The 60,948-nt window shown below is 42.4% G+C and overlaps 1 protein-coding gene across 2 annotated transcripts; it reads left to right on the forward strand.

The window, feature by feature from the left end:
- Nucleotides 1-22,172: 22,172 nt before the first annotated feature.
- On the forward strand, nt 22,173-59,430 carry runx1 (RUNX family transcription factor 1). Of its 2 annotated transcripts, none has more exons than XM_026158231.1 (8): nt 22,173-22,232; nt 27,148-27,299; nt 27,369-27,479; nt 29,217-29,373; nt 36,268-36,372; nt 42,147-42,347; nt 58,248-58,394; nt 58,473-59,430. In XM_026158231.1, exons 1-8 carry the CDS (start codon nt 22,190-22,192, stop codon nt 59,012-59,014), a joined length of 1,458 nt encoding a protein of 485 aa, XP_026014016.1. In that variant the 5' UTR covers nt 22,173-22,189; the 3' UTR covers nt 59,015-59,430. The 2 variants fall into 2 exon arrangements, with proteins under 2 accessions (XP_026014016.1, XP_026014017.1); XM_026158232.1 differs by lacking the exon at nt 22,173-22,232 and adding an exon at nt 24,924-25,799.
- Nucleotides 59,431-60,948: the final 1,518 nt, after the last annotated feature.

Genomic DNA, 60,948 nt, shown 5'->3' on the forward strand with positions numbered 1-60,948 from the left:
TCTGTGCATGGAACTTAGCAAAGAGACTAACCTTGTTGACCGAGGCCCAATGGGAAACTTGAAAATTTGCTTTGGGCACAGACAGGGCAGGTGGAGACATATTAAACCTGGAACCAAAGACAGACACCAAAACAACCTCTGGAGAAATAAGACTGTCCATTACTGCCTTAGTTGGCAGTTGAACCTTACAGTGTGAGCCCAGAGGATTACCTGGGGCCTTATTGCTGTAGGAACATAGAGTCAAGTAGGTGGTCCACCTCCAGGATTGGGTTTGGTCTGCTGCTGTCTTGACCAAGTATCCGATCTGTCAGGAGACCTTTAGGACAACACAGGTGGGAAACAGAACGGGCTCAGGTTATCAGATTTATAGATTACCAGTCTTCCTTCAAAGAACAGCTCGCTTGAAGTTAAACCCATTCTCACTCCATATGTCTGTGTTTGGGTTTTCTCTCTAACCCATGAGTCCTATAGCTACCTACAGCCTTCTGACAGCTTTTCTTTATCTTTTTTTAACGCCATCGTCTATCTCTATTTTCAGTCACCTTCTTCATTTCGCTACACTTCCCTGCTGACTTTAAGCTCCTCTGAAGTTTGGAGAAACCGCTAACAGCAAATAGCCATCTGGCAATCGATGAATACTGAAGCTTTTTCAGTATTCCCTACATTTTCTCACAGCCACATTGGTTCCCCCTCAGCCTTAATGGGCAAAATGCCGGGTGCATATCTGTAAAGTCTAGTGTGACAGGTGTCCTATGTGAGGCAGGGCAAAGTCCCTTTAGTCTTGTGGTTAATGAAGAAGTCATGCAAAGAGTTGCCTCACCCATTTCTCACTCTTCCTCACCCTCTATTTTCCCTCCATTTCCATTTGTTCCCACATTGTGGTTAACAAGTGAATGCAAAGTGTTGTCTTTGTGCTTGGACTGTACCCATTAGTGCCCTTATATTCTGTATCGTAAATGCCACCAAGTGACTAAGCCTTCTGATTTATTCATTGGCTCGTTTGGGATTTGTGTCTCCTTGTGTGGTTGGTTTTAAGATTGGCTGCCTCTGCTGCTTGCACCACTGACCTGCTTATGTTTTAACAGATCTTCTGGGTTACTTAACATGTGCACATACACAAACACACATGCTACAAAGGCATAAAGTAATGACATCTTGAGGGGTGTGAATGGCTAATTAGTTAATTGGAAGTCTCCTTCTCAAGCTGTCTGAAATGATCTATGTCATGAAAGACAGTCATTGATTTTTGGGCTTGTCTGTAGTTACTTCTGTATTGTGTATTTACTGTCTGTGCCTGTTCACAATCCAGTGTTTACCATCTTAAAGCCAGATGTATCGTCAAATAGCTCTTCTATTGATATATCACTTCAGTTCTTACAGTTACTCTTTAGACATTACACCGAGTCAAGGCCGCCCATATACATGAACTTTTAAAGATTAACCTAGTGAGGTTTCATGGTGTGAAGTAACACTTTTTATGTGAAAACATGCAAATGTTATATAATGTATTTCTCATTGTTGCTTCTTTTGGTTAAGGTACGATACGAAGTAACAATCCGATTACTCAGAACTTACAGGGCTAACCCCAAAGCAACATTAGTCATCCTTATATTGAAAGAAAACATGTACAATCCAAAACATGTGATACAGGGTGAGTTATTAGCAAAAAGCAGTAGCAGCAAATGCCTTGTATCAACCCAGCAAGCTAGCATATTAATGACTGAGCTGGGCCTCTATCAGAACAGCTTTGTTGCTGCTTGTTATAGATTCTCCAGTCTTAGAACTGAAAAATAATTTCTCTTCATGAAGTGATGAACGCTATTCTTAAACCCCTCCATAGGGGAAGCAGCATGTGCTCTTTTCTATGGATTGGGCTACTCAATTTCAATTTACTGGTGTTCAAGTAAAGAATGGCACAAGGACCACAGCGCAGAACAACATACATTCACACAACCAACAGAAATGCATGATGACACATGAAGATTATGGGGGGTTTTTTTGTTTGTTTTTTAAAAGAGGACAGTACAGGCAGAGCACAGCGGCCAGCCCAACACAAATTTGGGACTGTTTGCTTAAACTAATTGTCAGGACAGCTGATGCTGTTTCTTTAACAGTATGAAGTCTCCCATATATGTTCAGTTGGGCTGAGATCTGTGAGGTGTATAAATCACATCATTTGAGCTTGTACCCCATCACCAATACCGAAACTGGTTTTCCTGTTTTTGTTACCTGTTTGTAGGACATGAGTTTACATAAAGCTCTATGTATTAAAGTGGTGATGTGCAGAGGTTCCCCATTTATATTACAGGTTCACATCTTCCAATTGTTGTTGTGAGAAAAGATTCTTGTAGGTCTTTGGCCGTAGTAATGTCCTGGTTCCACTGCACAGCTGTGAAGTCCTGACATCACAGCCTTTACAGTGATATCTGAATTCTGAAGTATTCTTTATTCAGTATTCATATCAGTGTTGCTATGTCATAGCAAAGTGTGGTTGAGGTCACAGAGATTTCAGTCACGCAGGCACATATATATTACAGTACACATTTTTACATTTAGATAAGGGTATGCAGATTGTTCAATCACAGCTTTTATTCATTTACAAAATATCCACAACGTTGGGAAGTAAATGCTGTTAAAATCAAGGCTCTAGTTTTCTTTTTGCAGCTTTCACTCAAGCTGTTTTCCTCACAGATCTCCATTTCTCTTCTCATTCTCCTTTTCCTGCTCTCAGAACCTGAATTCAGTCCTCCATACCACACCAGTGCTGCTGCTGCTCCATCCATCCTCCTTGCATTTTGTGCACATTTTGTCATGAAATCACCATAAAATCTTTACACAGAAGAGACACACTTGTTTTGGATAGATTTGCACCAATATTGTGTAAGTGTAGCTGATGTATGGAAACAGTCACCTTTACTAAAACAATCAAGAGTCTACTAGTTCCATAATGAAATGTCTTGAGATCAGAGTATTATATTTAATCAAGAAACAGGGTAACTATGTGCGAATGCTGTTTGTTGATTACAGTTCAGCGTTTAACACAATAGTGCCCTGCAGACTGTTCACAAAGCTCAGGGTCTGTGTGCATGGGTGTTGGACTTCCTCACTGGCAGAACTCAGGTGGTGAGGGTGGGCAGGTGCTTCTCCAACAGCATCACCATCAACACAGGAGCACCTCAGGGATGTGTCCTCTCGCCACTGCTCTACTCCCTCTACACTTCAGACTGTGTGGCCACCCACGGCTCCAACACCATTGTGAAGTTTGCTGACGACACAGTGGTGTTGGGTGCCATCTCCAACAATGATGGATGAAGTGAAGAATCTGGCATCGTGGTGCCAGGACAACCACCTCCAGCTGAACGTCAGCAAGACCAAGGAGCTGGTGGTGGACTTCAGAAGGGGTCAGCACAGAGACTACAAGCCCATTATCATCAATGGAGCTCCAGTGGAGAGGGTGCAGTCCTTCAAGTATCTTGGTGTTCACATCTCCTCAGACCTGACATGGGCTGCCCACATTCAGGTCCAGACCAAAAAGGCTAGGCAGCGCCTGTATCACCTACGACAACTGAGGAAGTTCAGGGTCTCTCCAAAGATCCTCAGGATTTTCTATACAGGCGCTGTGGAGAGCATCCTCACACAGAACATGACATCATGGTTTGGGAACAGCTGTGTGAAGGACCAAAAAGCTCTCCAGAGAGTGATCCGCACAGCAGAACGCTGCTGCAGGATTGCTCTCCCCCCGCTTCAGGACACCTACACCAGGAGATGCCAGACTAGAGCAGATACTGAAGGACCCGTCCCATCCTGGCAACAAACTGTTCCAACTTCTGCATTCTGGTAGAAGGTTCCGCATCATCCGGGCAAGGACAGAGAGACTCAAGAGGAGCTTCTATCCCCAAGCCATCCGTGCCCTCTCTCTTTATATATATATATATATATATATATATATATATATATATATATATATATATATATATATATATATATATATATATATATATATATATATGTTCTTCCTCTTGACATGTCGAGGAGCGTGTCAGGCTACATTTCACTGTGTGTTATACTTGTATAACTATGCATGTGACAAATAAAGAACCTTGAACCTTAATCTGTAAACTATATTCAGTGGAGCTCAATATTGTCTGTACAGATTCCAGTGTTGTCCATTTAATAGTGCTTGTAGAATTTTAGTGCGTACAGGAGTAGCACTGTCATGTCCTGAGCCATTACACGCATACACTACGTCAGCTGCAGTTCCTGATAACCCAATAAGCTTTGTTTTTTGTAAAGGCAGCAGTAGCTGAGGTTCTCTGACCATGTGATGCTTTCTGTATATTACCTCACATACTGTCAATTCATCTAATGGGAAGTATTAAAAACAGCTGCATCTGCGACTCTGTTTCTAAAGTTTTAAATGTCATTCTGCCAGACGTTTATCAGTCCACTACCCATTTTACACAGTAATCGGTCAGATGACCACAGGTGAAAAAGAAGCCAGAATTTGCCCTGCTTGTGTTGCTTTTCATGTGCCCACATAGCAAAATTGGTATGGCCCGGATCTGGCCCACACAATGTGCTTACACATGGCCCACATACCGCAAAAAATGATGGCCCCTTGGAGGCATATGTGAAATGAGAACTTGTAAAGGTACTCATCTATCCTGGTTGCCTCTTGCAGGATGTGGAGCAAAAGAGTGAAAGCGGCTCAATCACCTGTTTAAGAGCTCTTGGAGCAGACCAGTGTGCCAGGTTAGGGAGTATGGTTAAAGAGGGTTTTAATTTAGATAGAAATGGGTGAACCTTATGTTATTGGTTTGTTTATAGCATGTGCTGGAAATATGTATATGTTTGTGATGTGCTTTAATGTTATTGTATGTTTGTTTGTGTGGAGGGTTATGTTTCATGTTGATTAGTTAACCCCCATACTTGGGCTATTCCGGATGCTCACCTGAAAAGGTAGAGTATAAAAGGAAGCCATTTTGTTTAGTTGTAGTTAGTGTTATCATGCTCCTTCTTTAATAAAGTGCCAATCCATGGATGTCTTTTACTCCAGTCTCGCGTCATATTATTGGACAGAACCTATGACCGCCGGCCAAAACTGACAAGTGGTGGCCCACACATCGGCCATTACAAGGCCAGTTGCAGACACACTGCTGGCCCACAACAGTTTCAACTCTGGCCCCAGATGTTAGCCTAATGTGTACCTTAATCAAGCCTTGTAATGACGACATGTGCTGGAACCTAATAGTGCAAAAGCAACATGACAAAACTCTGTTCAGACTGATTCTTATATAGCACTTTGCTACTCTCCCGGTTTACTCAAAGTGCTCTATACAACAGACCATATTCACCCAATTCCTCTAAACTGAGTGCTTCCTAACTACAGCCACACACATTCTCACTCTTGCAGACTGGAAGAACCAGGGATCGAACCACTAACCTTCTGATCAGTAGGTGACCTGCTCTTCCTCCTGAGCTACAGCCACCCACTAGAAAAGACGACTAAACCGTCACTAGGTATTGCTGCCAAAGGAATCTCTGAAGAAACTACATGCTCAATTTGTTGGCTTTGTTTGATTATGCAGCTGTGTAAAAGATCAGCCCTGCTCTGAACATCATTTACTGCATCCTTTAAAATCATTGAATCCTTTTCATATATTTATTAGCTCTTACAGTCTGATGCTGATCTCAGTAACAAACGGGCTGCTTCCTTCCCTGTAGGAAGGTTTGCAGATGTGGCTAAAAGAGGGTGATGCACTGTCATCAGTCAGTCAGCAAAGGAGACTGTTTTCTAAGTTTGATATGTAGGATTCTCTCATACTGAAATATTTATTTAGCATAGAAATCGTTTTTACTTGACAGTGTTTTGTGCTGAAATTAGGATTATTTCATATTAAATAGTGATGTGCATTGGCTGAATAGCACTAAGTGGGAAGGAGACTTGCGTTTTAAAACTTTTGTATTGTTATGTTTGGATTACCTGTGTCTGAAGAATACTGCAAAGAGAGAGAATAAAGGCATGCTCACATTTACAAATACATCACCATTTCCTTGTAAAAGCTGTATTTATGTTATGTTATATTTAAGTTCATATTATTCCTAATTATTCAATAATTCCTCATATTTGTTCCATGAACACTACATTGAATAAAATATATTGTGTCAAGCTTCAGATATGAGAGTATAGATCGTTCCCTGGGTGCCTGATGGAAGCATTGGTCTGTGCTGGGGCAGGAATAACACACACACTCGATATGTACTGTGCCCAGCTGAATTGTTGGCTTAAAAAGGCATGGAACAAAAAGGGATGGTAGAAACTGCCTTATGTGAGCACGCCTTCATTCTTTCTTTTAGCACTTTCTGTTGTCAGAAGGGAGTTTCCCGATATTCTGGACATACAGTGGGGCAAAAAAGTATTTAGTCAGCCAACGATTGTGCAAGTTCCCCCACCTAAAATGATGACAGAGGTCAGTAATTTGCACCAGAGGTACACTTCAACTGTGAGAGACAGAATGTGAAAAAAAAAATCCATGAATTCACATGGTAGGATTTGTAAAGAATTTATTCGTAAATCAGGGTGGAAAATAAGTATTTGGTCAATAACAAAAATACAACTCAATACTTTGTAACATAACCTTTGTTGGCAATAACAGAGGTCAAACGTTTACTATAGGTCTTTACCAGGTTTGCACACACAGTAGCTGGTATTTTGGCCCATTCCTCCATGCAGATCTTCTCGAGAGCAGTGATGTTTTGGGGCTGTCGCCGAGCAACACGGACTTTCAACTCCCGCCACAGATTTTCTATGGGGTTGAGGTCTGGAGACTGGCTAGGCCACTCCAGGACTTTCAAATGCTTCTTACGGAGCCACTCCTTTGTTGCCCGGGCGGTGTGTTTTGGATCATTGTCATGTTGGAAGACCCAGCCTCGTTTCATCTTCAAAGTTCTCACTGATGGAAGGAGGTTTTGGCTCAAAATCTCACGATACATGGCCCCATTCATTCTGTCCTTAACACGGATCAGTCGTCCTGTCCCCTTGGCAGAAAAACAGCCCCATAGCATGATGTTTCCACCCCCATGCTTCACAGTAGGTATGGTGTTCTTGGGATGCAACTCAGTATTCTTCTTCCTCCAAACACGACGAGTTGAGTTTATACCAAAAAGTTCTACTTTGGTTTCATCTGACCACATGACATTCTCCCAATCCTCTGCTGTATCATCCATGTGCTCTCTGGCAAACTTCAGACGGGCCTGGACATGCACTGGCTTCAGCAGCGGAACACGTCTGGCACTGCGGGATTTGATTCCCTGCCGTTGTAGTGTGTTACTGATGGTGACCTTTGTTACTTTGGTCCCAGCTCTCTGCAGGTCATTCACCAGGTCCCCCCGTGTGGTTCTGGGATCTTTGCTCACCGTTCTCATGATCATTTTGACCCCACGGGATGAGATCTTGCGTGGAGCCCCAGATCGAGGGAGATTATCAATGGTGTTGTATGTCTTCCATTTTCTGATGATTGCTCCCACAGTTGATTTTTTCACACCAAGCTGCTTGCCTATTGTAGATTCACTCTTCCCAGTCTGGTGCAGGTCTACAATACTTTTCCTGGTTTCCTTCGAAAGCTCTTTGGTCTTGGCCATGGCGGAGTTTGGAGTCTGACTGTTTGAGGCTGTGGACAGGTGTCTTTTATACAGATGATGAGTTCAAACAGGTGCCATTCATACAGGTAACGAGTGGGGGACAGAAAAGCTTCTTACAGAAGACGTTACAGGTCTGTGAGAGCCAGAGATTTTCCTTGTTTGAGGTGACCAAATACTTATTTTCCACCCTGATTTACGAATAAATGCTTTACAAATCCTACCATGAGAATTCATGGATTTTTTTTTCACATTCTGTCTCTCACAGTTGAAGTGTACCTCTGGTGCAAATTACTGACCTCTGTCATCATTTTAGGTGGGGGAACTTGCACAATCGGTGGCTGACTAAATACTTTTTTGCCCCACTGTATCTGCAGTACCTTCAGTCTCGACATCCACACAGCAGGAGAGATATGCTTAAATTTTCGATGGTCACAGATGGACGTGTGTGTGTGTGTGTGTGTGTGTGTGTGTGTGTGTGTGTGTGTGTGTGAGAGAGAGAGAGAGAGAGAGAGAGAGAGAGAGAGAGAGAGTAGAAGGGGGAGAGTTAAAAGTTTCTGCTCTAATGCACCTTGTTATCCATTCATACTGCACTAAACACAGCCTGAGGCGATTCTATCTCTCCCTCTCTATCACTCTCTCTGTCTTGCTCCCTTTTATGTCCATTTCTATGTTAAAAGAATGAAGATTTAAATAACTCTGACTGTGTGCAAGACTGAATAGGTATGTCTCCCCTCCCCCCAAACCCAACCCCAACATCACCATCACCACATTTCTTGTCACAAAATCAATTTTTAGTTTAGCAAGAATAAACCTGTCTCCTTTCATCGCAGAGGCTGGCTAAATAATTGAGTACATATATGCACACACATACACCTAAAAAACAATTACACACTTTTGCACTTGTAAAGTACTTTTTGTGAAAAGGAACATTGCTGAGCATTTTATCATTTTTCTTTCTTACATCAATGTGTGTCTGTGATTTTGATACATTTTAGAGAATTATTAAAGATATCCCTCCGAGACATTAAATCTACTCTGTGTTTTTGTTACAACATACCATAAAAATCAAATACAACAACATATTCATTATTGGACTCCACTCCTATTTACATGACTCTCAAATAGACTCTCAAATACATAGATGCATAATCCAACCACTCCAAGGGTGTTCTCGAACTGACCCACATAGCAAAATTGGTATGGCCCGGATGTGGCCCACACATGGGCCAGCACAAGGCCAGTTGCCGACACACTCCTGGCCTTGTGCTGGCCCATGTGTGGGCCACCTCTGGCAAACCTGGTCTGGGCCACCAAAGGGCTGTCATTCTTTGCGATATCTGTGCCATGTGTAAGTTGTGTGCAGCCACGGGCCAGTTGCAGACTGCTGGCCCACAACAGTTTCAGCTCTGGCTCCAGATGTCAGCATAATGTGTACCTTTCTCAAGCCATGTAATAACAGAATATGCCAGAACATAATAGTGCAAAATTAACATGACAAAATTCTGTTCAGACAATGAATTACCTGAATCTTACTGTATACTCCCCTGGGTTACTCAAAGTGCTCTATACAACATGCCACATTCAGACACTTCCTCTAAACTGAGTGATTCCTACTGCGTTCATACACTTTCACACTCTTGGCACGCAGACTTGAGGAGCCAAGGATCGAACCACTAACCTTCCGAGCAGTAGGTGACCTGCTCTTCCACCTGAGCTACAGCCACCCAGTGGCAAACCTGAGTAAACCGTCACTAGGTTTTGGATAAAGTGTACACTCACAAACCTGCTTTTGAAACGTTGGCTACCATAGCAGTATAGTATTGCAACATGGCATTTGGATCTTCTAACTAAAATAGGAAAATAGGAACATAAACAGTGTCATCATTGCCAGACCTGGCCCACATCTGGTTGACATACACTCTGCCATGACACCAGTCAGTCCGAAGTGCCTGCTTGATGCCAGATCCAGGCCAGACCTGTTTTCTATGAGCCTGGGCCACGTAAACCAAACCACAATCGGGCCAGATATGACATGCCATCACATAAACAGTGCCATCTATGCCAGGCCAAGCCCAAATCTGGATGACATACCACTCACCATGCCAGAAGTCAGCCAGCAGTGGATACACAGGGCAAAACGAATTCACACCAGCAAGACTGAGGTACAAAGGAAAAAAACAGGGCTTTGGAGTCACAGCAAACTAAGACGAGGCAAATGAAACCATCCGTTCAGTCAGCACGGATTCTTTGAGGTCCTCTAGCGAATGAGGCAATATAGTGGATGAGCCTAGAGCATTGCTTAAGACCTAGAGCAAATACAACGACGTTAGTATTATATACTGATCTCAAACTTGACAGTCTGATAGTTTCTGGCTTCAGAACTTTTTAGGTAGCTCTGAGGTATTTCAGTGACTCCTACAGCAGGAAAGGTGGAGACCAAACAACACAGGGTATGTGTGGAGTCCTATTAATTAATGCTTAAATATGATCTTAAACCAAATCTACCTTTATTAATGGTGTATGTACCACAGGCCTTCAAGCTGGCTGTAGTTAAACCTTTACTCAAAAAGCATCTCTAGACCCAGCAGTCTTAGCTAATTATAGGCCAATCTCCAACCTTCCTTTCATATCAAACATCCTTGAAAGAGTAGTTGTCAAACAGCTAACAGATCATCTGCAGAGGAATGGTTTATTTGAAGAGTTTCAGTCAGGTTTCAGAGCTCATCACAGCACAGAAACAGCTTTAGAAACAGAAACAGAAACAGAAACAACATACAGAAGTACTGTGCTGGGGATGCCTGTACTCCTAAGCTTTCCAGTCCAGTGAAACAGTGAAATATGCCACCTGCAGAAGTTCTCTGTTCCCACCACAGTGGCGGGGTCTTTTAGAGTTGGGCAGGAACTGGGGAATAAGGAACTGGTAAGATTTCTGTGGAGTAATCCAGCAGAACTGGAGGGCCAACAGTTATGCTGTGCACAAGAAGCGAATGGGAAGATTCTATCTTCCGAGGAAGCTCAGATCCTTCATCATATGCAGCAAGATGTTGGAGATCTAATGCCAGTGTCCATCTATTGACTGCCCGCCTGTCCACCTGTCCACCTGCCCGCTCAAACCAACACAGTGTATACAAGAAGCAGGCTCTATTTCCTTAAAGAGGATGAGATCTCCCAGTGAGTGTGTGCAGTAAAATAATGAAGGTTTTCTATGAGCCAGCCGTGAAAACTGAAGGAGCAACATCCCTTAGGAAAGCTGGCTCTGCGGTGGAAGCATGTCATTATTACCTGTTACTGTGGATAAACTCGACCACAGCATGTACAGAAGAGGCAGCGGAGTACCTTCACACTGTTTAAGCTTCGCTGCAAACAAGAAACCTTGATACATCATCTACAACAGAGCTGTCTAGAGCATTGTTTGCCACACATTATTATTATTATTGTTGTTGTTGTTAATGATAATTACAATAATAATGGTGTCATCATCATTTTAACTGCTGTAACAAAAGAATTCCTGAAATATGACAAATAATATTAATAATAAATCTAATATTTTGCAGCACATTGTACTTCCTTAATGATTCATAGGTAGTCACAGGGAGTTGATTTTTTGTGGCTGACAGCCTTTTACTTCTCCCACAATTTGCAATGACAAACTGTGAAAGCACCCATCTGTGTCATAAAGTAATCTGAGTGATTAGCACCACGTTAAACATGCTGTACTCATCACAGTAATCAGGATAAATTCTCAAATCCAAAGGGGCAATGATTCAGTTAAGGACTGTCTACGTTTATGAGCGATCAAATGGGAAGAGGGCAGAATGAGACAGTTTACTGTGTAATTCTATAATGTGCAGTTAGTGCACATCGTGGTGCAGGTCTGCGTTTTATCCAGACTCTTTGGGTCTATTTGTGTCATTTAGTGCTGCTGCGAACTGATATGTCAGAAAATCAATTAATTACTTTGAAGTGGCAGTTAACTGCATCCGCACAATACACCCCATGAATTATAGATGAAGTGTGTGTGCAAATAATCTGTGTGTCTCTGTGTGTGTGTGTGTGTGTGTGTGTGCAATACCAATGGTTTCTCTGTTAACTAGAGACAATTGCTAGCTCTTCTGTCCCTAATAACTTGATGAGAGTGCTTTGACACAAATCCACTGAGTTGTGAAGAGTCTGAAGCAACTGAAATGAATAATAGGACAATAATACAAAGATGTCAAGTAACATGAAAGAAACAAAAGTTAATGAAAATCCAATAAAGCATTTAACGTGATGTCTAAAACATTTCACTGCTGTACATTCCTTTGTGTGATCTCTCTGTATCATTTTCTGGAGAAATTCAGTGATGCTCGTAAAGATTGGATTTTATCGCAGTCTGAACTCGAAATTCTGCTTTTGAGAAAATATGATGAGACATGTTAGAAAAAACAAAGGATTCACCCTCAATACAGCCACTGGTTTCTCAATCCATTGATCCCCTGCTGAAGGTGTGTGTGTGTGTGTGTGTGTGTGTGTGTGTGTGTGTGTGTGTGTGTGTGTGTGTGTGTGTGTGTGTGTGTGTGTGTGTGTGTGTTGAACAAGCACTGTCATTAGCCTCAGGCTGGCCTCAGTTCAGGCGACGACAGGGACTGACAGCCACTGGCATGGGTGGGGGCGGGGACCATGAGGTCATTTTATCTGAGTGCTTTTTCACCGGACTCTGATTATACACAACTTAGTTACATAAACTGCACACAATATCAAATAGCATGTATTTATTATTACAAGCTGTTGTAATTAAACACTTACAGTTCAAGTAGTACAGAACTTTTGGTCATTTAAATGAAATCACAAAACAAATTATTGCATTTGGTTCCTCATTCAGCCAAAATGGTGAAAAACAACAGAAAAAGAAAGACAGTTTCTCAGCTTTCAACATGTTCTGCCTGTTAAATTGTTGAATTTAACACGTGGAGTATCATTGCAGTTCCCCTTTATGTTATGTTTTTTTAAAGCAGTCCTACAAACTCTAACGTATTCAATAAACCCATCCAACATTTTCTTCAACTTATTATTTTTGATCAACTTCAGCTAGTTTGCATATTACATTCCTGCTACTTAAAATGTGATTATTTCTTTTAATAATGTAATTTTACTCATTAATTTCATCTTTGGAAGGTTTTATTGTTTGGGTCGATTTGACCCCAAACATAAAGAAATCTTTTGTTTTAAGTCTTTTGTCAGCTGTTCACAAGTTCTTGCACTTCCATTATGTTTAAGTTGAATCATTTTTGGGTTGCTTTTATTTATTTATTGTAAACTGCAGGGGAAAAATCAGTATGAACATCTTAAAAAGAGTCAACCGACTTTTTAATTTAGGGTTTTAACTTTTTAAATGCATTTCTTTCTGAGGTCATTAAATAATGTGAGGTAATCTACTGTCCAACAGTGTCTTCAGTTTGTCTCCCAAGTCTAATATAATTAACCAAAACTCAGTGACCCAAACCCTTCCAGCTGTTCCTTCCTGTAAAAAAAGGATTTACAAAGTTTCATGGATTTGGAAGTTAGCAGTAGAGTTTTATACACACCATGTATACCATGGAGCTGTGCTATCACTGCAGGACATCTGGGAGCTGAGACAGACCTCTAAGTTTTTAAATTATAGACAATGTGCTATTCTTATTTGGTGCAATGGACAGACGCACATTATAACAAAGTCTAACCTTTCAAAGTGAAGGGGAATCAGTGGATGAAAGAGAGCTGATGAAAAACACCTGCAGTTATTCCCAGGTAAAGAGAAATGAATTTTTATCCTCGGATACAGGAGGAACAATGCGGTTTTCGTCCTGGTCGCAGAACACTGGACCAGCTCTTTATCCTCTCGAGGATACTTGAGGGCACACGGGAGTTTGCCCAACCAGTCTACATGTGTTTTGTGGACTTGGAGAAGGCATTCGACCGTGTCCCTCGGGGTGTCCTGTGGGAGGTGTTGCGGGAGTATGGGGTGTCTGGCCCATTGCTACGGGCCATTCGATCCCTATACAACCGTTGCAAGAGCTTGGTTCGCATTGCCGGCAATAAGTCGGACTCGTTCCCGGTGGGTGATGGGCTCCGCCAGGGCTGCCCTTTGTCTCCGGTTCTGTTCATAATTTTTATGGACAGGATTTCTAGGCGCAGCCAAGTGGCGGAGGGCTTTCGCTTTGGTGGCCTCAGAATCTCATCTCTGATTTTTGCAGATGATGTGGTTCTGTTGGCTTCATCGGGTGAGGGCCTCCAGCTCGCACTGGAACGGTTCGCAGCCGAGTGTGAAGCAGCGGGAATGAGGATCAGCACCTCCAAATCTGAGGCCATGGTTCTCAGCCGGAAAAGGGTGGAGTGCCCACTCCGGGTCGGGGATGAGTTCCTGCCCCAAGTGGAGGAGTTCAAGTATCTCGGGGTCTTGTTCGCAAGTGATGGGAGAAGGGAGCCGGAGATCGACAGACGGATTGGGGCTGCAGCTGCAGTAATGCGGACGCTGCACCGGTCCGTCGTGGTGAAGAGGGAGCTGAGTGTAAAAGCGAAGCTCTCAATTTACCGGTCGATCTACGTCCCTACCCTCACCTATGGCCACGAGCTGTGGGTAGTGACCGAAAGAACGAGATCGCGGATACAAGCGGCAGAAATGAGCTTCCTCCGAAGGGTGGCTGGCCTCTCCCTTAGAGATAGGGTGAGAAGTTCGGCCATCCGGGAGGGGCTCAGAGTAGAGCAGCTGCTGCTCCACATCGAAAGGAGCCAGCTGAGGTGGTTCGGGCATCTGATAAGGATGCCCCCTGGGCGCCTCCTGGGTGAGGTGTTCCAGGCATGTCCCACCGGGAGGAGGCCCCGGGGCAGACCCAGGACACGCTGGAGAGATTATATCTCTCGGCTGGCCTGGGAACGCCTTGGTATTCCCCCGGATAAGCTGGAGGAGGCGGCTGGGGAGAGGGAGGTCTGGGCCTCTTTGCTTAGGCTGCTGCCCCCGCGACCCGGCCCCGGACAAAGCGGATGAAAATGGATGGATGGATGGATGGATGATATAATAAGTATGTATGATACGTAAAGAAATGGCTGAACATTTTGGGTGGAATATGTTGCTGCACATCTGCTCAGTTAAAGCAATGCAGAAATCTACAGCCAGGATGACGGCCGGTCAGAACATCCCTCACACTTGTGTTTGAAACAAATACCGCAGCAGTAGTCACGCTGCATCTTTGTTGTTTTTTTCAGTGTAGGTTTACTCAGAGTTTCAACATTTAAAGGAGGATTCAGAGGATGCAGGACACTTTCTACACCAAACTTCCCAGCCTGCCAACCAAAAAAGTCAAATCAGCAAAGGTTCTGGGTGAACCATTAAAGTTTCACAGTGCAAAGAGATCGTTTAATGTGAACCTCAAAATGTGATTTTTGACCAGTAGTTTACTTTGTTTTCCTCTTTCTCTTCTTCCTCTTTTTAGTGCTTTTGTAGATCCTTGCACACTGTGCCCACTGTCCCTCCTCCTGCTGGAGTCTAAACCATCTCAGCCTTTCCTCTGTTTGTCATCTGGGTTTGGTGACCATACACAGGCGATCTGTTTTGATCTCTCCGTTTGTTCTCAAAACAATTATAAAAATACAAAGTAACTAATATAATACGTAGCTTTCGAGCATTAAATAATAAACTGGAGATTTGTAAAATCATCATCTGATGAGCCGAATCTGAGAAGGTGCCTGTCGAGTCCAGCATCATTCAAAGCAATGGTGTGGAAGTCTGAAACTGCAACCAACTGCTGAGGAATTGATGCATGCACCATACCTACAGTACTACACTGCATTCATTCAGAGTACAGCTGGAGTCTGTTTCAGAGCACGCTATCTTGCTTTGTATTTTCAGTGTATTTGAGTTTTGTGTTACATGTTTTGGAGATTTCTGAATTTCAGCTGACTGACTTCTGTTTAACACACTAGGAGGACCAGGCTTGTACCTTTCTACCTTTAAAACCCGCCATCAGCCAAATGGCTGGTAGGCTTTTAGCTAAGCTTTAGCTTCAGCCAAGTGGAAGCTAAATTGGCTAGTCATTCATATGTATATTAGGTTGTTACCTGGGAATTCTGGAGGGAGGGGAGTGGGGGTGTGTGATTGAGGGCATGGGGGAGCTGCTAAAAGCTGTGCACAGTCACCAACTTGGAGTGTTTCAGTTTGCCGTCTTAGGGAGGACATTTTTACAAATAATAATAAAAAGTGAGTGAGTACATTCCAACATTTTCAGCAATCACTCACAATCCTGGCACTGCCATGGTATCTGTAGTCTGCATTTACCTTGGCTTGGCTTCCTGATCAATTGTCCACTACCAAAAGGAAGCCAAGCCCTGTGATCACACCCTGTTTTGTTGTAAAGGATGACAGGGCTTGATCAGTCGTCCATTGTGGCATCAATGTGATCACACCTTGTTTTGTTGTAAAGGGTGACAGGGCTTGATCAGTCGTCCATTGTGGCATCAATGTGATCACACCCTTTTCCCATCAAAGACTCGGTGCAGTTTCCTGCAGTATATTGCAAGTAAACCGGACAAGTTTGGGATCAAGTTTTGGGTGGCCTGCGACCTAAAATCCAAGTACATTTGCAATGTCTTCCCATATCTTGGCAAGGACCCCAATCGTCCCACTGGGGAGAGACTTTCTGAAAATGTAGTAATGAGGCTGATGGAACCATTCCTAGACAAGGGCAGAAATGTTACCATGGACAATTTCTTCACATCGCTTTCACTTGCGCAAAAACTTCTTGGACGGAAAACCACCATCCTCAGCACAGTCAACAAGATTCGCAGGGAAATTCCTCAATCCACTAGACAGACAGATCGCAATGAATTCACCACTCAGGTATGTTGCAGGTCTTTTGTGGTTCTATGTTTATGTGTTTCATTGTGTGTAAAAGGGCTATGGAAATAACAATTTATCTTATTTCTTAGGTGTTTTCAACCTCTGCTGCCACGTTGACGGCGTATGCGGCCAAACGGAAGAAGACAGTCTATATTCTTAGCAGCATGCACAGCGTGGTTCAGACTGATAACACTACCAAAAGGAAGCCAAACACTGAATGCACATGTGCTGTATCAAGCATGCACCGGGACGAAGGAAAGACGGGTGGACTTCCTGGTGGAGCTTGCAAGAGAGTTGGCTCACTCTCATGTAGCTGCGAAGAAGGCAAGAAAAGAACAGTTGCTTCGGACACAACCCTCCACACATAGCCCTGGAAAAAGAGCCACGTGTCAGGTCAAACACAATTGCAAGAACAATCATGCCACTGTGCGATGTGTTCACTGCTACAGATACACATGTGGTAAATGCAGACTACAGATACCACGGCAGTGCCAGGATTGTGAGTGATTGCTGAAAATGTTGGAATGTACTCACTCACTTTTTATTATTATTTGTAAAAATGTGTACAAATGGTTGGTTTTTTGTACTGTTTTTATCAATAAATCTCAGCAACAAAGGACATACACCCATGTGTGTTGATTTCTCCCTAAGATGGCAAACTGAAACACTCCAAGTTGGTGACTTTTGGAGATTTATTTCCCTGGATGATTGAGAATGCATCAAGATGAAACACAAAAGGGAAGTTCACAGCTTTTAGCAGCTCCCCCACCCCCTCATCCACACACCCCCACTCCCCTCCCTCCAGAATTCCCAGGTAACAACCCAATTTACATATGAATGACTAGCCAATTTAGCTTCCACTTGGCTGAAGCTAAAGCCTAGCTAAAAGCCATTTGGCAACTCTCCGGGTTTTATAGGTAGAAAAGCCAAATGGCTGGGCTCTGGGCCTTCCTAGTGTTAATTCAAAAGGATCACAGAAATGAACCGTTTTCTAAACTCAAACATGTGACTCTGTTATGTCAACTTATTCTATGGGATATTGATTTAAAACATTTACTACATTTACTCAAACCATTATTTGGTCAGATAATATCTATGCACCATTCTTCCTGTCAGTATTCATTACCAGTGTATGAATGTGAGAGTGAATGAACAGTGGAATTGTAAAGCGCTTTGAGGGGTCCCGAAAAGCGCTATATAAATCCAATCCATTATTATTATTATTATTATTATTATTATTATTATTATTATTATTATTATTATTATTATTATTATTATTATTATCCACTAAATACATCAACGCGATGATAAGCAGTGATATATTTGCATCCAAGGAAAACCATCATAGGGATCAAGGTAACTGTCTGTGTTGGTTTTCACTTCTGCATTATGTCGAAGCATCAAAGCAAGCAGATCTGAAGCAGGCCTCGACCACGACCACAGCGGCTCACCAAAATCACAGAGAGTTTTTGGTCCAGCAGTCACATACACGCTATAAGTTTGCCAGAGCCACTAAGGGGAGACAGATAGACGTCACCAGCTAAAAATCCTCTGTGGGAGGCTAAGTGAGCACCGATGTTGGTGTGAGGTCTGGCAGCATGCACCATCTCTGCCACGTATAATACTCTTTTACATCTATGTTGAAATGTAAATCTGCACATACCATGTAAGCATGTTGGTGGACTAGAATTTATATAGGAGTTTTCTAGTGTCACTAAACACACAGAGTACCAGCAACATTTACCTTTGGGCCATGTATAAAAATGTCCATTCTCCTAAATATTCATGTAATACTTTTGTTAATCCCCTTGAGGTGCATTAAACTCATTTGCCCATTGGCCATTAAACTCAAACTCACATCAAAATCACATTTATGTGTCTATAACAGGGGTCGGCAATCCTAGGCACGCATGCCACAGCTGGCATGCGACGGGTTAACTGATGGCACGACCATAGCTGGACTGGCTGGTGGGCCGATGATTATTTTTTGTAACGGTATAAACAATGAGAGGTGGTGGATTGGCCAGATGCTGGCCAGTGTGTAAAAATAACTCAGTTGTTTGGTGGTGGCTATGGCGGAGCTTCCACAGATTCAGTAACATTAGCAAGTGGTGGAGGCCAGCAGGTGGATGAGGGAAAGGGGAGGCAGGAGGAGGAGAGACACCCGAGGCGGCCGCCGGTCCGAGTATCAGGTGAAGTGAACTTCAGGTAAGAAGTTATGACCTGCAGTCTCTCTGGGTCAGATATGAACCAAGTTTAGGTGGAGTTTATTTTAGCTGTGCTGACTTTTTACAGTCAGTTACAATACCTCATACTGCTACTAGCTAGCATGACGGAGTTTCTATACAGCTGGGTGGTGCTATGATGTTACTGATAGTGAACTTTATTTTATTCATAAGGTTAGTTAGTAGAGTTGCCAACTGTCCCGTAAAAAACTGAATCATCTCGCATTCAGAGAAAATATTACGAGTTTCGTGTTGAGCTGAAAAGGAACAGTTTGTCCCGGACTTCAGCTACAATGGAAAAAGACACAAAGCTGCAGTTACTCTGTCTTTATGCTGCAGCTGCCTCTTCTTCTCCCCCCCTCCCTCTCCTGTTGCTACTTCAATCATGAAACTGATCAATGATCAGCTGATTGTCTTTTCTCTCTTGTTTGTTTATCGCTCACTTTGCGCCAGAAACAGGAAACCAGCGGATGTCGCGCTAAACAACAGCAGCACGTTTAAGCTCGATCAGCTGTTGTTAGAATTTATTTAATATTAATTTCTAGTATCAGCTGATGTTTGCTGGAGCCACAGCTGTAAAGCTGCTGGTCATGATGTCGGTTTGGATATGTGGTGAGAGGGAAACATGAAGATGAAACCAGGAGATGTCCTTACTGAATCATCAGAGCTGAACAGGTGATGGAGAAACAGGTTTACCTTTTAGGTGACATGGATGAGTTGAAGTTATGAACTGTTTCTGAGAGACACAAAGAAATACTTTCTTATTCTCATTTAAAATGTCTCGCTTTAATAAATAATTATCTGAATCTTACAACCAAAGTTTTCATCTGATGTAAAATGTATAGAAATCATACATATACCAACAAGACTGTACATCACTGTCACAACAGCATTTGTTTTCATTCAAAGGCTTTATGGCTTTAATACCTGGGGGGCCGGTCTCTAGTCAAAATGCTGATTTTTGTCCCAGTCCAGCCCTGGGCACGACACACAGTGAGTTAATCTGAGAAGGTGCATTAAAAAATAAATGGCCGCGCCAGCGATGCACATAGCAAACTAGCTCACATAGACACATTAGTTGTGCTGCTTCTTAATGACAGTATCTTAGCTAACAACCCCAACTACCAGATTCAACTTGTAATTGGCTAAAAATAACTTAGCTACCGGTGAGAGGGACGTTGCTAGCTGGCAGTTTTTTCAAGCGATGTTGAAATTTCCATATTCTGACACTTCAAAAGTTTCAGCAGCTGTCTGCTCAGCACAGCATCAGCACCACGGAGATACACGGATACATCCGTAGACTCGAGACAGAATTCACAATGTGTTTTGGGGACTTTCAGGTGTTTGGACCAATGTTTTCTTTTCTGATCAAACCAGAAATCTTTAATGAGCAGCTGGATTTGTCTCACATTAACTGGCTGAGTTAATGCCAGTTAATGCAACACGCAGCTGGAATCCACAGCTGTGCGTGTTCATGGAGCTGCATGTTCACCTGCTGGACATCACTACCTGACAAGTTTAACTGTCTTCAGAACATTGCAGAGGCCTTATTGACAGTATTTGGCTCTACATGTCTGTGTGAGCAGATTTTCTCTCACATGAGTCCTCAGGTAGCCTCTGAATGCTGGACACTGGGAGACCTGTGTCTCTGAGTGGGAGACCAGAGATCACATTAACATGTGTCTCTGTATTAACAAACATGCCATATTGGCCCAGTTTATTTTTCTTATCATTGTTGTGAGGAGACCATAGAGAGCATTTGTATTTTCAGTTGTACAGTTCATTTGCTGTTATGGATAAAAAGTCTTTTTTTTTTGTTTCCAAATAGCTGATAACTATTCACTGATAGCTGCCAACATCTGCGAACACATATAATTCTATAAAGTGGTTCTATATAGTGTGTAACTGTTCATATAGAGCGTTATTAAATTTATTGCTAATGCAGTCATATGGCACACTGACCTCTGAGGAAATTTTAGATGCACTCGTCATCAGAAAGGTTGCCGACCCCTGGTCTATAACAACTGGGACATGTACCAGCACATCAGGGATGCCAAACCTGCCCAGGATGAGTTTGTTGGGTTTCAGGTTCCTGAGCTAGCCTGAGCTCATCTTTTTAAACAACCCACAGAGCTGTCACTGGTCGCTATGGTGACAGTGTCCAGCAGCAGCCTGTATCACTTTGAATATTTTTATGTCTTTCAGTGTAAAATCTCACTTTTGGGTAACGGCACAAACACTAAGAAACGACAGAGAACATGTCATTATTACAAAGCTGTAGCTTCTGTTTTGCCCACATTTATTGATGATGATTTCACATAACTAAGCAGTGTACTGTACTCTCATCAGTTATTTGGGCTCTTATAATATTTAAGAAAGAGCACAGAGAGGTGGTACGGGTACAGGAAGGACGACGGAGCAAACAGTGAAGTTAGCTGAAAAACAAACGTTATTGTTTATAAAGTAATTGTTCGTGTATTTAAAGGATCTGTGCTTTCTAGTAGCACACTTAAAAAATGCCAGTGCACATTCTAAACAGGAAATATTGATATGAATGGTAACATTTCACAGGATGGCTGCTACACTGATGTGACGGACTACAAGTCTACTCTCCACTCATGAAATTGGGGTACACAGTGCTCTGTGCTGAGACTGCATAAAAAGGGGGGGCTGTATTTTATTACAAAACAGCTCTATTACCAATTTGCTTTGTGTGCAGGTCTTTGAAATGAATAATGCTGCTTTTGGTGGACTGGGATGGTCCATATGTCAAATATCAGTGATGTAATATTTAGTTATCATGGTTTCAAATTGAACACAATAGCTATCTGCAAGTTCAACACCTAAATAAAGCTCATCATACTGATTGTTTGACCTCAGTGTTCAAGCAGATCTTAGCAGAACCAAATAGAAAGAGCAAAGAGCAGATCGAGAGATGGAGAAAAAAAGAGAAAATTATTTGAGCGCTTAAATAAAATTAGCAGCTTTAAAGAGCCTGAGGGCAAAATGGAGTTGTGTCCCTCGTGGCTATGCTTTGAAGAAGGGGAGAATGAATTAAGCTTGACTTGCTCCTCTCCCTCCTCCTCCTCTTCTTTGCTCTCACTTTTAACTCCCTCACTTTTCTTCTGGTTTGCACTAATATGTAGGGTGACATGGAGGGAGAGGGAGGGGGTTGAGGAGATGAACGAGGGGTATAAAAGCAAATGATGAAGGTAAGGGCAGGCTGGAGCACTTCATTGCTGAACAGCTTTTTGGACTCTCTTACACATGTTGTTCTTAAGTTTCACAAATACTTGATTTGTTCCCTTCCTATTTAAGTTCTCTTTTTCCTCCCTCTTATCCTTCTCCGTACAGTTTTTCCCTCATACGTTCTGAGTATCTGAAATTGGGCCCCAGTTGTTGGTGCTTCTACACACAGGACCGGAGCATGAACCCCGGGGCTTTCTCCAGCTCTGGGCCTCTGTCTTGGGCTATGTATCTGATGAGGAAAGGCCGGACAGGCAGCGGACTCTTTGGTAAAGCTGATTCTTCTTCATGTTTGACGTCACCTCGATCACTATCATATCTGCTCTGTTCGTGATTATGTTGTTTTTGTTCTTAACTATTTGTTCTGTTGGGGCTCCTTATTGGGAGGTTTTGCATGACCTAAATCCTCACAGTACAAACAGTTAAACTGAACTGTGCTGCCCATCATCAGATGGCTCTTACCTGTTCCATTTTCTTGTCTAATTCTGTTTCTTGGATTTCTACAAGCATTTGTAGATGGAGTTTCAAGGCTTTTTGAAATTCTGCTGGGTGCTTCAGTTGGTTCTGGCTAAAGGCTACCAAAGTTTGCATTGTCTCAGATCTGCAGCCGTGCCTGTTTATTGATATAAATCATCTAACTTTAAAAGAGAAATAAACAAAAAAAACCATCAAACGTGTGAGAAGCACAGCTGACTCTGACTGCAGATATCGATCAGTGTCAATCACTACCCTGGACAGGACATATCTCTTTAGTAAACTTGTCCTCCTGCTATTTTAAAGAAGCAGCTTCTGGTTTTCACAATGAAATTTTTATGTCTAATAAATAATTAGAAAAGGAAAACAGTTGCATGCACACTACTGATCCACACTGTATTTCTATGAAAGATATCAAGCAATGTTAGTATCAATAACGTTGATAGGACACTGTGGCTGAGTATTGATTATAGATCAGAGGGCAGTAAGCAGCTCACATTACAAGATAGTCAGCGGTAAATGCTGGCTTCGTGAAATCCAACTCCACTGCCACTGTCATCACTCTTTCTTTCTTTCTTTCTTTCTTCATCTGTTGTTTTATTTGACTTCTCAGATGTCTACAGAGGACTTTCATTGAAATAGTGTTTAGCAGGCTGCTCTTTGTTTTTTCTTTTATTGTGATGAGCACCAGAACTCTATTTCTGTCTTCAGAGATATACTGTTTCAAACAATCCTTCAGTATTTGGAATATTTAGCAGTTTACTCATAAGAAAAGGAAATGTCACGTTTAAAAAAATCTATATTTTAAAACAACTTGTACTTGTACTTGAAGGAAAATAATGGTAAAAAGCTGTGAAGTCAGCCTTTAATAGGTTTAACGTTTTGATTTCTGTTAACTCCTGATGACCTGCACAGTGTGGACAAACAGGCATGATGTGAAAAATGGATATTTCCAAGAGCAAAACACACCGTGTCCATCTGGGGCTGGGGCATTTACATTTTTTATTATCCCCCGTTGGCTACAAAGACAGACGGGTGTCTGCATGGACAGCATGTGTTTCTCAGGCAACACAAAGCTGTATTTAATATAGTTTTATAGTGAAAGGAATCATCGCTACTGTGTGTACAGCATAGGTTTACTCCTGTTTCTGGAAAAACTCCAAGCTGCTGATTCCTGGGGGGTTTTTTTTGTTTTTGTTTTTAAATTTTATTTATTTTTTGCCTGTCCCGTTTGGCTCTTTTGCCATCAGAATTGTTGTCTAAAGGCAAAGAAAGATGCCCAACGGATTTACTTTACCAAATTGACCATCCCAGCCTTGCCGTAATGGTCCATTTGATTCACCTTTTATTGTTTATTTTATTTTCACTTACTGAATACGGGACAGACTTGACTGGGGGAAAGAAGGGGAGAAAGAAAGAGGGAAAGAGAAACAGCTGAGAAGAGGGACGGGGGAGAAGGGCAAAAGACATAAACCAACAGAATGAGCAGAAATTTTTATTTCATTTTTTAGTTTTTATTTCCTCCAAAGGAATATTAATGGAAGAGGAAAACAGATATTTGAATTTGGCTTCAAAGCAAACAACTGCAAAATGATTTCAGAGATACGTTCACTTATAAGTTGGTGTGCTGCGGTTTGACATACAGATATACACAGACACAGAGGAACATTAACGTCACGCACACACAAATGAGTGGATCATTTTCTCATTTTTGGATAAAAAAAGAAAGAAAAACATGATTTCCTACACTCGTTTTAGTCTTTAAGATTAGAACATAATGTAAAACTGAAACACATGAACTCCCACGTGGTTACTGTGTGACTCTGTAAGTGCTGTTGGAGTTTCAGCAGCAGCTTAAACACAGTTTAGTTCTTCATCATTGAGACTTTTTTTAGTTGAGCAGATAAGTCATAGTTACTTTTTTCATCTGTCAGCTCTTTCCCTGTTGCTGCTTTCTTCCAGAAATGGTTAATAGCTCCATAATAATAACCTTCCTGGTCATCTTCATTTATATAGACTTTACATACAGTACATGCAGAAGACAGAGTGCTGAAATGAACTCAGTATCTAAACCATTTTTTTGTGCATTAAAGTTTTTGTGTGTGCATGAAGACAATGTGCATGTGCAAATGTTGTTCAAATGTGAAATTAATATAATAGCAATATAATAAAAATAGCTTTTCCTTCATTTAAAGTTATTTTTGGTGCTTAATTTGTTTTGTGAAATACTTTCCAGTAAAAACTTGAGCGGGATTCAAACTATCCCTGGTCAGTATAGGCAGCAATAACACAGTGTTCACAGTTATGATGATAACATCACAATAATGCAATTTAGTTAGAGGCTGAGAGCATTATAAAACGGTCAGGAGTTCAGAGGTATCATTTATATCAAAGTACTAATGCAGATGTTTGAATGTGTATTCGAACTCTTACTATTAGAAACAGATGAAATCACATGAAAGTGTCATCCATGTGAGTCGGCTCGTTCGGCCTGTGCCGTCTTCATTTAGGATCAGTAACGTGCTTTAGATCACCTGCTGCCCTCTATCGTCTGTATGTGCTACTGACAGCTTGCATATATAAAGCACACAGATTCTCACGCCTCGGTCTGCTGTGGTGAAAAGAATAAGAAAACAAAGATTTGGAGGCATGTGACTCTGACTTTGATCCGCAGTGATGCATTCATATGTCGTTAGTTTGTTATGTGTGGATAACGCACATAACCACACAGTGTCACGCAGGAAGAAGCGCAGCTCTGCCTCCTTGTTTCTCAGCTAAAGCCGCCTCCTTTCGGACGCACAGGATGCTGATTGGTCTTGTGTTTTCGGCGACAGCCTCTAGAACGTGTCCTGATTGGCTGAGAGCAGGTCTTTGCGCAGACGAGATGCAAATCCAGAGCGGTGCCGGTAAAAGGCTGACGCCAAGATCGGAGATGGCCATTCATCTGCAGCGGAAAGGACATAGAAGTAGTTATGATGAAAGCGCTTACTTACTTTGAAATACAGTCAGATACTCTCTCTTTTTTCCCCTCCAACGTCTGCCCATTTCCTTCCACTTTCAGTATGAGCGGAAGTTTGTTCTGCTGAGCTTTGAAGACTACAGAACCCATCTCAAGTCTGCCTTTGACTTCTACTCTGTATGGAGGACGCATCAAACACATCTGAAAGCGTCGGGGACATGTTTGCACGGATTTAAATGTGTCGCGTTTGGTCGGGGTAGTTTGACAGATAAGTACTGGACGACGCGCACACAGGAATCCGCTTCTTGGCCGCAAACAGGAGGAAAGCAGGAGGCTTATAGTGAAAGTCAGCGAGAGGAGACTGTGGACGCACAGATGGTGTTTCCGTGGGACGCCAAATACGGTACGACGTATTATTCTGGTTGTTGTTCACGATAAAGTATGAAGACATGCGCAGAGAACATATTTGTTCTCTTCAGCTGTCACATTAGTTTGACTGACTGAGCTTTTGGAGAAATGGTCTCTGACGGCGCGGTGTTAGTCCGTGGTTTGTCGGTCCGTGTGTGTTTGTGTGTGAGCAGTGATGGTGATATCCATATACTGGAATGTGTGTCATTGTACAACAACGTTGTCATTTACAGGCCTGTAGAAAACTGTAGCTTTATACATAATATAGCACAATCCAGCGTTCGTGTACCGGTTTACTCTGTGACATCCAAATCAGCTCAAACGATCATTGTCAGGTTATTGGTTTGATCCAGTCCACGAGTCAAAGTTTCTTAGATTTAAATATACAACCCCACCTTTTCTCAGTGACTGCGTTCGTGAATGGAAACAGAGTTATTGTGTGAACTGGTGAATGTGGTTTGTAGTGTTTGTAAAAGGGGAAAAAGTGGAGTCTGAGTTTTGCACTGCTGCCAGAATTCTTCAGAGATTGATGCAAAATGTTAACCATGTGTTGAAGTGTTCATTCTGAACTAACAAATGTGTGCTATAATACGAATGAGTGTTACCTGAGCTCACTAGGATCCAAAACTTTGGATTTGACTGAGAAGGTCATCAGGTTGGTCCAGTCTGCATGCCATCCTTGGGCAACATACGAACCCCAGGGTACTCTCTGTGCTCTCAGTGTGAATGTGTGTGAATGTTAGACCAAAAGCGCTTGTATGAAAGGACGTGAATGAGGTGTGTTGTATAAAATACTTTGAAGGCTCCAGATTAGAAATTAAAAAAATCAGATATAAGAATCAGTCAATTTAACATTTAGACACAAATGTAACTATTAGCAAAATAAACGGTCACACCTGTTCACCTGGTTACCTTCTCCTGTGGTTGTGGTGCCCCGACAAGTGTACAACTTAAACATCTCTCAGTCTCACTCTGTGTGTGTGTTTTATAGATCCCAGTTCACACACACCTGTACAGTGAAACAGGTGTGTGTGTGTGTCTTTAACCTGAATAAAAAGCAAGCGTAGTCATAATTTGTCAAACACTATCTATAGAAATCTTTCTAGTCATTACCTACTAATCTACTTACTGATTGATCATAAGTTGTGACAGAATAGTGAAAAAAGTCCTTGTTAGTGCAGACTGGGGGGGAAAGAAAATATCTGTGAGCAAACAGAATCGCTACGTTTTCTTTCTCTGCTGAAATTATTTCTTAAACAATGAATGAAGAGTGAAAATATATTCTCATACTGTTCTGATGATTACGTGATTCAAAGACTATTTTTTCCTGGGTTCTGTCACAGACCCTGCCCCCGGTCGCCGCTATACTCCCCCCTCTACCACCCTCGCCTCGGGGGGGAAGATGGCCGAGGCCCTGCCTCTCGGAGCCCAGGAGGCCGGTGGTGGAGCTGCTATGGTGGGAAAATTGCGAATTGCAGACCACGGCATGGTGGAGGTAGGGCAGCACGGGACTGGTTGCTTATTTCTGTCTTAGACTAAAATAACTGTGCTGCTGTTTTTTCAGGTGATGCCAGATCATCCAGGAGAGCTGGTGAAGACAGACAGTCCCAATTTCCTGTGCTCTGTGTTGCCTACTCACTGGAGGTGTAATAAGACTCTGCCCATTGCTTTTAAGGTGTGTATGTTGTCATTTTAGCACGGGCCGTGCTGTACATCGTAATGGACTGTGCGTACTTAGAGTTCACATACATACCAGGTTTTACTGTTACGTATGCAGTCAGCTCCACCTCTAACCAAGTGATCACGAACCTTTCACCTACTGAAAGTTTCCTGATAATAACATGTAGCATTTATATATTATTACATCATCATGAGTTCATCTCTCTATTACTTTGATTGCCTTTACTGTTCTTGTCCAACGTGCTGTTCAGTATATTCAGTGACAAACAGAGAAAAGCAGCATTTCCTCACATCTGGGAACAAATCTTTGACATTTTGCCTTTAAAAGTTAATTGATGTAAGTGGTCCGGATGATTTACGACTTTAGTGTTTAATGTACCAAATCTAACATTTTGTACATTTTCCAGCATCACTCACAAAGGTCCGTTTTTACAGACCTTTATACTGTCTTACCAGTGGGTCATATGATCCATCCACCCTCAGTGATTTAACACAAGTTTGTTTGTTTTTGCTGCGTTTCCCTCATGTGGATGGTTTTCCTGCACTTTGAGACAAAATGCATTTGTGGAAAAGCGGCTTTTAGCTGCAGAAAACACAGTGGATTGATTTACTGAGTTTTATGCATTAGTGTTTGCGCATACATGTGTGTGTAAGAGAGAGTTTGGTGCATTATGCATCATTATGGAGTGTCATGAGCGGATGTCACTGCCTCTTACTGATAATGGATGACTGTTGAGATGAACACGCACATTTTATGCACACAGCGAAAGACGCACATCCATATTGTATGTAGCTGATAACACACACTCTGCAGGTATTGTTCTGTATACATAGACAGACACACATATTTGCTGGGCTGCTTTTTTGCTGCTGCTCCACAGTCTGCCCGACAGTGAATTTACTGTTTGTTCTTGAATAATTTCCAAACCCAGTGAAATGCTTATTGCAGCCAGTGTGATTCCATCAACTTATCTCATTACTGTGACCGGCACTGGTACTCAGTCTCACACCACTTTAAGTGATTACCAATAGGTGGAAGGTATAATTGAGTCCTTTTAATACTAGTGTGGCAGTCAGCGCTGGTTGGAGCGCTCTGGGTCACAGACAGAGATGCTCCATAGTACTATATCTGCCCTGCTTATTTGCACAATGATGCTTTGGTGTGATTAGCCATAATATGGAAATCAGCCTGCCTGGCTCTATATTTGTGTAGGTGTGGAAAAGGAGAGTGTGCTTTCTAGTGCGCTGAGCTCTCGTGGAGGGTAAAGCCTAACAGTACGCACAAAAGCTTTATTCAACAACTTTTAGTTAATCATTTGCATCTTTTACTGTCCATGAAGTTCAGTGTAAAACTGCCTCTTTGCCTCTCAGTCAAACCAAGCGTATGGTCAGTTTGAAATTGTACTAGCCTCTCAGCAATTCAGTCTTTATATATGAACATTAGCTGCTCAGTCACTAATAGATGACTTTTTTGTTGTACTCTACTTTGGATCATCCCACAATCATCCCATCTGCATAATCAGGAGTTTTGCACTCCTGCTTTGCATGGACTGACATTTGGTGCAAAGTAGCATCAGGTGTGTAAAAACCTCTGTGGGACGTGTGCACTGAAAAATGGCACCGAACAGGTTGGATACAAAGATGTTGTGAAAACCTCAAACTTGGATTAAACCCTCGCGCAGACACAGCGCACACTCGTGCTTTTCTCTTGTTTGTGCCAACATGTCACTAGGTGGTTGCCCTGGGCGACATTCCAGATGGCACCTTGGTTACAGTGATGGCAGGAAATGATGAGAATTACTCAGCAGAGCTTCGCAATGCGACAGCTGCAATCAAGAACCAAGTGGCCAGATTCAACGACCTCCGCTTTGTGGGCCGCAGCGGTAGAGGTACGCACAGACACGCAAATACATACATGGAAATGTGAATGCAGATTTACTGTACAGTGTAAAAGTTGTACAGTGTGAAATTAGCAGGCACCAGTTTATTAGTATGAGTGACATTAGTCAGAAGAGTTTCACCTTTAAATCTTCCACAGGTTGAAAATTAGTAGACATGTTTTGTACAAGCATACAGCATTAAATTAGGGGAAGTACATGTGAATAAAAACAGCATTCACACAACTTCCTCCTAATACCCCATCCAGTGTCTGCCTCTTTCTTTCTCCCTCTCTTTTTAACGGACACACAAGCACAGTTACTCTAAATCAGGCACAGGAAAATGTCCCTACTTATCTATTTAAAACACCAGTCTTGTGTACACAAACCCTGCTAACATACAGACACACACAATATTGATAAATCCTCCCCCAGCCAAAAGAAATTGGTATAACTGTCAATATTTTATCAGCTGTGCAGACCTTAAGTTGAAAAAATGAGCATATTAATATTTCAAGTGCAGCAGAATTCAAATGAAGAAGAGTGAGGAGTCTAAATTTGTTTCATGCAAATTTAACAGCACAGAATACAATGGGACCATTTTCTCTCCCAGCAGTATTTTAAGATAGTATTTCTGTAATGTTGACTTACAGCTGGAAGACTGTAGTTGCATCTGTCTGTAAAACAGTGTCTGACCCAAACTGCTGTGACACGCAGTGCTTTGTTCTCTGTGCGTCTAGTTCTTATTAATGCGTTTCATGATAAGGTGACAGGAACAACACGCAGGAAGGACGCAAATCATTTACACACACATGTGTAAGACGTACAGATGTGACGGAGACGATACAAACCTGCACAAATGTCACTTTCATTTCCACTAAATGGCCAAAAGTTAAATTGGAAATTGGTGAAAAATTTGTTACAGACTTGGTAACAAAACTGCTGGTTCGTGGATCAGTTCTCAGAATGCAGTTATTGGAATCTGTCTGGAAAAATAAAGCAGTCAATATGGAAATAATCTGGTGAAAAATCTGGACCTTGCTTCTTCATTTTTGAATAAATGTAGTGGAGACAGTTACATACAATATGCCTCGTGCAGTAAATACATATTTTATTTCTTACCGTTTTCTATATGTGTAAAATCACATCTCACCGTGTTTCTGTTTGCTTTTGATAAACCTGTACACTCATGGATTCAAGTCAAGATCATTTTTTGTGCAGATGTCATCATCTCATGCTCACTCGATCAAAGCCCGATTTCGTTTATTCACGAGTGCTGCGTTTGCTTTGCACAGAGATGTTCTGACTTTAGAACGTTTGCCTCGCTAACCTGTATTTCTTCTTTGTTTATGCTTTCTGATGACTTTTCAGTCCCCTCATAGGGACCAAAATCCACGTCCCCACGGGGTTCAAGGCGTTTTTCACACTCAAAATGTGGTTTTAGTGTCATGGTTACAATTAGGTTATGGTTATAGTTAGGGCTAGGCATTTTTGATGGTTAGGGTAACCGGCTCAGGAAAGCATTATGCCAATGAGATGTCCCCATGAGAATAGCAAACCAGACGTGTGTGTGTGTGTGTGTGTGTGTGTGTGTGTGTGTGTGTGTGTGTGTGTGTGTGTGTGTGTGTGTGGCCATATATCGTGAAATACAGAAATCATGGTCTTGAAAGAGGAACTGAGAAAAAGACTGAAAATTGGTTACATACATGTGCACACACACACACACACACACACACACACACACACACACACACACACACACACACACACACACACACACAAACACAGTGTGTATTTAACTTTGATTGTTAGCTAAACTGAGTAACATGATGTGCACATTCATGAATCAAATCTCGTCCTATTTTCCCAGGGTGAGATGTGCAAGAGTGACTGCAGAGAAAACATTTGTTGAGACGCACGCAGGCTCTTTGTTATCTGTTAATGTAGTGTGTGTGTGTGTGTGTGTGTGCATGCATGTAACTCTTTTTGTAAACAAGGGAACAGAAATGCTGTTATACATTTTTCATTCATGGTGTGCTTTTCCTTTGCTTATATAGAGCAGAGAAAACACTGTGTGTAGACCAGGATCACGATCTCTTTCTGTTGGTTGCACAAAGACAGCAGAGACACACTGATGTCAGCTGCCATCTAGTGGCCATTAATACAGCTGAGAATATCATGTGTTAATCGTTAGTGTTTCCTATAGAAGGGTTCTAGACAACTTAAACTGTTATTCAGTTCTGAGCTTTGTATAGCACTATATATGTTATATAATATATGACTACGTTTCATGTATCATAATTTAAGATAATGAGAGGAGACAGAAAGGGAGAGGGAAACGAGAGTAACACCCGACACACAACAGCAGTGGGGCTCTGCCATGTGCAGTGTTTAACACTTAACACTGTGCTAGAGCACAGTGTTAAGTGACTGCTACTTCACACAGACACAGAGATAGTCCTATTAATGTGTGGTACATACACTCATATCTCTTAGATATGACCGCAGTTAAACACTGGTTTGTGATTGGCTGGCAGGTGTCTATTAGAAATGGGACACAGTAGTTTTCTAAATAAGTAATTAGGCTACATCCAAAGCCAAACTTTAAGTCACTCAAAAAAGTATTTGTCATTTAAATGATCAAACCTTTCCAAAAAATTGTTTTTTATAACATTTAAAGTAAAGCAGAGAATTTCGTTTATAAATGAAAGACATTTTTTTAGTTTTTCTCTCATTTTTTAAAAATATCTACTTGAAAAGATTGACTGCAGATATGTGCGAATAGCTTCATAATACCTTGTAATATTCATGATTACAGGTAACATTCTGTATTATTGTAGAATATGTAATATTCTACATTTGAATTCTTAACTTTGTCTATGACCACAAGTTTGCATGAAAAAACATTTTCATGTACACCATCCTTTTTTCTTTGCTCCACAATCTCAGGAATCAAGTCACATCCAGCAAAGGACAAAGTAATAGTTTTTTATTCTCATACATATTGTTTGCTTTTCAGAAACTCTTTCACTTTTTGTATATCACACTCAGAAGCTGGAATAAAGTTTACACATCGACCATTACCAATAAAAACCAAATGCAATGTAATTTCCAGGATTACTATATAGAAAGAGCCAGAACCCCCACAAAGCACCTCAGCACTCAATGTCTTTATCCACCCTGAAACACTGTCGACAGTGTTCACTAACATTTTCAACACCTCACTGCAGATATGTCATGTGCCAGCCTGCTTCAAGGCTGCCAATATCATTCCTGTTCTGAAAAACAATGATCACAAGCCTTAATGACTACAGACCTGTCGCTCTCACCTCTGCCTGTCCCATCTACAGTCAGTGATTGACCCCCTCTCTCTTGAACTCCCTGTGTTTTGCGTACAGAGCCAACAGATCAGTAGGTGATGTAGTTAGCATGGCACTAGACTTCATCATCCAGCATCTGAACTCTGCAGGAACTTAGTATAATGGTTTTGTGGACCGTAATTCTGCTTTGAATACAATCATGCTGTAGGACAAGCTCCCCCACAAGCACCCCCACAAACATCTTCCTTGGTTCCTTATACATATACATATATATTGGCTGGTAATTGAATGGGAATGGCGCAGGACCCAACCAGGCCTTTGTTAGAAGACCCGAGCCTGAATCCTTTCCCCCCCGAGACCTAGCCTTCTCACACATATGTATATATATATATTCAGGGCTCTAGAGTGCAACCAATTTGGTCGCAAATGCGACCAAATTTTTCAGTGGTGCGACTAAAAAAAAATCGTAGGTCGCACCGGTGCGACCAACTGTTCGGGTAGCAAAAAAATAAAAAAATCTGCAACCTTCCCTGTGGTCAACAACAGACACACATTTTGCCCCTATCGTGGACTAAACCAATTAGAGATAGTCGGGGCGGGACCTCTCTGATTGGCCGTGGTCCAGTTGAAAGTGCAGGTGGAAGTGGGAGGTGAGTAGCTTGAATAAAGCCATATCAATTCATTAAATCCTGAATCGACTTTTAAACATAACTGTGTTTTGCCAGAAACGCCAGATTCTCAGATTAAAGCTCACAAAACCATTTCAACAACAACAACCAAACAGCAAACGAGAGCAGGTACATGGACTCCACACAAAGACGTAAACACAGAGCCAATGCATCAGAATCAACTTTGTCTTTCTCGGCTTTCTCACCCGCTGTCGGAGCTTAGCGATCCTGATGCGTCCGGTCCGCGCTGTGATTACGTCTTTTTGCACTGATTCTGAGCTGCAGGTTTTGTCTCTCCAACCAAAATTCACCGAGCCAGCAGCAAAAGAAGCAGCAAACTGCGCTTCACATTTGATCAATGTCGTCATGAATTTTGCTGTTTTGCTTCCACGACTCTTAAAATCACACTTCATGCACAGCTAGCTCTCTCTCTCTCTCTCTGTACTTCAAGAACAGTTTCCCGTCTCCAATCTCTGTTTTCTGTATTATTCATTCGCTTATTACCCACCAGTCTACCGTTGTTTACAGTGCTGTGGCTGCTGTCTTTTTTTTTTCTTTTTCTTTTTTTCACTTAAATGACCTCGGACAAGAAAGCCTGTTTTTTCTGTTGTTCAATGCTGAAGAAATTTAAACTTTATATGCAGAACATTGTAGAATATTTTTAAGGTTATCTGCTATAAAAAGCCAGACCAGGAAAATCTCCTTCATGTTTTTCTGTGTTTTATTCTCAGTTACTTTCACACAAAGGCATCTGCTGTGATGTTCACAATTCTGATGAAGTCAGTACTGATAAATGATCAGAATTATAATATTTCTGACTGTCTGAGGCTAAGTTGAATCGAATCGGGACTTTGAAAACCAGAATCGAATGGATTATAGAAGTCAGTGATGATACCCAGCCCTAGTGAGCAGCCTAGGCACGACAGAAGTGGATGTAGCTGTAATAGGAAAAGAACTATTGCTAACTTTTCTGTTAAGGCCTGATCCTTCTGAAATTCATAGCCAGTGCTCTGACACGGTGTCATCAATCTTTGAATGCTGAAAAAGCACAGTGTATCCAGAAAAACACATTATATTATATCAATTATTATAAAATTTGTGTGCGCCTAACTTTTGTGCCGGTACGCCTAACTTTTTAAAGTTAGGCGTACCGGTACGCCCATGGCAAAAAGTTAGTCTAGAGCCCTGTATATATATATACAGTGGGGCAAAAAAGTATTTAGTCAGCCACCGATTGTGCAAGTTCCCCCACCTAAAATGATGACAGAGGTCAGTAATTTGCACCAGAGGTACACTTCAACTGTGAGAGACAGAATGTGAAAAAAAAAATCCATGAATCCACATGGTAGGATTTGTAAAGAATTTATTTGTAAATCAGGGTGGAAAATAAGTATTTGGTCAATAACAAAAATACAACTCAATACTTTGTAACATAACCTTTGTTGGCAATAACAGAGGTCAAACGTTTACTATAGGTCTTTACCAGGTTTGCACACACAGTAGCTGGTATTTTGGCCCATTCCTCCATGCAGATCTTCTCGAGAGCAGTGATGTTTTGGGGCTGTCGCCGAGCAACACGGACTTTCAACTCCCGCCACAGATTTTCTATGGGGTTGAGGTCTGGAGACTGGCTAGGCCACTCCAGGACTTTCAAATGCTTCTTACGGAGCCACTCCTTTGTTGCCCGGGCGGTGTGTTTTGGATCATTGTCATGTAGGAAGACCCAGCCGCGTTTCATCTTCAAAGTTCTCACTGATGGAAGGAGGTTTTGGCTCAAAATCTCACGATACATGGCCCCATTCATTCTGTCCTTAACACGGATCAGTCGTCCTGTCCCCTTGGCAGAAAAACAGCCCCATAGCATGATGTTTCCACCCCCATGCTTCACAGTAGGTATGGTGTTCTTGGGATGCAACTCAGTATTCTTCGTCCTCCAAACACGACGAGTTGAGTTTATACCAAAAAGTTCTACTTTGGTTTCATCTGACCACATGACATTCTCCCAATCCTCTGCTGTATCATCCATGTGCTCTCTGGCAAACTTCAGACGGGCCTGGACATGCACTGGCTTCAGCAGCGGAACACGTCTGGCACTGCGGGATTTGATTCCCTGCCGTTGTAGTGTGTTACTGATGGTGACCTTTGTTACTTTGGTCCCAGCTCTCTGCAGGTCATTCACCAGGTCCCCCCGTGTGGTTCTGGGATCTTTGCTCACCGTTCTCATGATCATTTTGACCCCACGGGATGAGATCTTGCGTGGAGCCCCAGATCGAGGGAGATTATCAGTGGTCTTGTATGTCTTCCATTTTCTGATGATTGCTCCCACAGTTGATTTCTTCACACCAAGCTGCTTGCCTATTGTAGATTCACTCTTCCCAGTCTGGTGCAGGTCTACAATACTTTTCCTGGTGTCCTTCGAGAGCTCTTTGGTCTTGGCCATGGCGGAGTTTGGAGTCTGACTGTTTGAGGCTGTGGACAGGTGTCTTTTATACAGATGATGAGTTCAAACAGGTGCCATTCATACAGGTAACGAGTGGGGGACAGAAAAGCTTCTTACAGAAGACGTTACAGGTCTGTGAGAGCCAGAGATTTTCCTTGTTTGAGGTGACCAAATACTTATTTGCCACCCTAATTTACGGATAAATTCTTTACAAATCCTACCATGTGAATTCATGGATTTTTTTTTCACATTCTGTCTCTCACAGTTGAAGTGTACCTCTGGTGCAAATTACTGACCTCTGTCATCATTTTAGGTGGGGGAACTTGCACAATCGGTGGCTGACTAAATACTTTTTTACCCCACTGTATATATATATATGTTGTATAAAGGTTTTGCCCTGTGATTTTTGTCCATTCCCTTTCTCTCGTCATCTCTCTCTTTTCACCCTCCTTTTTCTCCCTTTCTTGTGTTTTCATAGGGAAAAGTTTCACACTGACCATCACAGTATTCACCAACCCTCCACAGGTGGCCACATACCAAAGAGCCATTAAAATCACAGTGGATGGTCCCAGAGAGCCGCGGCGTGAGTACTACTGACATACAAATGTTCACATTTTCCTCCTAGGCAAACGCTAACCTGGTGTTAAATACAGTTCGCTTGTAGATCAAATCAAATTACAAAAATACATATGCTTGTGGTCAGAAGTTTACGTACAGTCATGATGGGCATGAATGTCATGGTAATTTGGGGGTTTTAGTGAGGTTTAAATTGGTCTTTTTTCAGAGTGGAATGATTGTATATGTATATATTTATTTTCATTTCATTTTCATTTTTCATTTTATTTATAAAGCATCAGATCACCACAGCTGCCTCAAGGTGACTAAAAATGAGGAATTGGGTGAACAAGTTTGAACTCATTTTGGATTTTCTAGGATCTACACAGGCTGGTTAAATTGTTTCCTTTCCTGGCATGGATCCGGTTAAATGTTGTCCTTTGGGAAGCTTTGGGAAGGGCATTGCAGAATCTTTATGTTAGCCTGCTTTATCCATTACAAAACCAGTTTAATGTATCTTTGTTATCTTTGAGATTATTATCCTGTTGTTTAAATATATTGTTGTTTAAAAGTTTTAACCATCTCGCTGTTGACTGAAGTTAAAGAATTTGGAGGTCATCCTCCTCCTTCATCACTAGGAGAATAACAGCCCCAGAGCTTAACACTACCATCTCCATGCTTGACAGTTGGTACAGTGTTATTAGGCCTGAATGTTTCAGACTTACACCTAGAAAAATTACCTCTGGACACCTTGGCCAAATAGCTCAGCTTTTCTCTTGTATATCTCTTTCTTCTTCTTTTCTTCTTCTCTTGTAAATATTTAGTTTTAGCCACGCTTGAAGGTCTTGATTTTGGAATAGGGGTTGACAGTCGATGGTGACACTAGTGTTCATAGTCCATGCCAGGATTGATCCTTGATCAATACTGCATTTTTGTTTATAAATGGTTCCAAAAGACCTTCGCAACTTGGGGTAATCTATAGTTCTCCTTAGATCTTCACTGAGTTTGTCGTTCCCCAGTTCCATGGTTCTGAGTATTGGTCAATCCAACAAGCGCTGTCGAGCAAACTCTTTTTATGCCACACAAGTTCTAATTGCTAACATGAAGTTAATAGAGCTTGGCCTTTAAAACATGAACCAGGGCTCTAGAGTGCGACCAATTTGGTCACAAATGGGACCAAATTTTTCGATGGTGCGACTAAAAAAAATCGTAGGTCGCACCGGTGCGACCAAATGTTTAGGTAACAAGAAAAAATCTCTGCAACTCTGAAAGTCTCCGTGTGGTCAACAACAGACACACATTATTCCCCTATCGTGGACTAAACCAATTAGAGATAGTCAGGGGCGGGACCTCTCTGATTGGCCGTGGTCCAGTTGAAAGTGCAGGTGGAAGTGGGAGGTGAGTAGCTTGAATAAAGCCATATCAATTCATTAAATCCTGAATCGACTTTTAAATATAACTGTGTTTTGCCAGAAACGCCAGATTCTCAGATTAAAGCTCACAAAACCATTTCAACAACCACCAAACAGTAAATGGACACGCCCTCGGGGCTGAAATCCGACAGCTCGCTGACTCTGATGCGTTGGGTCCGCGCTGTCTTTACGTCTTTTTGTGCTCGATTCTGAGCTGCAGGTTTTGTCTCTCTCCAACCAAAATTCACCGAGCCAGCAGCAAAAGAAGATCCAAACTACGCTTCACATTTGATCAATGTCGTCATGAATTCCCTCTTACTATTGCTGTTTTGCTTCCACCACGATAAAAATCACTTCATGCACAACTCTCTCTCTCAGTGTACTTCAAGAACAGTTTCCCATCTCAAGTCTCTGTTTTCTGCATTATTCTTTCGCTTATCACCCACCAGTCTACCGTTGTTTACAGCGCTGTCGGCCACTTTTTCTTTTCTTTTTTTAACTTAATGACCTTGGATAAGAAAGCCTAGTTTCTGCTGTTCTATACTGAAGAAATTTTAACTTTTTTAAATCTATGCAAAATTGTAGAATATTGCAGAATATTTTTAAGGTTATCTGCTATAAAAATCCAGGCCAGGAAAATCTCGTTCATGTTCTTCTGTGTTTTACTCTCAGTTACTTTCACACAAAGGCATCTGCTGTGATGTTCACACCTCTGATGAAGTCTCACATGTATCAGTACTGATAAATGATCAGAATTATAATATTTGTGACTGTCTGAGGCAAAATTGAATTGAATCAGGATTTGTGAATCGGAATTGAATGGATTATAGAAATCAGTGATCATACCCAGCCCTAGTGAGCAGCCTAGGCCTGACAGAAGTGGATGTAGCTGTGGGGAATAAGAAAAGATGAAAAGAACTATTGATAACATTTTTGTTAAGGCCTGAACTGTCTGAAATTCATAGCCAGTGCTCTGACACGGTGCCATCAATCTTTGAATGCTGAAAAAGCAGCAGTGTATCCAGAAAACACATTATATGTCGTCATAAATGCACTGCCCAAGTGTTCCCTCTACCACTGCCTTTCAGCGGCAGGCAGCAGCAAACAGGTCGTCAGAGGAGGTCGAGATGATGATTAAGTGGAACATTTTCTACAATATTGCCAAAGAGTGCCAAAGCACTTTAAGCACAAAATTGTTAGTTAATCATTTACAAATGTCTATATGTCTATATGGACTGCAATTTTCCCCCCCAAAAAGTGCACATGTAAAACTGTGGTGTTAAGCGATGCGGTTGAAAAATTTGAGTGCACCTAACTTTTGTGCTGGTGCGCCAAAGAAAAAAAGTTAGGCGTACCAGTGCAACCGTGGCGAAAAGTTAGTCTAGAGCCCTGTGAACCATCAGAATCATCTTTGAACCTGTGAGCAGAGAAAATCCCAAATAAAGTCAAACTTGATAACCCACCTCTCATTTTTTTAAATCACTAAAAATGTATGCAGTGCAATCATTCCACTTTAAAAAAACAAAACAAAAGGAATTATTAAAAGCAAAGAATTACCATGACATTCATGTCCAAGTGAAGTACAAACCGGACTGCAAAAAAGTTGGGACACTAAACAAATTGTGAATAAAACCTGAATGCAATGATGTGGAGATGGCAAATGTCAATATTTTATTCAGAGTAGAACGTAGATGACAGATCAAAAGTTTAATCTGAGAAAATGTTTCATTTGAAAGGAAAAATATGTTGATTCAAAATTACACGGTGTCAACAAATCCCAAAAAAGTTGGGACAAGTAGCAATAAGAGGCTGGAAAAAGTAAATTTGAGCATAACGAAGAGCTGGAAGACCAATTAACACTAATTAGGTTAATTGGCAACATGATTGGGTATAAAAAGAGCTTCTCAAAGTGGCAGTGTCTCTCAGAAGCCAAGATGCGTAGAGGATCACCAATTCCCACAATGTTGCGCAGAAAGATAGTGGAGCAAAATCAGAAAGGTGTTACCCAGCGAAAAATTGCAAAGACTTTGCAGTTATCATCATCAACTGTGCATAACATCATCCGAAGATTCAGAGAATCTGGAACAATCTCTGTGCGTGAGGGTCAAGGGCGTAAACCCATACTGGATGCCCGTGATCTCCGGGCCCTTAAACGACACTGCACCACAAACAGGAATGCTACTGTAAAGGAAATCACCGAATGGGCTCAGGATCCAGAAACCATTGTCAGTGAACACAATCCACCATGCCATCCGCGCTGCCAGCTGAAACTCTACAGTGCAAAGAAGAAGCCATTTCTAAGCAAGATCCACAAGCTCAGGTGTTTTCACAGGGCCAGGGATCATTTAAACTGGAGTGTGACAAAATGGAAGACTGTTCTGTGGTCAGACGAGTCACGATTCGAAGTTCTTTTTGGAAATGTGGGACGCCATGTCATCCGGACCAAAGAGGACAAGAACAACCCAAGTTGTTATCAACGCTCAGTTCAGAAGCCTGCATCTCTGATGGTATGCATGAGTGCGTGTGGCATGGGCAGCTTGCATGTCTGGAAAGGCACCATCAATGCAGAAAAATACATTCAGGTTCTAGAACAACATGTGCTCCCATCTCTTCCAGGGAAGACCCTGCATTTTCCAACAAGATAATGCCAGACCACATTCTGCATCAATCACAACATCATGGCTGCGTAGGAGAAGGATCTGGGTACTGAAATGGCCAGTCTGCAGTCCAGATCTTTCACCTATAGAGAACATTTGGCGCATCATAAAGAGGAAGGTGCGACAAAGAAGGCCCAAGACGATTGAACAGTTAGAGGCCTGTATTAGACAAGAATGGGAGAGCATTCCTGTTTCTGAACTTGAGAAACTGGTCTCCTCGGTCCCCAGACGTCTGTGGAGTGTTGTAAGAAGAAGGGGAGATGCCACACAGTGGTGAAAATGGCCTTGTCCCAACTTTTTGGGGATTTGTTGACACCATGACATTTTGTATCACCATATTGTTCCCTTAAAATGATAAATTTTCTCAGTTTCAACTTTTGTTCCGTGATTTATGTTCTATTCTGAAGAAAATATTGACATTTGCCATCTCCACATCGTTGCATTCAGTTTTTATTCACAATTTGTTTAGTGTCCCGACTTTTTTGGAATCCGGTTTGTATTTTGGCATTGTTTATTGGGCTCGCAGAACAAGGCATGGTAATAATAAATGAACCTGAAAACTAAAAAACAAACTTCTGATGTGCCATTGGTTAAAGGGTTTCCTTTTAACAACACATTAGACTCACCAATAATAAACAACTTTTTTTTATTTAGTTTATTACAAAAGGTCGACCTACCAAATGTAAGACCTTTTTACTGTATTTGGTGCTAGGCTGCATTTATATCATGCCATTTTAATTGTCCCAACTCAACAACAGCTGACCTACATCAACTGCAATTTGCACATCACTACACTTTGCACACTAACTTTATTTTGCACATTGAGCTCCTTTATACATCCATTTACATCTGCATACCTCACTTGTCTTCACTTACTTATTTTTGTAGTTATTTATTTATCTTTCACTATTTTTATCCTTATTTTTATCTTTATATATCTAATATCTTGTCTTATTGTTATCCTTGTTTATCTTGTTCCTCCAACCCTACCTACTAGGCATTTGTGTATGGACAGCAAAGGAAGAATTTCATTGCATAGAGAAATGCTATTTCTTCTGTACACATGACAATAAAGACTTTGAATTATAATAATATTATTAACAATTTCTTGGATAATATGTTTTATTTAATGTCATTATTTCATCAATTTCATTTTATTTTGTGAACTGCATACTCAGCGAAGACGCACCCCTGCAGACAAACTTTCAATTGAGTGTTTTCATAAGGGGAACCTGATGCAACACTTACTTCCTCTCCCACTGAGTATGATGAAACATGGGGATTTCTTTAGGCTTACGAATGTGAGAAGAAAGAAGATAGACGTGTTTCTTCTAATAAATGCTAATAAGTGTCATTAAAATAACATTAGTCCACTTCACTTCCATATAACATGAACAAAGTGATACTGGTCAGAACAAGAGGAGAAGTAACAAAACAACAGGAGCACTTGTCAAATCTGCTTAGCTGTGAATACCCATCACTCGTCTATAACTCACCCATGCACACACAGTATAAATACACAAATGCACACTTCCCTTGTTGTGAGGAAGTGCCTGTAACTGGAGCTCAGTATCAGAGCTTTAAAGTGCAGCCACACACACACACACACACACACAGTGTAATCACATCACAAGCATGGAGTGCTTTGCTGACAACTCAATAAATTTCAGGAATTTTGAGCTCAGGTGTGATACTTGAAATTCTAATGATTTCCTCTTAACTTTCTGCCTCAGGTCATCGTCAGAAGATGGACGAAGTCAAACCAGGCTCCCTGGCTTTCTCTGAGAGGCTAACAGAACTGGAACAGCTGAGAAGGAGCTCCATGAGGGTGACACCTCCTCATCACCATCATCAATCGTCAGCCAACAGTCGCCAACCTCCAACTCTCAACTCTGCCGCTTTCTCCAGCCCCACGCACACTCAGATAACTCCTGGTAAGGATGTTTATGTCCTTCAAATCAGTCACTCATGTTCCTACCTGTCCACAACTGTACAACTGTTATATATATCACCATTTTCATTAACTGATGCCCCTTTAATGTGGATCCATATCCATGACAGTCATCCAGCTTTCCTGATGTAGGTGTAAAGGATATAGTAGCTGTTTTTCAACCAGACCCAGGTTCATTGTACTATGTGTCAGTGTTAAATAGCAAGTTCGAAGGTGAGATGAAGTTGTTATCACCATGGGCAGAGAAATGACCATCAACGATTGTGAAGTGGGTCTGGGTTTATTTCACGTTAGATCAAAGGAAAGACACACATGAACTTCTCAACTCTTCAAAAGAAAACTAAGTTGGACATGGATGTAGTGACCCACTCGCCAGTCCAAGTGGGTCACTACATCCAGGTCTTCACACTGTATATACTTGTTTGAAAATAGGGATTGTCCTTTTCCCGATTTACTTTTTTATATATGTTTGTCACATTTAATGCTTCAGATCATTAAACAAATTTAAATACTAGACAAAAAAAAAAAGGAAACACAAAATGCATTTTCTAAATGAAGGTGTTTATGATTAAGGGGGAAAAAATCCAAACTCTAATCTCTTAATCATTTGTGTTGAGAACAGACATGGGCAACGCGTTACTGTAATCCGATTAATTTTTGTCAAGTAACGACTAAGGTAAGGGATTACTGTTGCAAAAAAGGTCATGAAGCATGTTGCGTTACTGCGTTACTAAAACCGTGATGTTTTTGCGAGAGTGTCTCCTCAAGGAAAGATAATGAGGGAGTTGGCCTGGCCAAGAGGTTAGGCTGAAAGGCTGCAGCAGCTTGAGTGGCTGGTTTGGCCATAAGGCAAGGTCTACAGGCAGACCTCCTCAATGCAGGCAGGCAGTGAGGAGGTCTGCCTTGGAGGCCAACAATTTAGAAAAGAATTGAGGGGGCATCATGGGTGACAGTGTTTGAGGAGATGTGGCCAATCCAGTTATATGGCAGGAGGCTATTTTTTACTCCGGCGATGATTTATTGGACGCCAACTGTGGTGTCAGAAACCTTTGAGCGACAGGACTGGAGGCTGACAATGGTGGCAAAGACTGGATTCCAGCGACTGCAGCAGAGCCTCTCCGGTGGTTTGGATGGAGGACAGCATCGAAGGAAGCTCTCAGATGGCTGTAAGGTGATTAGAGTGACAGACTTCCTTAAGCTGGGTTGGAGGTCCACATAGGCAGTGGAGTTGACAGACCCCATCAGATGGCTGTACCGGACACACCGGGGATCGGTGAAGGTGGAGTCAATGGAACACCTCTGGAGGCTTGGTAGGGGACCAGCATTGGCAAAGGCGACGGGTACTTGGTCCAGATGACGCTTGTTAATGCATCAACGCATTAACGAGCTAGCCGCGCCAACGCGTTAACTAACGGGGATTTGGGCTGATGAGTCCAAATTTGTCTACAGGAAATCATACTATCCAGGGAGAACACGAACAAAGATCAAAGGGAGACTCGGACACAATATTGGAGGGTTGTTAGGGAAGTGGGGACAGCTGGGACAGCTGGGACAGCTGGGAGCACATCAGGGACAAATCAGGAGTAACAAGACAGGGGAAGCAAAACTGAATATGCCACACACAGGACAAGTGAATAAAAGTGGAAGTAGCACTGAGACCAAGACTAAGAAACAAGCTTGACACAGGGACAGAAGACAAATCATGGAGACAAGACCAAGGGAAGAGAATGGGAACACGAAGAGAAACTATAACTGCTAACCAACTAAAGGCACAGATGACAGGAATAATCCAAAACCCATAGCCATAAATAAGAACCAAGAATAATCATAAAAACAAGACAACCACCAAAAATGCCAAAGCTCACAATCCTCGATCAGCAACCCAGGAAAAGAAGGAAAAGAACAGCTAGTCCATTTAACTCCGCTTCTAGTGATAACAGGCATTTGTGTGTCATTTATCTTCTTGTGGCTTTAGTTAATGAGATCTGTTATCTTCTCCTTGGATGCTCTATGTTGTACCAAAAGAAAGTATTTGTTTCTCCTCGTCTTCAGTGGAGGTGACACAGAATGTCAGTTCCTACTAATGTGTGCATTTTAATATATCTGTGTGTGTGTGTGTGTGTGTGTGTGTGTGTGTGTGTGTGTGTGTGTGTGTGTGTGTGTGTGTGTGTGTGTGTGAGGACACAACTGGCATCTTAAGGAGGAAATGAGAGTCAGCTAGCAGGAAGTGCTACTGTGAGAAAAAAATTTTTGTATGTAACTGTCACAAACTAAAAAGAAAAAGCTCGCATACTACAGCTGCCATATGTAGCTTAAATGCCCCTTCCAGCTGAAACAGTTCAGAAGTGAATCAACTGAACTGTTTTTGTGCTGTTTAAAAATATGTTAAAAGGAATAAAACTCAAAGTAAAATTCCAGATAACTAAGCAGCCAAACATCATAACATTGCTCAAACGAACCTGTTTTAAGGAACCTTAAGTTCAAATACGCAAAGAAATATATATACATTTGTTGGATTCCTGTTATAACATTCTTACTACCTTTAAAACGACTGTACTGTAGCATGGCATGGAGGCATGGAGGTAATGTGACTGTGGTGGATGATTGCTTTCTATGAACAGTTTGATATTTCTTTCATGTATTTTCAAGCTGTGACGATGAGCGGAGATGTAAAGCAGCAGAAGAGGTGTGTGTACACTGAGTGAAAAAGAAACAGAGGTGATCTCTAAGTGCTTCCTACTGTCATGGACCCTGTTAAAATGAAAAAAAAAAAAATCAACGTTCAGCAGTTAACTTACTTTTTCCTCGCCCTTTCTTCTCTGAACAACCTGTCGCTCTCACTAACCCCACCAAGCATTCATTTCTGATTTGTCTTCCTTTCTTTCACATCTATAATTTCTCCATGCTGTGAATAAACAAACATGCACGTAGCTGTATCTCCGTTACATTTGAAATGGCAGCTTATTACACATTTGTGTTGTTGGCTCTCTCTGCGCTATTGTATCACTTCCAGTTCCTGTTAAATGCACAGTGGTATTTTGTCTAGCCAATTTAATTGAAACCTTCAGATAATGACTTATCACATAGTTTCATCTTTACGTGCCTTATCCAAAGCACACGCCACTGAACCAGCTGATAAGTTTCTAGTATTCATTCATTTTGTCTTTAGGTATTCGCTACCTTAGCTCATAGCCAAGTCACTAGCAGCGTGGCTTCTTTACTTGTCCCTCCCACATTTTCCTGCTCAGCATGTCAGACATATAGCTACTCTTCAGCATCTTTTACAAATATTTGTGAGAAATGTAGCCTATTTGCAGCTCTGGAGGCCAGGCTTAGTGAATTGGAAACGCGACTTGGGAAATCCTTAACATAGTGTACGCTGTTAAGTGCCAGGAGGATTGCCAGGATTTATACATCAGGGAAACCAAAAAACCTCTGGCAAAGGAGATGGCACAAAACAGAACAGCTGTGGGGTGGCTGTGGCTCAGGTGGTAGAGCAGATCAGCTGCTGATTGGATGGTTGGTGGTTCGATTCCTGGCTCCCCAGTCTGCATGCCAAATATCCTTGGGCAAGATACTAACCCCAATTTGCCCACCCTCCTCGATGCGTTCATCGAAGTGTGAATGTGTGTGAATGTTAATTTGTTGCACTTGAGTTTAGAAGTGCCTGTATGAGTGGGTGTGAATGGGTGAATGAGGCATGTTGTATACAGCGTTTTGAGTAGTCTGGGAGAGTAGAAAGTGAGTAGAAAAGCGCTGTATAAGAATCAGTCCATTTACCATTTACCGCCTTGTCAGGCCAGGACTCCGCAGTCTATTCACACCTACAGGCCAGTGGACACTCTTTCAATGATGAGGATGTAACATCCTGGACAGGGAGGAACGCTGGTTTGAGGGCGGAGTCAAGGAGGCCATTTACGTGAAAAGGGAAAGACCATCTCTGAATCGAGGAGGGGGCCTAAGGGTACATCTGTCACCAAATCAAATCAAATCAAATTCAAATTCAAATTTTATTTGTCACATACACAGTCATACACAGTACGATATGCAGTGAAATGCTTAGACAACTGCTCGTGACCTAAAGAAAAAAGAAAAGGCTATGAATAAGATAGGAAATAAATATGAAAATTTAAAAGGGTGAATTTAACTAGGAAGGAATAAAATAAAATATAAAAATTAAAGTTAAAAATGAAATAACTGTACAACACAAATTAGAATGACGGGTAAATTTAACTGGGAAAGAATAAGATAAAATATATAAGTTAAAGTTGAAAATAAAATAACTGTACAACAAAATACACAATATACAGTATAGAAATATATAAGAATGTATGAAGAAATATAAATATATATATACAATAACAGCAGCTGTACAAGTATTAAATGGAAATGAAGAAATATAATGTCCAGTGTTGTGCAATCCACATTTGTAAGCGTCTTACACCATCTTACATGCTGTGATTGCAGCCATTCCCCAACTCTCTGTGAATGGGACTCATGGTTATTGATCAGTGGTTGTTGATCAATGATCAATGGTCTTCCTTACAGATGGACTTCTAATAGGATCAGTGCCGTTATTGTTACAAAACCTCTGAAGAGATCAGATAGGACCATTAAAATCAAAGGACTCTGATGCTGAACTGGCTTTTCTACAGGCATTTCAAAGTTCCTGTTCCTGCCAGTCTTTTGGACCTCAAACAGCTCAAGACTTGATCATTTTGTTAAGACTTGACAAAGTGAGTCCAAGAAATACAGAGTTAGAATTAACACGTGTTGTGTAAAAAAGCTTTATATATCTTTACATACTTTGTCTGCATAGCTGCAATTTTCAAGTCTTCCACTGCCCACAAACATTACCTATTGGGCTGATTAAGACCCAGTTTGCCTCTTATAGCACCAGGAATGCTCAGATGTATCCTCACTGTGTGAAAGGTTAGGATCTACTAATACTGATACAGGCAGATAGCCCTTTAACTCATAGGACTACCATCAATACCAGTGTGAAAACCCATGCCAACCCAACCAATTCCATTTGTGAGTGACTGGGAGAAAATCCAGAGAACAAGCCTCCATACTTAAGCTCTGGGTACAGAATACCACCACAAGTTGGAGGTGGAAATACACTGGCCTGCCACTTCATTAAATACTAACCAGGAGCAACCCATGAGCCAGTAGCTTTGGTAAAAGCCTTGAAATAAACAAAGCAAGTAAATGTCAAACCAGGGTGCTGGTTGAGCTCAGTTGGATAAGCAGGCGATCAAATGCTGCATGGCTGAGAGTGGCCAGCCCAGGTTTGAGTCCGACCCGTGGCCCGTTGCCACGTCTCCCCCCTCTGCTTTCCTGTCAGTCTTCACTCCACCTTTCTAATAAAGCTGTAAGAAGGGCGATTTTTGTTTGTATGCGGCATCAGTCCATAATTCCTTCAAAAAAAAGAAACAATCAGGGGCCAAAATCAATTATCTAGAAAGACTTCTGTAGCCCGGATGGGAATTTGGGAGTAGATACTCGTAATTCCCATGGACTTAAACGCCACAGTAACATAAGGTGTTCACAGTTAATATTATGTGATTTAACTGTACTCTGAATGTAATTTGCCCTGTAATATGTCACAAGGTAAATACAGGTAATTAGAGCAATGAACCTGTTATGTTAATCATAAAGTATTATTTTATGGTATGTAACTCTGAAGAGAGTTAAAGTATTGTTCAGAGTTCTAATTTTCTGGAGGCCCGTGAAGGTAGCATGAAACGGGACCTGTGTATCTGTTGTAATGGAGGAAGAGAGGAGAACGGCATGGAGAGATGCACGAGGTTAGCTGAACCAAAGTGAGAGACTCAGCTAGTTTTACTGAAGTTACCTAGCACAAAAGAGTGTCGGACTAGAAAGCTAACCGTGTGAGAGCTTCGCAACAGAGTGTGGGGGAAGTGACGTTGTGTTCAATGGTCGCACCACCGTGAAAAAACTGTGTTTCCAGCTACGACCGCCGAGGCTAAAGGCTAGCCCGGACTGCCTGGCTGCGCCACGGAGGCAGCCGCTATGGACTGTCGGAGAGCTGGACAGTGACTGGCTAACGCGTTGTAGCGGAGACAGCATCCGGTCCGCAGGGAGAGCGGAGAGTGAATTTAGTTTGGGACTGGCGAACGGAAACCTACCGAGCAACTGAACTGTAAGTTGGACTTTCGTGCTCTTACTGGGGAGAAGAGGATTTTTCTCCATCGTCCGGCGTGAGCAGCAAACAGGCCTGCAACAAGTGTGAATGTGAGTGTGTGTGGGGCCCATGTGTGAATATTGTGTATCTAGTGGATTATATAGCATATTTTTGAGTGTACATTCGTGAGTCACTTACCAAGAGGTGATAACATAATTTGTGTTGTTTAACATAATTTCAAAGGGAAATATTTCATTTACACAGCATGTTTCATTTGTTTATGGAGCTGGATATCATTTGAGTTGAGTTAAGAAAAGGGTGTTTTATACATTACTTTTTCCTGCCCTTACATTCAGTAAACGTTTGGTTTGTGTTAAAGAGTTGTCTGGGGTTGATTCTTTTACTACTGGTTAAGTCTAACTTGCAGGCAAAGGTTTACTGATAGTTTCCCTGATTCCTGTCTATACCAGAACCTTTTTGTGGTATCTAGGCTGTAACGAACCTAACACCCCGCCTAGGGGGTCCAAACTGAGGTAAGTGGATTTAGACTCCGTATCACGGGTGGGGTGCTACATGAAATGGAGGCACCGCTGGGATAAAGACTGGTAGTAATTAGTATTAACTTGTGACCCAGACAACCTTTAAAGAGAGGGTGATTTGAAGTTATAGTAGGTTACAGCAGAGCAAAATCAGTTTGTGTTTGGTATTGTGTTACACTATACACATACAGTAAGATTCACACACTCAACACCAAGAAATGGCTCAGTTACGGCACTGGTGTAAAGGAGAAGGCCTTAACCCTTCGCATGCCATACTACTTAAAGATGTTCCCGAGGACACAGAGATTGAAGTCATAGAAAGAACTCTGCAATCCATTAAAGTTCTTGGACGTGTGAAGGTTAGAGGACGTATGTATGATCCTCAGAGCAAGTGTTTGACTGTACTGTGTGAATGCAGAGAAAAGGTAAATACTAAAGCCATTCCTCTGGACATTCTAGCTGATGGCAGCAATTCACCCTGGAGAATCATCGGCCACTTAGAGGAGGAGGATGGTTCAGTTGACCAGCTGGTTGCAGATGACTGGCAGGCATCTCAAACTGATTTGGGACCTGCCGCCACACTTCAGGCCTCCACTCCTGAAGCAATCATCAGAGCTGTTGGTGACCTTCTGCAAAATACCTCTAAGCCTGCCAGTGACAATAGCAGCTACAGGAGGTTGCGCACCTTCTCAGGGGTTGTTCCCACACCCCCAGGAGAGGAGCAGTTGGAGAACTGGATACTACAGGCTCGACTGATGATAGAGGAATATGATCGGCCTGACAGAGAGAAGAAAATCAGGATAATGGAAAGTGTAAAGGGTCCCGCGTTGGAGATTTTACAGGCTGTACGATTTAATAACCCTGAAGCAACACCTCAAGAATACATTGATGTAATTGAGAATACTTTTGACACACCAGAAACAGGAGAGGAACTCTATTTTGCCTTCCGAATGCTATGTCAACACAGAGGGGAGAAACTTTCTGAGTTTCTGAGAAGAATGGAGAGATCTCTCAGCAAGGTGGTCAAAAGGGGAGGTCTGTCTCCTGCCCTAATAGACAAAGCACGTCTTGATCAGCTCATTAAAGGTGCAACAGGGTCTGACCTGATGCTGTTAAGTTTGCGTTTAAGGGAACGAAAAGATAATCCCCCTACCTTTCTGCAGCTGTTAAATGAGGTCCGCATTGAAGAGGAGCATGAAGCTTCTCGGCGCAGACTTAACCTCAATAAAGTCGTGCATGTCAAAAGCGCTACTGTACCCACAGGGGCACACGTGGAAAATCTCAGACTTGAGATACAAGGTCTGAAAACCCAAGTCAGTGATCTCACCACTGCTGCCGGGGTGCCAGGTGTCCATTCACCTGGGGCAGCATCCACAGAGAATGTGGAAGCAGACGGCTTGGGAGAAGACAAAAACTTCCAAGCATTAAAGAAAGAAGTGGTGAGGCTAAGAAAACAGATCTCTGTCATGTCAGTCAACCCCAGCAAAGGGGTTGCGGTGCCCTCACCCAGGCACCATGGTTCTCCCACGCACCTTCAGCGGGGAGCAAGAGCACTCAGAGATCCCAGTCACTTTTTCTGTTATCGCTGCGGGGAGGATGGGCACATCTCTACCAAGTGTAAGGCTCCAGAAAACCACCCTAAAGTGATACAGAAATTCATTCATGCTCAACGGAAACAGGGAGAAAGTAATAGAACTCCCAGTCCTGCCAAAGAACCGACCACCACCAATGTAGGTGTTAACCGGAGTGTTGTCAATGTCAGGACGCCTAGTTTCCCTGAAGGACTGGTAGGGCCACCCTCCACAGCCGGTGTGAAGGTAGATGGTGTACCTTGCACCGCTCTCTTAGACAGTGGCTCTCAGGTGACCATCATTTTTGACAGCTGGTATTCAAAACACTTGTCTCATGTGCCTTTACGCTCTGTTACGGGCCTAGATATTTGGGGACTAAGTGAATCAGAGACCAGCTATCCTTACAGGGGGTACATTCAAATTGAATTGGAATTCCCTGAAGAAACACGAGAGAAAGTTGAGACTATCCCAGTCCTCGCTTTGGTGTGCCCAGACCCTCGGTGCTCAGATACCATACCTGTCTTGTTGGGCACCAATGTTCATAAAATCAGACCCATTCCTGCAACTGGAAAGAAAGTGTGGGTGGGGAATGTTTGCTCTGCCAAAGTGAATATTCAGCAGCCTCAGAACCTACCGACTATTATGTCTGAGTCTGCCAAGGATGATGACAGTCCAGTAGCTAACGTTAAGTGGACTGGTCCTGGCCCACTGGTCATTCCAGCTGGGAAAGAACGTATAGCTGTCTGTAAAGTCAAAGACATCCACACTATTGGAGACAGCATCCTCATCACAGAACGGGCAGCTTCACATGCCTTTCCCCCGAGTGTGCTTGTGCAGCCAACCGTACTGTTCTCCAAGATGCTTGATAGAGACAAGTTTCTGGTGCTCATGCGCAACCAGTCACTAAAAGACACTGCCATTCCCATGGGCACTGTGGTTGCACATCTGCATGTAGCTGACATAGTGACTGATGTCCCCGGCCCAAACACAAAAGCTTCTACTATGCTTGACCCATCTCTGTTTAATTTTGGGGACTCTTCTATACCAGCTGAATGGAAACAGAGGCTTAGTCAGAAACTTGCAGAGAGAGGCAAAGTTTTCTCGACGGAGGAATGGGATGTGGGTTTGGCTAAAGGAGTGCAACATCACATCCGTCTAGCTGACCATACCCCCTTCCGAGAGCGGTCCCGCCGTGTTGCCCCAGCTGACCTGGATGACTTACGCCGCCACCTGCAAGGACTTTTGGCAGCGGGGATAATAAAAGAATCAAGGAGTCCCTATGCTTCCCCCATCGTCTTGGCACGAAAGAAAACGGGGCGGTTGCGCATGTGTGTGGACTATCGGACCCTGAATCGCAGAACTGTCCCTGACCAATACACAGTTCCTCGCATTGACGAGGCGTTGGACTGTTTGTCTGGCAGCAGGTGGTTCTCTGTCTTGGATTTGCGTAGTGGATACTACCAAATTCCCATGGCAGAAGAGGACAAGGAGAAGACCGCTTTCATATGTCCTTTGGGATTCTTTCAATTTGAGAGGATGCCCCAGGGGATAACCGGAGCTCCCGCGACCTTTCAAAGAGTAATGGAGAAAGCAGTGGGAGACATGCACATGATTGAGGTCATAGTGTACCTTGACGATTTGATCGTGTTCGGAAGAACTTTGGAAGAACATGAGCAGAGACTAATCAAAGTTCTTGACAGACTGGAAGAGACTGGCCTAAAGTTGTCCATTGACAAATGTCAGTTCTGCAGGCCACAGGTGACATATGTTGGACACATAGTGTCAGAGAAAGGGATTGCCACTGACCCAAGCAAAGTTGAGGCGGTAGCTCGCTGGAAGCAACCCACCGATCTCCCATCACTGCAGTCTTTCCTAGGGTTCTGTGGGTATTATCGTCGCTTCATAAAGGACTACTCCATCATTGTCAAGCCATTAACCGAACTATGTAAAGGTTACCCACCAACCCAGAAGGGAAAGCGAGCTGTCAGAGTCCCAGAAAAGACCTACCATCGCGTAAATGAACCGTTTGGGGACAGGTGGGATGCTGCATGTACAGAAGCTTTCCAGAACATTATACATTCTCTTACAAATGCACCTGTTCTAGCATTTGCAGACCCAACCAAGCCATATGTGTTGCACATTGATGCTAGCCTTCAGGGGTTGGGTGCTGTGCTCAACCAAGAACACCCAGAAGGGCTGCGACCAGTTGCATTTGCTAGCCGAAAGCTTAGCTCATCAGAGAAAAACTACCCCGTGCACCAGCTTGAGTTTTTGGCGTTGAAGTGGGCTGTAGTTGACAAGTTTCACGACTACCTGTATGGAGCACAGTTCACTGTGAGGACGGATAACAATCCCCTCACATATATCCTCACCACTGCCAAGCTCAATGCCACCGGGCATCGGTGGTTAGCTGCTCTTGCCACTTACGATTTCACTCTCCAGTACCGACCTGGGAGCAGCAACATTGATGCTGACGCGTTATCGCGCAACCCCTTACCAACAGAGGACACTGATTGGCAAACTCTGCCCTTGGACAGTGTCAAAGCTCTGTGTAAGCAGATCTCCTGTAGAAATTCAGCAGGAGGGGGGGCAGTCAGCTTTGCTGAATCGTTAGGAGTTTCCCCTGAGGCACTCCCAGAGTGTTTTGTTTTCCCCACTCATCTTGACTATGGGTGTTTGACCCAGATAAGCAAGGCCGAGCTTATCAAAGCACAAGACAATGATCCAGTGATCGCTCCTGTAAAGAAATCTATGAATGGAGCGATTCCCTTTACTTTCGACAAAGACTCCAATGCAGAAGCCATGTTGCTTCAAAGAGAGGCAAACAAGTTGGCAATCACTGATGGAGTACTCTACAGGAAAGTACAGAGACAACCTGGAAAGGAAATCCATCAGCTTGTACTACCCCGAGAGCATGTTGCCATGGTGCTTAGATCACTTCATGATGAGTCAGGTCACCTGGGGGTGGACAAGACTGTGGAGCTCATACGAGACCGATTCTACTGGCCTAGGATGAGTGCAGAAGTTGAGCAGTACATCAGGAATTGTGGGAGATGTGTTGCACGTAAGGCACCCACACAACGAGCTGCACCATTGAACCAGATCACCAGTAGTGGGCCACTAGATCTCGTGTGTATTGATTTCCTATCCCTAGAGCCAGACTCTCAGGGATATGCTAACGTTCTGGTAGTGACTGATCACTTTACCAGATATGCACAAGCTTTTCCAGCTAAAGACCAGAAAGCCTCCACAGTAGCCAAGATTCTCTGTGAGCGGTACTTTGTGCATTATGGACTTCCGACCCGGATACATTCCGACCAGGGACGTGATTTCGAGAGTAAGCTGATCCACGACCTTCTGAAAGTGTTGGGAATCCGGAAATCCCGGACAACGCCTTATCATCCCCAGGGAGATCCACAGCCAGAGAGATTTAACCGGACGTTACTTTCCATGCTGGGAACCTTGGATCCCAAGAAGAAACAGGCGTGGAATCAGTCCATCAGTCATTTGGTACACGCGTACAATTGTACGCAGAACGAAGCAACTGGATACTCACCCTACCTGCTTATGTTTGGCAGGGAGGCCCGGCTGCCTGTGGACATCTGTTTCGGAACCAACGACCAGACACACAGCAGTCTGACACATCACCAGTACGTAGCTAAACTGAAAGCTGATTTGCAACAAGCTTACCGCCTAGCGACAGAGGCTGCTGACAAAAGTCATCAGAGAAACAAGAAAGCACATGACAAGCATGTGAAAGAACAGACCTTGGCACCAGGAGACCGGGTGTTGCTAAAGAATTTTGGTGTCTCTGGAAAGCACAAGTTGAAGAATAAGTGGAGAACTGCACCCTATGTTGTGCTTGACAAAATGCCCCGTCTACCAGTATACAGAGTGAAACCTGAGAAGGGAAGGGGGGTGGAGAAAACGGTGCATCGTAACCACTTATTACCCATAGGGTATCTAGTGAGACTTCCAAATGATAGTGAACCAGAGTTGTTTGATAGACCTGCCACTCGATCCCAAAGGGGACTCGCCAAGGCTACACCAGTTGACAATCAGGGAGATGCAATATCTTCTTCAGAGTCGGAATCCGAAGATGCATGCCTGACACAATTCCCATACATGGATTGTGAAAACCTTCTGTCACTGTCAGAACAGCTTCTGAGGGACCAAGGTCAAAAGCCAAATGTGTTGGATCTTGAGAGTTCAACCACTGATTTGGCAGATATTGAAAGAAATTCAGATGATCATAACCCTCCAGCTCTCCAGCTAGACCCTGAGGCAGTTACAGTGACTGGCCCTGAGGAGGGAACCGAAGAGAGTGGGATGTCGCTGGAAGGAGAGGAGCATCCAGTGGGCCGCCCACAGAGACTAAAGAGGCCTGTGGTGAGACTGAGTTATGATGAACTCGGGCAATCATCAGATCACCCTGTAGTGGTTTTGAGCCATGGGGTTTTGGTGGGAAGTGGCACTTACAGACATTCACGAGATCACACTTGCCAGACTTCATGGTGTCACCCACTAGCACTATGCCCTTCCTGTGTTAAATTAGAGCTGGACTAACAAAGCACAGATTTTTGTGTTTATAAATCTGTGGGGTTTGATAGGGGCATCAAACGCATTTAGAAGGGGGAGGGTGTAGCCCGGATGGGAATTTGGGAGTAGATACTCGTAATTCCCATGGACTTAAACGCCACAGTAACATAAGGTGTTCACAGTTAATATTATGTGATTTAACTGTACTCTGAATGTAATTTGCCCTGTAATATGTCACAAGGTAAATACAGGTAATTAGAGCAATGAACCTGTTATGTTAATCATAAAGTATTATTTTATGGTATGTAACTCTGAAGAGAGTTAAAGTATTGTTCAGAGTTCTAATTTTCTGGAGGCCCGTGAAGGTAGCATGAAACGGGACCTGTGTATCTGTTGTAATGGAGGAAGAGAGGAGAACGGCATGGAGAGATGCACGAGGTTAGCTGAACCAAAGTGAGAGACTCAGCTAGTTTTACTGAAGTTACCTAGCACAAAAGAGTGTCGGACTAGAAAGCTAACCGTGTGAGAGCTTCGCAACAGAGTGTGGGGGAAGTGACGTTGTGTTCAATGGTCGCACCACCGTGAAAAAACTGTGTTTCCAGCTACGACCGCCGAGGCTAAAGGCTAGCCCGGACTGCCTGGCTGCGCCACGGAGGCAGCCGCTATGGACTGTCGGAGAGCTGGACAGTGACTGGCTAACGCGTTGTAGCGGAGACAGCATCCGGTCCGCAGGGAGAGCGGAGAGTGAATTTAGTTTGGGACTGGCGAACGGAAACCTACCGAGCAACTGAACTGTAAGTTGGACTTTCGTGCTCTTACTGGGGAGAAGAGGATTTTTCTCCATCGTCCGGCGTGAGCAGCAAACAGGCCTGCAACAAGTGTGAATGTGAGTGTGTGTGGGGCCCATGTGTGAATATTGTGTATCTAGTGGATTATATAGCATATTTTTGAGTGTACATTCGTGAGTCACTTACCAAGAGGTGATAACATAATTTGTGTTGTTTAACATAATTTCAAAGGGAAATATTTCATTTACACAGCATGTTTCATTTGTTTATGGAGCTGGATATCATTTGAGTTGAGTTAAGAAAAGGGTGTTTTATACATTACTTTTTCCTGCCCTTACATTCAGTAAACGTTTGGTTTGTGTTAAAGAGTTGTCTGGGGTTGATTCTTTTACTACTGGTTAAGTCTAACTTGCAGGCAAAGGTTTACTGATAGTTTCCCTGATTCCTGTCTATACCAGAACCTTTTTGTGGTATCTAGGCTGTAACGAACCTAACACCCCGCCTAGGGGGTCCAAACTGAGGTAAGTGGATTTAGACTCCGTATCACGGGTGGGGTGCTACACTTCTGTATTGTTTCATGCAAGCTGATGCAATGCATCATTTAATTTGTTAAGCTCGTACATGATCATTTCTTGAAGTGTCATGTAATTTTATTTTTCATATGATGTTTAGTTTATGCTTAAAGAGTTACTGGCATGAACCTCTTCCCTTAATTTAATCTCAGTATAGCAGGTTAGTTATTTTTCTTGAATCAGTCGTACCACACAGTTTTTGTTATCATAGAACAGTTGCTTATTACGATGTAACTCCAAATTCTCAGTGTAATAGTTAACAAATTAAAATTAAATTCTAAAGTTTTATATCTCAGAACATGTAAAAAAAATAATGTGGTCTGTAGTAGGTCTTAACATTAGTTTAATACAAACTCAGATAAACTATAAAATGTGACATATTACACTGTGTTATTATTTATTTACTAAAGAAAATAAGCCAAAATGCAGAAGCAGTGTATAAAAAACCAAGCACACCATTACTACTTCCATGAAGATGTTAATCAAATGGTCATGATTAAATGATCATCAGCGAGTGTGCCCACCTCTATAAAGGCAGACATTTTTGGTCGTTTGCTCGGTGGGGCATTCCTTTGTGTTTTAATGCAACACCAAGGTAGAAAGAGATCAATGTTAGAGGCTCATCAGTTCCAGGTTTCTTTCAATGTTTTTCTTTTGATTAGAAAAAACTGAAGAGGTATGGCTTGTTTGGTAGCATTGTCAGCCAAAAGCCTTGTATCCCTAAAAACTTAGCTTTGCAAAATGGCATCTGAGCAAGCCACAAGACTTCTGGGACGATGTTGGATATACAAGTCTAATGTGGATATGTTTGGCCAAATTGGCTTGTTTGGTGAAAGGAAAAAAACACAGTATTTCAGCACGAACATATCATACCAGTCCTCAATCCTGAGGTAAGAGTTTCGACTTAATTGCAGCCCCAACAACAGAGTAAGGAAGACATAATTAACGTTGTAAGAAAATAGATGGAGGGACATAATTAGGAAAAGAAAAAATTGGGGTAAAATGAATGGCTACTTTGAACATGAACATTTCTTTAAAGTGTGGCTTTGAAGTTTTTAATAGTCACATTCAACATCCATCCAGTCTCATCCACTTATCCTTGTCAGGGTCGGGCTGGAGCCTATCCCAGCTGTCATAGGGCTGGACAGGTCGCCAGCCTGCCGCAGAGCTAACACAGACAACCATTCATACTCACATTCACACCTATGGACAGTTTAGAATTACCAGCTAACCTAACCCCAACTGCTAATCTTTGGACTGTGGGGGGAAGCCGGAGTACCTGGAGAAAACCCACGCGAACACGGGAGAACATGCAAATTCCAAACAGAAAAACCTGGGGGTGGAATCAAACTCAAGACCTTCTCACTAAATAGAAACAGTGCTAATCACCCCACCCACATGCAACATAACATAAACTGGGAGTGTCAGTAGCACAGGAAAAAGTCATGTGAAAAAAACTTTTCTTGAACCTCAAACGTTGATCCTGTTCATCTGGACGTAGCGTTTTCAGTGGGAGAAACGTTTCATCCAGATGACTTCTTCAGTCTCAGCTGACTGCAGGATTCCAACCTTATATACAGTACATTTGCACAGTAACTGAAACTAGCACTGTTGAAGGAATAAACATTTCTTGAAACATTTTACTGCTCCAAAGGTATCAGTGATTATATATTACATGTATTTTCGCTCACAGTCCCTTTCTCCTGTCTGCTTGTATCTCTTTCAGATTCCAGACAGATGCAGTCATCACCATCATGGTCTTACGATCAATCGTATCCTTATCTTGGCCAGATAACTACACCCACTGTTCCCACGGCTAATTCTCTATCACCTGGTCGTTCTTCTCTCAGTGACCTGTCCTCTCGACTAACAGGTAACAAACCTATGTGCGGTGACACACGTAGGGAACACTGTGATTAAGTTGTAACAATCAACCTTTGTCTTCTTTCAGGTTCTGAGCTCACTGCCTTTGGTGACCCAAGGATGACCTTAGAACGGCCTTTCAGTTCCCTGCCCTCCTTGCCTGACTCACGTTTTTCTGATCCCCGGGTGCACTATCCTCCCACTGCAGCTGCCTTTACCTACACCCCATCCCACAATCCAGTCTCCAATGGTGCACTCGGTATCACAATGGCAACAGCCATGGCCACCACCCCTGCAGGGAGGTACCACACCTACCTGCCTCCACCCTATCCTGCAAATGCTCCCCAAGCTCAGAACGGGCCCTTCCAGTCCACCTCCTCACCATATCTCTACTACTCCACTGCCGCTGGCTCCTACCAGTTCTCCATGATGACAAGCGGAGCAGGCAGCAGTGATTCACGCTCACCACCAAGGATCTTGCCACCATGCACCAATGCCTCCACAGGTTCTTCCCTCCTGCACCCCTCTTTACCCAGTCAGAACGAAGGGGTGGGTGCGGAGGTGGAGTCCAGTCACAGTAGCTCACCAACAAACATGGCTCCTGCTGAAGCTGTCTGGAGACCCTACTAAACGAGCAATGGCAGAAGTGAAGGGTGCACCCACCCACTTTGTCATGTGATGCACACACTGGCAAGGGTGGAACAAATAAAATGAAACGGTAACATCCGGTGGGTCTGCCTACTAATTAGCAAGCAATATTGAGTTTCAAGTTAAGCTGCATGTTAAGACCAGTTTATGTTAGAACTGGCTAATGTCGGTACCAAACATCACACAACTAGGAGCCAGAAGAGTACAGCCAGTAGGAAATACTGTCACATCAGGGTCTATCAAGATAGGATTGCTCTCTGTAGAGGAGAAACAACAAACTGAAGACACTGTGCTCGAGCAGGACTGGACTGATCTCAGCCAAGCATCCTTTGTTCAGTACCAGGACTTATTCGTCATAATGTGGTTGATGATGTGAATATATTATTTGCTCCTGACAACTGTTGTGATGAACTGTAGCAATTTGTGTTTACTGTTTATACATCAGCATTCTTTCTCCCTTTTTTCTTTCTCAACTAAAGTTCAAGAAATATAATTTTAGACATGAAATAGTTCAAAGTTTTCCATTGTTTCCATTTCCAAAGTTCACTGTATTCCATTAGCTGTGTTCATCCAAGATGGTCTTCTCTGTCCTCCAAATCCACCACCATTTAATTTTGAACCAACAAACCATCGCACCAAAGACTGCACCATTGTAAAAGCATTGAATTTGTTCTCATGACGCCTTTTTAGAGTTTATTTCATATTTGTTCCTGTCTGTGTGCATATGTGTGTTTGGGTGAGAGTCCATGTAATTGTGTGTCTGTGTGTCAAATTTTCCAGTGATCCACTACTGATTTGTACCATATATAGCAATGACTGTATATGACACCCTAAGATTGTTTTCATCACCCCTTCCTCTCTCTCATTGTCTCTCTCAAATAGACACACAGACTCAGAGAGACATACAAAGACACACACACACACTTACGTCATAGTTTGCTATAACACTGTTGTGTATATTTCAATTAGACTGATGTAAATATAAAGAAAACACAACTGTTTCCTGGTCCTTTAATATGTTTTCATTGTTATTTGTCTCTTCATGAATAATCTGCCCTAAGACAAAACACACACACACAACACACACATGATCTTTTGCTGTTTCTGACCCTGAACCTGAAGTGCAACACCAACACACTTAAAAGTCGAGTGAGATACCTGACACCTGCAGCCTGGAATTTAATACCAAATGAGTAATTCAAGTTTGTAGATGACTGGATCTATTCATATAAAAAGGACACCAAGGTATCGTTGGAGACAACTGGATATATTTCTAACAAAATGAAACTCAGAGTCTTTACTCTCCAAACTGTTGTGAATGAAATGTTATTTTTAAACAGTTTTTATTTCAGTTGAGGTTGTGTGCAAAATAGAAACGTTCAAAGTTCTTGGATTTATTTCTCAAACTCTTTACCTAATATTGTTCCCAAATGTAAGAACAAGAGTTGGTACTCTCTATTTTTTTTTTTTTTTTTTTTTTTTTAAATGACATCAGAAACAGCAGTATGCGACATTACGTGATGGCAGAGCTTCAGTTCATCCTTTGTCTTTTTTTTTTTTTTTTTTTTTTTTTTTTTAATAAATAGGACAGGGGGAATGAATGAGAGAAAGAGGGGGAGAGAAAGAAAGAAAACCAAAGGGGAGAAGAGACGGTGAGAAGGGGGGGGAAGAGAGAGAAAAAAAAAAAAAGAACTCCTGGGTCACCTGTATGGAGAAAAAAAAAAACAAACAAAAAAAACAAACAGAGGAGACAGCAAACAACAAAGAGCAACATAATAATAGAGAAAACAAAGCACCATCACAATAAACTAGCTAGCCATAGATATCAATATTTACTAAATAATAAACGATATTGTGCAGCACGCAAGATAGACAGCGCACAGTGTGCTTTGAGGCAGCAGCCAAGAAAGCTTTAG

This window comes from Astatotilapia calliptera, chromosome 23 (assembly GCF_900246225.1).
Source record: "Astatotilapia calliptera chromosome 23, fAstCal1.2, whole genome shotgun sequence".
Lineage (NCBI taxonomy): Eukaryota > Metazoa > Chordata > Actinopteri > Cichliformes > Cichlidae > Astatotilapia > Astatotilapia calliptera.

Coding starts and splice junctions, on each gene's coding strand:
- runx1 (XM_026158231.1), top strand. CDS start 22,190: ATGTATCTGATGAGGAAAGGCCGGACAGGCAGCGGACTCTTTG. Junction 36,373..42,146: donor TGGTCCCAGAGAGCCGCGGC/GTGAGTACTACT, acceptor TTTCTGCCTCAG/GTCATCGTCAGAAGATGGAC. Junction 42,348..58,247: donor GCACACTCAGATAACTCCTG/GTAAGGATGTTT, acceptor TATCTCTTTCAG/ATTCCAGACAGATGCAGTCA.